Source organism: Cottoperca gobio, chromosome 14, assembly GCF_900634415.1.
Source record: "Cottoperca gobio chromosome 14, fCotGob3.1, whole genome shotgun sequence".
NCBI classification, from domain to species: Eukaryota; Metazoa; Chordata; class Actinopteri; order Perciformes; family Bovichtidae; genus Cottoperca; species Cottoperca gobio.
In genome coordinates this window covers 14041865-14100110 of record NC_041368.1, presented here as the reverse complement: position 1 = coordinate 14100110, position 58246 = coordinate 14041865, and the positions used below count along the sequence as shown (strand labels likewise).

The 58246-nt window shown below is 42.4% G+C and overlaps 1 protein-coding gene across 1 annotated transcript; it reads left to right on the top strand.

Annotated features, from left to right (window-relative positions):
• Window positions 1–5093: 5093 nt before the first annotated feature.
• On the top strand, window positions 5094–57951 carry LOC115018867 (T-lymphoma invasion and metastasis-inducing protein 1-like). Its single transcript, XM_029448112.1, is given in 30 exon segments — window positions 5094–5258; window positions 20231–20336; window positions 21805–22457; window positions 23096–23382; window positions 24484–24756; window positions 24853–25084; window positions 25744–25916; window positions 26435–26659; window positions 27974–28159; window positions 30750–30896; window positions 31164–31238; window positions 34097–34267; window positions 35208–35312; window positions 36287–36368; window positions 38234–38320; window positions 40413–40625; window positions 41844–41977; window positions 49898–50122; window positions 50468–50536; window positions 50685–50810; window positions 51180–51288; window positions 51672–51784; window positions 51786–51852; window positions 52003–52121; window positions 52242–52350; window positions 53451–53509; window positions 53902–53998; window positions 54992–55079; window positions 55173–55345; window positions 55436–57951. Coding segments are annotated over 28 exon segments (5049 nt in total). The 5' UTR covers window positions 5094–5258; window positions 20231–20336; window positions 21805–21811; the 3' UTR covers window positions 56095–57951.
• The last annotated feature ends 295 nt before the right edge of the window (window positions 57952–58246 follow it).

Genomic DNA, 58246 nt, shown 5'->3' with positions numbered 1-58246 from the left:
TTATCTTAAACCCAACTGATACTGACATAAAGTAGTGCTGACTGCAGCGGCTTCTTGGCTTATTCATCTTTCTGTTGATCTCAGCTAGAAAAAGATGTCTACCGTGCGTGAGTTTGGTGTAGTGTCTCCACAAGAGGAATTTCTTTGGTTTGTGTTGTGCGTGAGGGACCAACTGCAACTACAGTGTGTTTTCTGATCATTGACTGAACATCTTTGCTAATGTCTTTGCCTACTTATGTGTTTTAGTGAGTGGCATATTAGAATGGACCGGTGTAGCTCTGCGAGCATCAGTCCATCAGGTTTAGAGATAAGTGTCGCTGACTGTAACCCAGCTCATGACTTTACTAAGGGGTAATGTGGGATTTACATTCTGATTCTGACATTCACACTAAGACAGGATTGATGCTGTGTCTTTGTATGGGCCGGACTGTTTCTTGATCGGGACCAGTAACATCCTGGACACTCCGCCGTTCAGTGGCAAGAAATCTGTTACATAATCCCTCGTAAAACGACGACTTGTCATCTTTACAGTTCTTTTTTGTATGTATAAACAAACGAGATACATTGAGTTAATTAGTGAGCTTTAGAGGAGCTTGTATTTTCTTCGCATTGGACAGAGCCAGGCTTGGTGTTTCCCTCTGCGCAGCCTGCTGGCTGTAGATTCATATTTAGCTTACAGACATACGAGTGGTATCAATCTTCTCATCTAATCTTTGGAAAGAACGTGAATAAACATTTTCCTATTCTTCTCAAACATATATTTCTTTTTTCAAAACTTATGGCCCCTGCAACACACATGGTAAACGCACACAGGTGACATTAAATATGTTGCTCTTCCTCTTGCACCAGTTATCAGTTATGCTTACATTCTTCTGGCTCTGCTCACCTTCAACATGAGCAGAGGTCTAATCAACCAGAATAAGTGAAAACACCTGTTTAGGGTGTGCACTGCCTGTAATATTTGTTTTAAAGATTATTGTCAGTGAGGCCCGTTGTCAACAACCACTGGTCTGTGGTTCAACAGTGTTCAAAGAGTCATTACAAAAGTATCAATGTGTTTCACATGGTTTTCTGAAAAGAAAATACCAAATACTCAACAAATGTAAAAGCTTCCATGAACTGATTATAGGTTGAATCATTGATGAGTTCCATGTATTGGCAAAACGCTCATTCGTTTGACTGTAAACGTTTTTTAATTCTAAATGAAACCATTTGTAACAGTTGGTTAGACTGCCTGGTAAGATGACATGTGCATTGTCTATACCTCATCACTACTTCCTCTCTAATCTGTGATGATCAGACAGCAAAGCTCAGAATCAGACACATTTATGATGTAGATGACCAACTCGGATGGTTGTCTTTTTAGACGAGAGGCTGAAGTTCATGTTAGAGCATACTAAACAACATAGCAGTGGTTTAGGAGCAGCAATGTAAGACTGACCTAAGTAAACAATGCACAATGTTCCTGTTGATAACCGCAGGTAGTGAGCTAACCTCCCCCACATGAATATTAATCAGACCCATAGCTTTGGGTTGATGTTGCACAGATGCTGTATGACCTTGTCTAAGGACAAGAATATACTGTCTCATTACCATTTGATAACATTAACTGGACTGTTGACTTGCTTCTTTTTCTTTTATCCTCGGGGGCCATTAGGAGGCATTACACTCTCTGCAGTGAACCAGAATAAATATTTGGCCTCCTCTGAAATACAACTGCAGTCTTATGTAAATCAACACTGTATATAACCGTTGTGTTTTTTGTGATACATGACAAACAAAATCTAATATTTGCTTACACAAAGTTGTTTGTCAAGAAACTGTGACAAAGGGAAGATCAAGCAGAGGCTCGAGCACCATAACCCTGTGTGCTTGCATGATAGCGTGTTTGTCTATGTGCATGTGATCGGTAGGAGAGGGTGAGGGGCCACAGAGGAGGTTGGATCCATGTATGATCTGTTACACTTGACGATGGAAATAATTGAAGTCTCACCGATTTCGTCACATCCAAGCTGTCCATCACAGCGTTACGTCTGACGCGTGTCATCGTTTCTTTGTGTCGATCATGAAGGGATGCAGTCCAACACCTGATGCCCACTTATTTTACAGTTTGAGGATCTGTCAGTCACATCTGTCGTCACAGTTAATGAGCGCAGTTGTGTCCTGTATACCTTTTCCAATTTATTTTCCTGTCTGGGGGTGTGCTCGTGTGGCTGTGTGTGTGCATTATTTTGAGGGCATACCACTGTGCAGGTGCACATGGTTTTGTCCCATGCTAATGGGAAATGCAATAGCGCTAGACAGGGATTAGCTGATATGACCCTAAGCAACCGGTAGCAACTGTGACTCTGAGGTAGCAGGCCAGAAGTGATGTACTATTGTGGCCCAGCATTACATACATTATTCATCAGCTCTTCTCGCATGGCTGGTGATGATGATTTTATCAAATCTGGCAAGATGGGTGGTTGGGTGGGGGAAATGGGCTTCCTGACAGTGTATATGTGCATATCTTTTTTTTGTCTCTTTTCAAATACAGTATGTTCATGAATTTCAATATGATATGTTTAGCAACAGATATGGCTATGAAATGGGAAACCAATCTGTGTGTCATCCCTTCAGCTCCTAACTGATATTGCCACCCCCCCCCCACACACACACACATACACACTGCGATAACATCTGATAAGGATTGAAAGGTGGAGTCCGTTGTGCTGAAAGGCCAGCTCAGGTGTTCAGGAAGACCGGAGAACAAAACCGGCTACTCTTACAGCGCTGCCACCGAATAGTCTGTTTATTCAACAGAACACCCGACTGATGAACGGGCTTTGATATTCATTTACTCATCGCTGTGCGGCTGCGAACAAACGATGTGCGTGTTCACATTACAAACGCAGCATGCCAAATGGCGAGTGCAGACGGAGCAAAATAAGCAAATAAAAAGAAATCCCTGCCATCCTGACGTTTCTCCAGCCCTCCTCTCTGCTTACACAACATCCTCCACCTGCTGTTGTTACTATTACCTCCTCTGTACTCTGCGTGTGCCAACATGCCATCACAGCCATTGCTCTGAGTTGTCCTAAAACTACTAACCATTTCCTCCCTGCTCCTTGGATAATTGCATTACAGCCCAATAACACTATGTCTGGGTGCGAGTGTGGGAACTGGATGTTGCTGTTCATCCTCCAGAGTTGGTTATTTCCTGTTTCAGCCGGCTCCGAGTGGGACACGACCTTCTCCAGTTAATTTGTTAGATAACACAGAAAGAAACAAACGGGGAGACAGAAAGGAAGACGGGGAAGAGAATGAGTGATACACAGGTATTAGGAGACAGACAGCAGATGTGCACGTACATACACACATGATTTGTACACAAAAGAATTGTAATGCAGCTGCAATGTCTGAGCAAGGTGCTGAAATGTCATCATGTGCCTGGGGGTTAAAAGCTGTGAATGTGAGTGTGTTGTCCGTGCACCGGTGTGCGCTTATGTGAGCAACTTTGTGCTCGTGACTGTCTCCCCTCTCTTCCCTGTGGAGGCTGTGTCAGGTCCTTTTGTTGGGTGGATATGTTACCCTCCCTACCCTTTGTCCCGACATGTTTGTCTCCATAAATGTTAAATACTCCCGAACAGCAGATATGTTAAGAGCTTCACCGTGCAGCAGACGGAGACAATGGGGATCATCAGCATGTTATGTAATCGTCCCTGTTTTTCTCATAAATGTCCTCAAGCCAAACATTTTGGTAAGTGATTTGATGATCCTGAGAAGTGTTTTGTCAGAGGATGCAGAAGTTATCTCCAGGGAGAAAGGAAGTTATTTATTATTGAAGTGTACATTACTTTATTACTATTTAAAATATGTAGATGTAAAGATATACACTAATGTAGCAATATACAACTCGCCGCTAAATCATGTCGTAGGACCTCCTCAACTCACACATTACGAAGGATAGTAGTTCATTTCTTGCATCCTAAAGTTTGCTTTTGCTTGTGTTGATGACAAAAGGCAAATAGCTAACCCCACAAGGGACAATATGAAGCCTTGATTTTATTTTGTCCCGTATTGGCAAAGTGTCTGGAACATGCTGAGCATACGAATGGACAGTGAAGTAGCAACCTGTGTTGCATGAGTGGTTTGAGTGTTTATTTTTTAAGGATGTCTTGATACATTTGACATAAAACTGGGTCAATGTTGGAATCTACTGTAATTGTTGTGAATATAAACTGACTAAAACTCTCAGTGAAGGAGCAGGATACACTTTTTTCAGAGCCATGTTTCAACCCTACAGGTGGTGATTTCTTGATACTGTGAAGAATAGTAAAAATAGCTAAAACTACCACTTGAGGGTTTGTTCTTTTTATTTGAAGCCTCTGTTACAAAAAGCTTGTTGGGTTATAAGACAGTAAAGGAAAGACGGGTGGATGTAAAAGACAAGAGTGAAGCAGCAGCATAACACCAGCTACAGCTGCTCTCATGGAAGGTTTCCAAGAAACAAGATGGATTTCTCTTGTGCACCTCATCGTTCACCTTTCTCACCTTTCTACTCAAACCACATCTCTATTCTGGCACACTGAGTTATTCATTTTAAGATGACATTTCAAACCTACTTTTCGGATTGTAGGTTTGTATTTTCTATTATCTTTTTAAAGAAAATACTGATATTTAATGTATCAATCCATATAATTTACTTGAAGGCGAATGTGTTTGTCTATATCCTTATTTGTTTATGCGTGCCTGTGCTTGTCCACTATCTGTGTGGCTTTGTTTTTTTTTTTGTATAAAACTTGAGGCCAGAGAGCCAGCAATTAAAAAGAGGACTGGGACATCTAAAGGCTTAGAGGCACAGACCCAGCACACATGCTGGCAGTCAATTGGCAAGCCAGGGGAGGTGAAATTGGAGAGAGAGAGAGAGAAGGGGGTGGGGGGGGATGAGCGAGGGAAGAAGAAGGAGGAGGGCCGGGTGAGTGCATGTGGGAGAGAAGGGGAGAACCAGAGAGAAGAGGGCGGGCTCAGACTCAGCCAGCGCACACACACCCTCTCCTCAGCCTTCAGTCTGGTCTAGGCGTGCAAGAGGCAGCAGTATGTGCTGTAATGTGTGTGTGTGTGTGTGGAGTCGAACACTGCGCTACAGTCCGGGAGACGTCTCACTGATGCAAGGATTCCCCTGTTTGCTCTCGGAGGGGACACGTGCTGACTGGGTTTTAACCACCACAGGGAATTAACTGTTATTCACACAGGACACACTGGGAGCTTAAGTGAAGGTAAAGAGATGCATTTCATGTTTTGAGGACGTTTTGGGAGCTTTGTGAGTGACAGGGATAGAGTTGCTTGGGTGCTTAGGATAACTGGTTAACTGATTTGTTAACCATTTGGATGAATGTTAATGTGTGTGAGAGACAAAAGGAGGTGAAGTTATGTAAGTTTATAGTAAGGAGTCCACATGTGTGTATCTGACATCTTTCAAGAGTACAAGCTTTTCATTGTACATGATCCATATATATATATATATATATACATATATACATATGTGTGTGTGTGTTAATGTCTCTGTACCAACACATTTTGTATGCTTTCTTACATGGTGTGTGAGTGTGTGTGACTTCTCTCCTTTGCCTTGCGAGTACACTATACTACTGTTTGGTGGTGGGGCTCTTCTCTCTCTCTCTCTCTCTCTCTTCTCTCTCTCTCTCTCTCTCTCTCTCTCTCTCTCTCTCTCTCTCTCACACACACACACACACTATATGTATATTGATATAAATACAAGAGAACTGTAAGAATAAAAGCTTTTCATACATATTGTTCATAGGCCCGTGTGTTCGTTGATAAAAGGACTTTTATCAATCATTAATGTACTCCCTGGGACATTGCGTGGTTTCCTACCCAAGGTAATTTAGTGATAACAAAATAGCTTAACAGCCCTCCGGACTGGCACCACCTGACATTTCCCCACCATTGAACAAACTGCACAGCTCAAAGGGCAAACAAAGTAATGCATGCTTTAGCGTGTGCATATTTGACTGTGTGCTTTTACGTAAGAAGAACGCGAGAGATGAAATTACTTGAGATAAAGTGAGATGTTATAAACTCAAGCGATACTTACAGTCATTTTGACTTGTCACAAGCTTGTTTGAGAGCCCTAGCAATCTGAAATAAATAAATAAAGCACAGGTCATTTCTTAAAATGTCTGGTTATAGCATCAAAGCTTCACAATGAAGAGAGAGGGATCATACACTAACGGATTTGGATCTGATAAAGACATTAGCCTACTTTGTGTGGGGCTGCAGGCTGGTGTGTGCGCACTCTGTGTTGTGTGGAAATATAATTAGAGGACAGAAGAGGAGAAACAGCTACAGAGCAGAATAGAGAAGGACTAGACAGACAAATAGGGAGACCTAAGAGCTACTGAAAGTCTTGGGAACAGCAGTGAAAGGCAGTGTGGTACTGAAGACTTGGCAGAGAGCGGCAGTAGCCAACAAGACAGAATGAGGGAGAGAGAGAGAGAGAGAGAGAGAGAGAGAGAGAGAGAGAGAGAGAGAGAGAGAGAGAGAGAGAGAGAGAGAGAGAGAGAGAGAGAGAGAGAGAGAGAGAGAGAAGGGATAAAGGACACCTTGCAAGTTATGGAGATACAAAAACAAAGGAGAAGAGTCTGCAAATGTGTACTTTAACCTGAATACTTCAGACGTGTTTACTGTCACTCAAGTGTGTGCTGGTTGGTGGAGATGTAAGGTGTCAGCTGTGCACAGGGTCATCTTTAGGCCTCCAGACAGCTAAAGAACCAGGAGAGGTCAAAGAGCATAGAGTCCCTGCTATTTTCTCCTCCCTCACTTTCATGCTTCCCTGGAGAAGAAAAATAACTTATTGGATATTTGGTTTAGTTCACAGGGATAATTCAGTACAGATCAAAGGAAATATAGTACAAAATAAGCGAATGGGAGATGTTTAACGCTAGAACATAAGTTGGATTTGATATCAGGATCTTTTGATCAACAATATATTTACCACTCATTCTAGTGTTTAGATAGATAGATAGATAGATAGATAGATAGATAGATAGGTAGGTAGATAGGTAGATAGGTAGGTAGGTAGGTAGGTAGGTAGGTAGGTAGGTAGATAGATAGGTAGATAAATAGATAGATAGGTAGATAGATAGGTAGGTAGGTAGGTAGGTAGGTAGGTAGGTAGGTAGATAGGTAGGTAGGTAGGTAGGTAGATAGGTAGGTAGATAGGTAGGTAGATAGGTAGGTAGGTAGGTAGATAAATAGATAGATAGGTAGATAGATAGGTAGATAGATAGGTAGATAGATAGGTAGATAGATAGGTAGATAGGTAGGTAGGTAGGTAGGTAGATAAATAGATAGATAGGTAGATAGATAGATAGGTAGGTAGGTAGGTAGGTAGGTAGATAGGTAGGTAGGTAGGTAGGTAGATAGGTAGGTAGATAGGTAGGTAGATAGGTAGGTAGATAAATAGATAGATAGATAGATAGGTAGGTAGGTAGTTAGATTTATCCAAAAGCTTTTACATTTTACATGCTTCTCATTGTCTCTGCTGCATTGCAAGGGACTGACCTAACCACTGGGAGCCATATAGGGTGCAGTGTCTTAGTAAGTAATTAGTAGTAACTTAGTTATTCAGTGACGTATTTCAACTTCAATTGGATACCGGCGAATGGATTTCTTTAAGAATATTTGCACTATAGTTGCAGATCTTTCACAGTCTAAACAGTCTAAAGGCACATTTTTTATGTCTTTACCTGTGAAACTGAAGCATAAACTGTACTTAACACTGAGATTTAGCTTTGCTATTAGGGCTGCTTTTGATTTTGAGAAGAATAAGAACTATAAACATTAATATGTCATCTCTCTCTCTCTCTCTCTCTCTCTCTCTCTCTCTCTCTCTCTCTCTCTCTCTCTCTCTCTCTCTCTCTCTCTCTCTCTCTCTCTGTCTTGTTATCTTTTCTTCACGTTATCTTTCTCGCCACAATTCACTGCTCCAGTTGCTGCCATAAGGAAGTTGAATATTGGCAGGGTGTTTTGAGGAAGTGATCCGTGAAGAATTTATAGTGACAGATAAAAACCAGTGCGCGTGTGTACGTGCACACACTTTTTTTTTCAAAATTGACAAAGACTTTGCGAAACCCAGGGGCTGTAAAAAAAAAAAAAAGGGAAGGGGGGGGGGAGGGGGGCGTCATTATCTCACACAGTAACACACCTCTCATTCAGGTTTATGTGTGTCTGTCTATTTACTACGTGTGTAAGTGTGTGTTCAGGACAAATATGTGTACATCCACACAACCCTGTGCTCCGTCTGTGTACAGTAAGCTAATATTGTTTGTGAGCGTGAAAGGGGGGATGGGGCTCCGCTAAGTGAGCCCTGTGGCTGTGTGTGTGTGTGTGTGTGTGTGTGTGTGTGTGTGTGTGTGTGTGAGTGTGAGTGTAAGTGTGTGTGTGTGTGTATACATACTGACCCAGATTGATATATTGCTCTCAGGCTAAGTCAGCTCACCTATAGGGCAGATATAAGTAGGTGTATCGTCTTCTACACACATCGATGTGCCTCACGATAGCACCCTACCTGAGAAGATAACTGCATGAGTACTGTAAGTGCAACCCTTTCCTTAAACCTACTCAAATACCAAGTCTTAACCCTAAAGCTTGATGATTTATCTTGTAGGGACCAGATGTGTTTGATAGGAACATTCACACACAGTTACAGAGTGAACACTAATACAATCTATACTATAAAAACAAATATTTATGTCATACTTCTCCTTTGAGCTGCTCATGTGAAGCTCATACAGTCGTCGTCATCATCATCATCATCATCATCATCAACAACATGGAACTCAGTTGTTGCATATCCTCTCACTTCTTTCTCCTCCACAGTGAATATGACTCTTCTGACCTTGTGGCAGAGCAGGCGGACGGCCACTATTTATAATTACAGATACAGTACATAAGATGCAGTTTGATGAGCATGTGGCGGGCATGATAAAGGGATGATGCAATTAACATGAAGGGGATGATCTCTCTCTCTCTCTCTCATCTGTGTCCGTCTTCTTCGCTCGTCTTCTAATCGTTGTTAGAAAACGCTTCATCTCTCTTCCTCAGTGGTCCTCTTATTTCTGCTGTTAAGCAAATATGAGGCTTATGCACCCCCCAGTACCCATCTCCCCACATGCAATCAAGCTGTTTAAATGTTTGTGTTTGACTGTGTGCCTGTGGGTTCTCTGTGTGTCTGTCTTGTTCGTATGTGTGTGTCCGTCTCTCACTCTCCCAATTCTCCGCTGCTGTCACTTGCAGCCCAGAACCAGACAGATACTGTGTATGAAATGTGTTACTTCTTCTCTGGTTTCACTGAGTGTGTGTAATTAAGGTGCCGGTTCTGTCATAGTTGTAGGGGGAATCCCTTTGCAGTGTAGCAAGTATCTGGCAATGGCTCGCAAGCGGTGACAAGATACATCTGAGAGGTTGTGAGATGAATTTATAAAACAGGATAAGCCGAAGAAACCGTCTTTGCTTGACCTGGTTATAAACCATGCTACAGGGGATGATGGCCCACACAAGTAGACATTGTTTCATTCAAGGGCACACAAGTCCAATAGGTTGGAAACCACTGGGATGTTAGGCATGCATGTGTGTGTGTGTCTGTATTCCCTGGCCTTTTGCACAACCTTTTAACAAATCTGAGAAATTGTACGAGACAAAAGAAGCTGAATGAGTCAATGTGAACATAATGTCACACTGTCGCATCCGTTAGTAATGTCACTCGTCTGGTTGAGCGGGACTACAAGAGTTGTTAGCAGGGGAGTGCGAAACATCAGGTGAATAACTTTCAACATCAACCCCCTGATGAGAAGAAGAAAAAGATGCAAAAGGAGTGGGAGAAGCAGAAGGGGATCCCTTTAATTTGTGAAGGGGCCCAGACGGGGGATGGGTGTCTCAGAGCTGACATGAGCTGGCATGTTCACTCATTTCCTATCTTTTGTCTGTTCTGTGTCTGCTGATGAATTGGGAGTTTCTTCCTTCCTTCCTTCCTTCCTTTGCTCCCTCCCTTTTTGCTCTCTCTCATTCTTTCTTGCTCTCTTTTTTTCTTTGTCTCTCTCTTTCTGTCTCTTGCTCCATCATCCCTTCCTCTCTCGGTGTGACAGCATTGCCATCCCTGTCATGTCTGCCCATTATCTCTGATCAGTGTTGCGTTCCAGCCCACACATAGGCTCTGGCTGCCAGCTGATGATGTGTAAATGCGTGTGTGTGCCTGCGTGTGCATGCATCCATGCACCTACATCTTATTTGATTTACAGAAGGTTAGATCTACATCATTTTCCTCGGGTTACCTCAATTACATCAATACAAAAGCAAATAAAGGTAATTCTGTATAATTGTGTTTATTGAGTGATTAGAAAACAAAGGATGCGTTAAAGATGATATGTTACCCGAACAGGATGCTGCTGTGAAAGACTACACAGTGAGAGAGTGGAAATACTTTTGTGTGTGAAGTGCTGAGTAGGGATTTCAGGGAGGAATTACTGTGGGAGTGCAAAGAGTGTCATCAAAGAGATTTAGCCTTCCTGGGATTTCCTTTTTTTGTTTATCTGCTTGGAAATCTTTACACCCCCTAATTTGTGTGAGTGTGTGTTTTTTTTTTTTTTCTGTCCACATTTACCTCCACAGGACTGTAATAAAAGCAGAGGCCATTGTCTCTCCTCTCCTTTCCTCTCCTGCTTTCCTACAACCCCCACACTATATTAGTTACATAAAGAGAATGCTGACCAGCGACTCGGTGCTCATCACATAGTCACACTTCACGTTCCTGCCTGTTGACCTGGAAGTGATGCAGTGGGATCGTACAAGGTGGCCTCAAAAGCCTGGTGCATGCATTTGTAAGTGTGTGCATTGGCAAATATGTATGTGAATTTGTCTGAATGTGTGTGTGTGAGGTTTTTCTTTGACAAAGGCGAGGATGAAGGCTCACGGGCAGAGCTGCATAGATTTTCTGGTTCTTTGATTGAGTTTCGTTGGGGATAAAAACCCTGTGGTGAGTGCTGTATAAGGTTTCTATTAGACTGTGTGTTTTTGTTATTGTCCTTTGGTGCGTTAGCTTTTAGACATGTGAGTGTGTGTGCATGTGTGGTCAGATTGCCTTTGTCCTCTCCCCTCAGGCCTGCACTCAGATGTCAGTGAGTTGTGTGGAGCTTATACCGGTCACTAATGCACTGAGCGAGGAGGCTCTATTCACCGTAGCCACTCAGAACCCAAACAATAACTTCCAGCTCGAGTCCGCACAAGAGCTCAACTCACAGGAAATGAACCCATTGACCTAGATCCAACCCCCATCCACTGAAGAGACGCCACATCGACATGTTGTTGACATCTTGTCTCAGTGATAGCTTTGCTTTTGCCACAAGACATCATTTAAACATTGGCTGAAATGCGAGGTGGTTACTGATGGTTCACCAACATTCATAGTGACTAGTTTACCTGCATTGGCCTTACATGTTTATGATGCACAATTAATAGTTCCTACCCTGATAAGTAGCAGGAAAATTAAGGCTTTCTTTCTGGAAATTGCTGGAAATACAACTTGGAGGTCATATTTTAATGTGGCACTACATCACAAGATGTGACTTGTTTACATGTCTTGGTTTTACTTTTTAGCTTTACAAGATGGTGCTATGGTGCTATACTGTGCTGTGTGTTATTAAGTTACAGTCATATTAATATCTAAATATGTCTATTTTAAGTATTACATCTGGGTCTAGTGCTTGACAGAACAAGCCATTTGAAAATATAATAACTCCGGGTCTGACATTTTCTCGACTAAATGATTCATCAATTATGAAAAAATGTAAAATGAAATGAAAATAGTCTTTTGTTTTGTTTGAGTCTAGACCTACGTTTAATCTCTGTGTGAGAAACTTGACCTATTGTGTGCAAAGATTACTGAAGTAGTTTGTGGTCATTGACATTTGCAGAACATTGATGCAACATTGTGGGCGTGAGTCCACTCTTATTATCTGTGCAAGGATGCTTGTGTGTGAAGCACAAACGGAGAACGAGCATGAGTAGGGAGGGTTGTTTCCTCTTTGTTACAGCAGACAAAAAATATGATCATGTGAGTACAGTGAGCGAAGTGAAACAGTATGCGATGCAAACTTATACATTCTACATACATGCCACTGTGAATGTTTAGAGCATATATAGGTTTTTCTATCTGGCCAGTAGAAACCTTTTTTTTTTTTTAAAGCATTTGTCAAGTTTGAAATGAATCTGAACCCCCCCCCCCCCCCCCCCCAGCAGTGTATCATAGGTAATGTTTGTGTACCCCAGAACCAAACTATATTGTGTTGGTGGTCTGTGTCCTCCGTTGGCCTGAGAGGCAGAGACACAACACAGTTAGCTGCTGTTTGTCTGTCACATTCTTTCTGAACATTTCTTACCCCCATCCCTCACTGCAGTGCATTGTCTCCTGTCTCTTCTTCAAGGGGCTGCTTTGTTTGCCAGCACTGCTATTGACTCAGGTGCAGGGATGTACTAAAATAACTTCCCCTTCCACCTCCTGCCGTCCCCCTCCCCCCTTTCTCTGCAGTGCACCTCTGGTGTTGCCCAATCTTCTGCCACTAACTTCTTTCTTTGCACTACCTGCTTACCACCTCAGTTGTGATGTCTCCTCTACTGCTTCTCCACCCATAATCTTTCATTTCCATTCTTTTCTTTCGTTCCCCACAGTACCCTCCCCACTTTTTCTTCCCTCCCTACCTGTCTTTGTGCGGTCAGTTCAAAGCCTCTCTCTTGCTCACTGGTAATAATTAGGGTTGCACTACAAAGGATCTGCAGAGCCTCAGCAGAAATCTTAATTAATAAAGTGATAACAGTGTCTTTGCATCACTCTAACAATTTGATTAAAACCAGAGTAAGCTAATACTCGCATATTGCATTGTTGCCGTATTTAAACCTTAATCATGATATCTCTATCTTTCTTACAGACAATCTGGTCACACATACACACGCAAACACACACACACACTACCACGGACATTAACCTCTTCAATAACCTTCTCCACATAGTCTTACCTCAGCCATATAGTTACTGACAACAAATAGGGCCTGTTCACATCTGCTCTACTTTGAACTGACACAACATCTATCTCTATCAGCCCCTCGGGACCTATCAGCACCACTCCACCTCTTTACCTCTCATGTCTCCTTCCACCTCGGCACACATCATTCATCTTTCTACCTGTGGCCCGACACTCGTTTCCACCAGCTCTAACAACCTCTCATCCCCCTTTCAACACCATCATTCTTTTTTCAGACCCTCTTGTCTCTCTCATCTCATCCCCCAGTCTCAACATCCCACCTCAATCAGTCCGCCTTTGGTTAAAACCCTCTTATCCCTCTCTCTCGCTCGCTCACCCACCCTGTTATTTCGCTGTCCCTTCAGCCTGCACAGAGCGGAACAGGAAGTATTACCTACCAATTTGGGTCCATTCACACCTGTCTGTGTTTGTCTGTGGGCGTCTATACATGTCATTGTCTGACACTATTTGGTGCCAAAATGAAGTTACATTTAAACTTTTGCCCCACATGCATTTTAATTGGGATTTTCTTCATAGGATGGAATGGAAATACTGAAACAGATTTACAACAGTACACATTTCAGGCTAAAAGATTAAATACATTTTTTATTAACAATGCTTTCATTTAAATTATTATAGACCCTTAATGTTGGGCGAAAAGAAACCTCCCGCAAAAGCTCAGTTAAGGGAAAAGGGGGGAAATAATGCCATAGGACTGCTCAATTATTTCAGGCTTAACAGCTCTCCAGAGAGGTTTGTCTTATCCCACTTCATTACTTTATTGCCGTGTCGACCAAGTTGAGAGGAATTTGTCACAGTGTGACTCAGATTAAACTGAAAAACAGGATAACTTGCATCACAACACAATCGCAGCAAAAACAAATCCATAAGCACAAACATCACAAGATACCATGTGCTAAAGAGCACGAGTGATATAACAGATTATTTAAGACACACAACAGACTGAAGTGTTGCATTGATGAGTTATATTAGTTAGTAATAAATTAGTTGGGATCTTTTACTTCCTTATTGTTCCAGTTTTGTTGTGTTGTGCTGATAAGATTTAAAAGGAATCTCTACAATATATTAGTACTTTTTAGATAAAGAAAATGGATTGACATGGACAGGGGGAAACCACTCTATTTAGCTACGGATGACACTGACTGACTGCTATCTGCTGTTTAATAAAACCTAATGTAGTCTCACAAATATAAGGGTCTACAAATGTGCTTGTGTGCTGGAGTTTCTTGTTCCATCGTGTCTGTAGTATCGCGTCATTGCCCACGTGCCATTTCAAGAAATTAAATTCCACACAGTACCCTTATTCTTTTTGTAATGTCTTTCTCTATCATATTTCCTCCCAGCCGCTCCTCCCCCAGGCTACGTCTTGGCCCGCAGGGTTTCTACGGTTACCAGCTGAATCTAGAGCACAGTCAATGTCTCGTCCCACTCCTCCTGGATAATTAAACAACACTTCTTGTACTGCCTCTCACATATTTGGAGCAGCAAATCACCACATGAATATTCAGTTGATTGGTTTTGATGACTGGGTGCCGATTGTCTGCGCAATCACTATGTCATCAGCAAGAACGAATGAGCGTTGATTGAGGAATGGCATAAAGACGAAGATAACATTCAAACAAAATCAAATGATAGTGTGCTATCTGTAATGCAACCTTCTGCTTGCTGATGGTTGTAATCTGTAAACAAGTGGCATGGTAACCTACAACGGAAGTGCAAATGGATATAATTTAGGCTTACACACCTTCATCTCCTCCTTCATCTCAGAACAAATGGGAGAATACAGTGCTCTGATCATCCAGTGTATAAGCCTCACATTAGAATATACATCTTAAAAATCATAATGGGAGGTTTAAATCTATGGGGTTTCCTGTCTTTGAATGAACAAGGACTCACTGATCGCTGAGTTTGCACGACGAGCTACACACACTCATCGACTCTCTCGGGCCCCTCACTCAATGGAGGACTTGTGGAAGAAGGATTTTCTTTAAAATATGGTAATCCCCGACTGCACCGCGCTGCAGAGACAGTCAGCCGAAATCTGAGTTAAGGAGCGTAAGTGACACTTGCGCAGGGAAGCGGAGTGAATTGGCTGACACTGAATTCCACTGCCCTTTATCTTTTCAACTTGACTTGTAGATGCCACACAGACACTGACCCAAAATCTACAAACCATTTAATGTGTCATTTTGCAGATGATATGCTGCTCTACATAAGTATCTCTTTGCCCCCATTTTTAAACTGTCATCTAGGTTTTTTTATTTAGTTTAACTTCACTCTCTGTCACATCTTTTTTTTTTAAACATGAATTTCCAGTGAATTTGGCCTCTTTAGTTCCCCACTTCTCTGTAAGAAGATGACGAATAGAGGGGGCCATAGCTAATGAACAACAATTGTCTAATTTCCTCCCACTTCACTTTGTTCTGTCATTTTTATGCTTTTGCCCTCCTCTGTGGCCTCAAAATGAAAGCGCTCTTCAGGAAGGAATTATAATTTGTCTCTCGCCAGAAATTAATGTTTGATTTAAGCAGCAGCCGAGACTCAATGCTCGCAGGCACGCTGTTTGTGTATGTGCATGTGTGTGTTTAAGCTGAGAGAGGGGGGATGTGGCGCGTGTCTTGTCAGATCCCGAAAGGATGAATAAGAAGCTAATCTCCCTCTTCCCGGGAATTCTACCAGTGATGTCTCAGACAGTCCCGTCTCAGAGGGACTGTGGGAGTGCAGTGGAGTGTGCACTCCCATCTCTACAATAGGATGTTTTCACAGCATATCTGACTGTTATCTTGACATTGGATATATATAGTTCCTCTTCAAATGTGAACAATGCTCACACACCTAGGTGTGCGCAGACGGGCACTCACAAATAAGTCCCCAATCCTTATTTGTTTGGCCCATTGAGTCTGCACGCAGTCCTGATTCACGTGTTATTAACGGTGCGTTTGTTATCTTTCACAGCAGGTTTGCAGCTTAAACAACAGGGAAGCCCGGGTGTACAGGCATGCATGTTTGCAGGTGTGTTGTGTGTATTTCTGCAGGGGTTTTCAGGTGTGTATGCAACATCGGGGAGCATGGAGCGCTCGGATAAAACAGTCTCCCAGATTCCCATGGTATTCTATTTCGACTTGCTTTGAATGAAGTTTGCCCCATCCACAAATTCCTGTGTTTACCCCCCAGAGAGAGCGTTAACCTCAACGACTTCATTCCCTGACCTTAAGTAGGGGGGTACGCTAACCATTTAAAGAATGTGAAAGGTGTCGGAAAAGGCCTAAGGGACAGGTGAGTCCAGCGACTGCGTGTGTTAGGGAGGGGGGTGGTTGTGGCGGTCGTGGTCCTGGTTCGAGGGTGCAGAGAAAGGTCAGAGAGATCAGTCAAGCTAGGAGCTTCTCGGGTTACAGCAGTGTCTAGACTGGTCACTACTGTTACTGCCTTTAATGTCAATGGACTTATTGGGTTGTCTACACACTATGGAGGAAGTCCCCAAAAACGTTGAGGTCATAAGAAACTGTCTAGTGTCATCAGCAGTCACGCAAATCTGAATCTCATTTCATGTAGTCTTAAACTAGTGTGGGAATTTATTTTATTGTACCACAAGTCACCATGTAATTGCTCCTGTTGTGTAATACACTGTGACTAACAGTTAATAGCTAAGAATAACTTAAAATCCTTTTTAATAGAATACCTTCAAGACTAAACGGTTAATTTCACAATACAACATATTGTTTACTAAATTAAAAAGGTGTCACCCCGACCTACTGAAGCACATTTTTAAAAACGGAAGCTGTATCGCTGAGATCCTGTTCACACATGTAAGAACAACGGATGTATTATTGATATTTATTGTTGTTAAAGACAACAGTTTTCAAATAAAATGACACATATTGCAGCAGAAATCTTCATTACTATGCTCTTGTGCAGAAGTCTTTAATAGCATATTGTAAAAGGGAGTACATGTATTGATTGTTGTTGGTTGGTGCTTCATAATTTGAAGTCTAATTTCAACATCCACTACAGCATGCGGTCTAGACTATGACAGGGTTATAAAAGCAATGAGACAGGTTTTGTTTAGCTTCAATAACAGTACACTGTAGTACAGTAGTGCACATCCACGTCATGTGTGGTTTGTACCCGGAGAGCCGAGCTGTGTGTCATGTAGGGTGGAGCTGTGAGACAGGTGCAGAGATGAAAAGATTGGCGGGGGGAAGTAGGGTGTGCCCGCTCCGTGGCTGTTCTGACAGGCCTTTGGTATTTTTCCAAAGAGTGTGAGAGCATGAGTGTGTGTGAGTCGGAAAACCTGCTCACATTTCTCTTGGGATTGTGCAGGTGTGTGTGACTGGAAGCATGTCTGCCTTTGTACTATTGTATCTACTACTACCTGCTTGCGTGTGTGTTCATGGTGATAGACGTGAGAGCCCATAGGTGTGAGCATCTTTCAAACGCAAAAGTGGCAAAGTGGTAATATGAGTTTGACAGCTACAGTACCCGGTTGTTTGTGACTGCGTAGTCAAGTGGCACATTCAGTCCTAGTACGATGCTCAGCCCTGTCTCTGTCTCGCTCTGGTTTTGTGACCATTATACTCTTATACCGCCAGAAGAGCTGAAAGCAGAGCTGCTATTAAAAAATGTTGTGAAAAATTCAGAAAATAGAAAATGTATCTATAGATTTTTAAAATAAAGCAAAGGAACTTGTGTTTTTAGTAAGACATTTACCCGGTATGGAATTGTATTTTCAGCAACATTGTTCTTTGTCCCCTCTCAGTGTGTGTGTGTGTGTGTTTGCATGTTCGTCTGTGAGTGGGCATGTCTGCATGGTAATGATGCTCTGGCTGCTGTTGCACACACCATTGTATTAATACACTCTCTCAATGTGTTAATACACTGCGAAAATGAGAACGAGAGACTAAGAGAAAGAGAGCGAATAATTATGTTTCCCCTTTTGTCTCGGCTCCCTCAATTAAGCCCGAAGAGAGGCAGCCAGAGCACATGTCTACTTATCCACTTAAAGCTCGGCAACAATAGGACCCCCCAATTTGTCTCTATCTTTCTCTCCCTCTCTTCATTTTTTTCCTCCCCCTGTTTTCACACTTTTTCCATATCAAACTTCTATTCATAGCACAGGACTCCCAATAAGTATTTTTTTTTTTTCAGTTTGTGTCTGCGCTAACCTTAGCACCCTTCCTCTTTATGCGTTTCGCCTCCAGCCTTGCTGCACCTCTCAGCTCTACGTGGGTTTAGCAGAGAGCTCCCCCCCCCTCTCTCTTTCCCAGTTACCCCGCTCCCTCTTCCTTTGCTTTGCTGCGGGGCACGGGGAGAGGAAAACCGAAGAGACTAAACATTTTAGACTGTACACCGCCAGAGGAAAGGCAGAGGTTTGATTTCCCTTGCGTTGTGTCGGACAGGATTGTTGTGTTTGTTTGGCCTATGTGTGTGTTTTTCACCTCCATTAGACTGAACTCAGACTCAGAAAGACTGATAGATTAACTATATAGCTTTCTAACAGCAATGTAAGGCCAATGTAACCAATAGTTCTCTGTTGTAAATCATATTGTTGTAGAAGTTGTCTTTGTTTGTAAGTGTGTGTTGACAGCAATTTAATATAAGCGGGTTATGCAAGCATTGGGTGTGCATTATACTATGTGTGTTTTTGTTTGTTTTGGGTTCCTGCATGTGGGTTGGGATAAGTCTCATTAGGCCGGATGGGATGGAGGAGGGATGAGAAATAAAGAATGGAAGGAGAGGCAGAGGAGAGGAAGAGGAGGATAAGTATCAGGGTCAAGTTTATCTTATGTAACTGCTTCCCACAGCTAGAGAGAAATGTGCTGCAGTGGCTACGTTTAAATGCATGAACATACATGCTGCCACGATACAATGTCAGAGTTGACTAGTAGAACAAAACACTGTGTATGGTTTCCATGCACTTGCAACGCAATGGCTTTCACTTCTTATTGTCCTCTCTACTTCTCCTTTTCTGAACTCTCAGTTCAGTGTCTTTTCCTAGAACTGTAAAACGGTCGATTCCTTGTATTTCTGCCCCAGAGAATAAACACATTGACAGTTCATTATCTGATTATTATCAATAATAAACGCATCAGCTGCTGAGGCAAAGTTTAGTGAAGGTAACTCGGGCCAGCACTGTAGACGAAATGCTTCATTTGCATAGTTTTTTTTTTTACATGACAGTGAAATGATTTTCTTTTCATTATTTTCCTGCTTATAGGCTTATCAGCACACAAACCCATCTGACAATAGTGTTCAAGCTATGCTGCTAGGGGTCCTCTGAATGCAGCCGACTGAGAGGGACCATCAGTTATATCGACCTACGTACAAACTACATTTAAAGAAGATTTTCTGAACATAAAATATGTGCAAAACTACACACAATGCTTGTACTTGCATACCTTCACACTATACATAGCACATTATGGAAATCATGCTCTACTCTAAGCAGCTTAGGGCTGGTATTAGGGAAAATTAGGTCGTGTTGGCAAGGATCATTTAATTGAGTCTTAAGCAGAAAATCATTCTCCATAGCTGCTTTCATGTTCTGTCATTTCCTGTGTGCGTGTGTGTGCGTGTGTGTGTGTGTGTGTGTGTGTGTGTGTGTGCACATCTCTTTGTCTGCCGGGAAACAAGGGGTGTTATCCTAAAATGATTTGTGCACATGCCTGTACATGTCTGTATGGTATCGGCTTGGCAGTGAGTTTCAGGGTGCAGTTCAAAGAAATTGCAGTTGTTTGTGAGTTTCATTCCCCTCAGGCTCAGACAATATCTCGGCGCTTTGTTTCCGATGATCAGTGAGTTTGCATATGTGTGTATTTAAATGTGTGTCTCCTGTCTGTTTTTACTTGCTTTATCTTAACTCCAGGCTTACTGACCACAGCGTCCTTTATTCCCTTTCATCCTGCTCCCTGTCTCTCTTCCTATAGACTCCCTCTCTCGTGTGCTTCACAGCTTTCCTTTCAACTTTACTTCACCCGCTTTATGTGACGTACCTGGCAGATCCTCTGCAGTACTTTTAGAACTACCATCCCCTTCTCGTCTCCTCTCTCCTCCCCTGTGTGCGTTTGACACATCAGGTCACTTTGAAGTTGTGAGAGCTCCAGTGAAACACTTCTCTCTCTTGTTGTTCCTCTCAGGGCAAACTGACACGGGCGTATGAGGATGTGTGGAGGATCATGCGGTCGGTGAGAGATGACACCGCACTGATTTGGAGAAGCTGGTGATGCGGCTGCTTAACCACAGGTAACCACAGTTTATACACCTTGGTCTCTCATTACCGCTAAATGCACAGCGACAGTGTTTCAATTTTGTATTGAATTGTAAAAGCCTACTAGTTTATTTGAATGCTTTTACTTACTTGACAGTAATGAAGGTTTTGATTCTCAGATTAAATGATTTGTTAAAAAAATGACTTTTGACTTGTTAGAGAAGATGTTTGTCAGTCGCTCTCTGCAGTTTGAGCCCACACCGAGAACCTGATGGTGTGGGTTTGATGATGTGTGACTCACAGAGGACCAACTGATCTGACAGCAGTTGACTCAGCAGCTCCATGTGCTTATATAACAGAAAGCATGAGGCGATGCAGGATGCTCGGATAACTCTATGATCAGCAGAACCCAGTTAAAAAACAGATTTCTTTGATCGTTTTAACTGTTTTGGGAATATGGCAAATGAATAATTTTAACACCACAGAGGGAGAGAAGTGCTGCAAAATGGATTAGGCAATTCATCCTCGTGTCATCCAAGCCGGTAGACATTCATGCTTCCGCACTGCACGGTTCCAGAGATTTACATTCATCAAACATTTAAGTTTACTCGACATTAATGGAAATATAACTTTTAAAAGATGTCTTTGTAGTCGCTGAAGAAATAAATGAGATGTTGATGCATTCTGAATACTTAAATAGGACAACACCAGAAAACCCTTAGGAAATGTTAGCTGTGTTTATACTCCAAATCAATTTTTAATTAACTGTATTGCCCCTGTGTTACCCGATGTGAGGGTGTTGTGCTAAGCAAAATACCAAACATTAAGGTCACTTAACGTAGCCAAAACTAAAAAAGGAAACTTCCCCCTCAACTGTGGATACCTGATCCTTGATCTCATCTGCCTGACAGATCCTGGATACCTCTGATGTACCACCGTTAGTTAATGGACCATCAACTGTTACCCTCTCATCCAGCGCAGAGATTGACCTGGTTTTCAGCAATAAATGTGAGAGAGTGAACGCGCCAATACCGTTAGAGGACAAGGCCTACAATTTAGTAACGTTTTAAAAGCAGAGTGTCTTAATAATAATATTTTAAAACACATCTATATATACAAACTTAGATAAACCCACATTTAAACACATGCATAACAGCTAATTAAATGTAGCTGTTAATCAGATTATCACAAACAGCTGGCAGATACACAATTGAGTGCTGCTACTAGTAAATGTAAAGCTCTTCTCTCCTTCTGGCACACTCGCCCCCTTTTGCACCAGTGGTATTACTGCCTTGGTATGAGGTTGAGGAATTTAACATGCATATAGATAGCACTCTTGTTTAGCTGGGTGTGCCGGTGTGCCAGTTAATGAATACAGATGTCAGACAGATGTGGAACCAAGTAGGTATAAAACACTTACATCACTACTGAATTTAAATGAAGGAATAATGGTAACATTTATAAAATGTTTAAGATATGTATGTTTCATCCCCTAATCCACAGTTGAATCATGGGAAACGTGGAAAGTCAGAATGGGGACAGTGGTTTCTACGGCGATGCGACTGGACATCTCTCCCGCAAGCACACGTCCCGGTCACTCCGTCTCTCCAGCAAGCAGCCAATCACGCGCCGTTCCCGGCACTCTTCTTCAGTGAAACAGGAACACAGGAACTCCGATGCCTCGACTCGCTCGTCCAGCACCCCGAGCATCCCACAATCCTTAGCGGAGAACGGACTGGAACCTTTCAACGCAGCAGATGCACTCGAAGAGTTCGGGATCAACCCTCACTGGACACAGCGCGTCGCTATGACAATGAGGCCGGAGTCCTATCAACAGGATGACGATAACTTGGCCACACCGACTCCTGAAACGTCGGAGGCAGACACTGTCGCTCAGGATGGAGGAGAGGACTCCATGGGGGAGGGGGAGGGAGACGTTATTGGTGAGGAAAGGTACCTCCAGCGAATGACTGAGGGTCCTCGGGAGGGAGGGAGTTTTAAAAAGAAGAGGTCCAAGTCAGCGGACATGTGGAGAGAAGACAGCCTGGAGTTCTCTCTTTCTGACCTGAGTCAGGAGCATCTGACCAGCACTGAAGAGATGATAGATGGAGGAGAAGAGGAGGAGGAGCAGTTCACACACCCCAGAGGCAATGCAGGTGAGGGATGGTAAACACACACTCACACAAACGCAGTCTATTATCTTACAGAATACTTGAGGACCTCTCTATAGTGCAACGTGTCCTCCCTTTGCTGAGACATTGAGTCTCAACTGACATGTTCAACTTCCCATCTTGAATCGACACAGTCGATAGTGAAGTTTCTGGAATTTAAAAAAAGATTGATGACTGATGATTGAGAATAATGTTCATATATATGTATTTCTGTGCCTGTGTGCAGGGGGTGTTATCTGGGTTTGATTTGCTTTATAAGTAATGAGGGGGAAGGTGGGGAAAAAAAAATTGCACAGAGACACTCTGAAAAAGGGATTTGAGAAGGTTAGCTGCCATCCATCAGATGCAGTAGTTCAGTTGATCACAAGGGTTGTTAGCTTAACTGGCGCTGTGCAGGAGATCAGCGCGACAGCAGGCAGTAGCTGGTTACTTAAATGCTGAAGGTCTCAGCGCTGCCCCATATGGTCAACTAGCTCAGAATAATGTATAGGCTTGCTGCACACACACACACACACACACGCGCACACGCGCACACGCACACACACGCACACACACACACACACACACACACACACACACACACACACACAGTGCCCTGCAATAACCACCTGTGTATGTTCCAGGCTCAGCTGAAAGGGCATCGTCTCTGGACCATCTGTGCAGCCAGCAGAGTCCTGGCCTCAGGGGACAGAGGAGCCGCTACGCTAAAAACCGCAGAGAAGCCCAGTGCGATTTAGATGGAGAAGGGGAGGAAGGGTTGATGTCTCCGACTGAGGAGGATGGTGGCGGGTACGGAGCATTCACGCTCCCCTGCCGACGCTCCCACTGCCTGTCAGAGGGCTTGGCAGGGCTTGGCATCCCTGCTGCACCATGCCCTGCTTTCCAGGGACGCCGCGCACAAACTACTCAGGTTAGATCACATTATATGAATATATGAATAAAACAACACGAAACATTAATCAGGTTAAAAGTCTTCTTTCTCTTCTTTTCTGTGTTATTCTGTCTCTTCTGTCTCTTCTGTCTCTCCTTTCTGAAGTGCAGACCCCTAAACGTAGAATGATAGAGGACTTTGTTGACAACTAGTATCCAGGAAGTTCAGGGGGTTTGCAGACAGAAATTTACATATTGTTGACAACCAGAGACGTTTCCTGTTTGCGCTCATGCTGTGCAGTTGTGTGTGTGTGCACGTTATAAGCACATCCAAGTGTGTGTATATGTGTGTAGTGGGGAAAGGGATTACAAGGATTCAGATTGAAAGTTGCTGTGGGGCTACTTGTCCAACGTTGGCCTGGTTTCTCAATTCCCCCTGAAGAAATTAAAGCATAATATCTTTCATGTCCCATTCAATACCCACACACACTGTCCTAACATGCATAAATATGCACACAAAGACATTTTGAACATAAGCCTTAGAATCCTTTTATACGATCTTACAAAAGCAGATTCACCCAGAGGATGAAAGAGGAAGCAAAGTCACTGCAATGTATCACCAAGAAGCCAATTAATAAGAGATTCCATGGACGAAAACATCTGTAGAATAAGTAATGGTCATGTTCTTTTCGTAATTTTCATGTGTCATTGATCAAAGTTGCCAAAAAATACTAAAATAGAGAGCCATGCTTTTCTTTCAACTCATTCCGAGAACCCCCAAGCACCCTTGGATAGCAGCGCACCCTAAGTGTTTGTTATAAATTCATCTCGCCAGGCTTAGGGGGTTGTTAGGCCGGATATAAATAGACTGACAACACAGCAAAACAAAGAAAAAGAAAAACAGAAACAGAGGGAGTCTCAGTTTGGTGAAAGAAAAGTGTGAAAGCACAGAGAGCCTCTCGCTCAAAGTGAGAAGCTTTCTTTGAGCAGAAATGGCCAAACACGCGCACCCTCCCACATACACATACAAATATAAACCCAGAGACCCCTTGTGTAGCTGTGTGTTTGTGTGTGTGCATAGTTTGACTATCCATAAGTAAATCAGTTCTGTTTCTTTCCTGGCTTTTGTTCTCGCTCACAGGACATCTCGGGTGTTTTGGGCGAGGGAAGTGAGTATGGCGACAGTGGCATCGATGGCGTCACCACAGAGATAGACGGATATGGAGAGTTGGTGTCACGCCGCTGTAAGGCCATGTCGGCCTCTTTCTCGGTATACTCGGCTACCGAGAGCAGCGTTTTCAACGGCAGCGACAGCGGGAGCAGCAGTGCAGGAGGAGGAGAAGGACGAGGCGGCGAGGGAGGCAGGGGAGGAGTTTATGAGAATTTCCGGAAGGAGCTGGACAATCAAGCCTGGGTTAGTTACTTTGTGCGTGTGCATGTCTGTGTTGTTTAATACAGGTGTTAATGACATGTTTGTTATCACTCAAATGTTCCATCCTTGTCTCGTCAGACACATGCGGGCAGGGACTGCACGGAGGAGGGCGGCTCCGCTGTGAGTGATGAGCAGAGCAGCGGCACACTCAGCGGTGCATATCCATCGGACGCTCTGATTGGCTGTGCACAAGGCACAGTCAGGAAAGCGGGCGCTTTGGCTGTGAAGAACTTCTTGGTTCATAAGAAAAACAAGAAGGTGGAACCTGCAACAAGGCGCAAGTGGAAACACTACTGGGTCTCTCTGAAAGGTGAGCATAGTCATGTCTTTGGATTTTTACCTCTGTTTGATTTTATTAAACAAAATTGTGCTGCAGTCACATTCAGATAACATGATCTTAACCTGACCCCAACCCGATTAATCTCTCACTCTCTCTCTCCTGTTAAGACTGTAATCACATCAGTCTTAACACAGTCCATGCCCTTGGTTGTCACCTCTACCGTCCTCTCTCACCCTCTTCTGTGGGGCCTTACATTTCCTGTCCTCGTCCTCATCACAATTTAATTTTATGGCCGCATCCGTGTCAAATCCAATCTCATTCTTGTGAAATGCATGAGATACAGCATCTGCAGCTGCATTCTGCATGCCTCCTGTCCTCATATCCACCCCCTTAATAATAAATAAATCAGACAGTGTCATGTTATAAGACCACCCATGCTATTTGTTATTTTTGTTTAAATACAAATGAGGGATTAAATACAATATAAGCATAATAGGGACACATTGTCATGTATTTTTCACACACTTCAGACTTGGATATCGTTGCAATGGAGTACTGAACATCTTTGTTTTCATCATTGGTTTCAATACAATTAAATAAACTGGTAAATACAGTACTTAAAGGGACATCAGTAAGAACATTTTCTGTCTTTTTTTTTACGCTCTATCTTCTTTTCTACGTTCTTCAAGGCTGCACTCTTTTCCTGTACGAGTCAGACTGTCGTTCTGGGATCGACCACAACAGCGTTCCCAAACATGCATTGTGGGTAGAGAACAGCATCGTCCAGGCCGTGCCTGAACACCCTAAGAAAGACTTTGTCTTCTGCCTCAGCAACTCAGTGGGAGACGCTTTCCTCTTCCAGGTGAGACATACACCCGTATTTAAAACATGGGATTAAGTTATTTCATATTTTACTTTCACTACATGAAGTCAGCAGATCTCTAAGAGAGACTACATTAATGGGAATAAGAACAGACCTAATTTCTGCTTGTGTGTGTGTGTGTCTGTGTGGCACACAAGTACATGACATTTCGACATGTGTGGCAGATAAAGCAGACCAGTGTTCATGTGTTTGTTTTCTGTGTGACATGTTTAAAGGCCACACTGTCATACTGTGACAGTGATCCGCCACTGTGACCATTGTGTAATATTAAAATGTATTTATATGCATGGCAGCTGTCAACAGTGACATTCAATCAATGAATGGGAAGATCCGTAATAAGATGATGAGATAATAGTGACCACCCTCTCCCAGATTCTAATAATGGGACTCGTACTTCAATTCTTTTAGCTGTCAATTTCTTGATTTCTTTTCACCCCCTTCGTCTTATTCTTCAGAGATGTCACCAATTGTACTTCCCTTTCCCCCTCTCCTGTCAGACGTCAGGCCAGACTGAACTGGAGAACTGGATCACGGCGATCCACTCTGCGTGCGCCGCTGCTCTGGCTCGGCAGCACCACAGGGAGGATACGGTGCGACTGCTGAGAACCGAGATCCGCAAGTTGGAGCAGAAGATCGACATGGACGAGAAGATGAAGAAGATGGGAGACATGCAGCTGTCGACCGTCACTGATGCCAAGAAGAGGAAGACCATACTGGAGCAGGTATGAAGCAGAGACAGAAGGAGGCAAAAGGGAACCCGGAAAGTACTTAAATAGATTAAACCAGTCTCTTCATATTATCATACTGCAAATGAGTCATACTTTATGTCCATGTGATGCTGATATGAACCACGTTTGTGATCTCATATGTTGAGCACCCTACTGAGTGCCTGTACCTTCAGTTGAGATGAGAAATCACCTATGGGGCTTTAAGGATGCACATCTTTGTACCTTCAAACCGCACTGATGCGCTCACAAAATGAAATCTCAGCATTAAATCATCTTTACTGCATAGATTCATCCAGACGAGATGTTGGAACGACAGATGTGTTCAAACATTCTGACCGCTGTTCCTTTTTAAACACGTTCGTGCAGAATATGCATAGCACATGTTGAAACACATGCAATGCATAAATTGTCGTGCAGGTGAGCCAGAAGTCTCTTGCTAATTATTCCATATTTAACAGCTGTTTTGAAGTCTTTATTATTTATTCGTACTCCAGGCATGTCTGGAGTTGCTGCTGAAGGTTGAAGCAGCATTGCATGTAAACATTGCAAGAGTTTAAGAATGTGCCCTCAAACAATAGGCCTCCTTGTGGCAACAAGCCTCTGTTTGAATGTGTGTGGCATTTGGATAGTCTATAAAAGAAAACAATATAAAACATTTTTAAAAAGCGCCTGGAAGTGGTTTACCTCAACCATGCAGAGCGTGTCCTATGTCTGAGAAAACACTGGGATTCTGATTACCTACTATAAAGGCACATTATCTGACTTTTTCCAAGATTGGTATCTGGAACCACATTAATCTACAAAATTGAGTTTACATAAATAGACGGGTCTGGGATCTATGTTGAATTAAAGATTAAAGAAAGAACAGTTGTGTGAAGTCCTGGAACAAATAGGTGAAGGCCGGAACCAGTGCAAATTAAGTCTAGATTATGTTTCATTGTGAGTGAGTGTGTGTGTGTGTGTGTGTGTGTGTGTGTGTCCCTGTGTTCCACCTCCCACGGCCAACTCTGTGATACATTACAAATAGCACAGCAGGTCGGCGACTGGTGGGGGTTGTGTTGGTGAGTAATACTTCTACACAGGGGCTTCAGCACTCCCACATCTCACCTCTCCTGAAATGACCAAATAACCACATAACAAAGGGTGATATTTTATGCATATATATATATATATGTTTTTATCACTGTTATGGTTTTAATCAGTGGCCAAATCTGGAGCAATTCCAAAGAAAAATCTGCAAAGTTTGTTTATCTTGCATAATCACAAACCATCCCTTTCTTTTTTTCACTCATCTTTCCCTTTTGTTAGATCTTCCTGTGGGAGCAGAACTTGGAGCGGTTTCACATGGATCTGTTCCGCTGTCGGTGCTACCTGGCCAGCCTGCAGGGTGGCGAACCCCCCAACCCCAAACGCCTGCTCGGCTTCGCGTCGCGTCCCACCAAGCTGTCCATGGGACGACTGGGCATCTTCTCTGTCTCGTCCTTCCATGCACTGGTATGTGCCCATTGCACACGCGGTTTTTATTACCTGTGTTAATTCTAACTGTCGCCCTGACACTCTTACTCTTAAACTTAATCAGAGCTCCTTAATCCAAAACAATTCTGTTCCACGTGTTCCTACATGTTCCAGTAAGAATTGCGTGAGAGGTTCCCATCTGATGACCCTCAATACCAGCGCAGCTTGCAGAGTGTTTGTGTTGATCTGGCTGTCACATACTCCCACTGAAAGAACTTCTGCTTTCCTGACAAATATGCAAACTAATAGACATTGTATGTAGCCTGAGGTTAAAACTGTTAAAACCTAACCATGGTTAATTAGGAGCAAGCAAGAACTGGAAGGCTTAATAATGAACCAGTACGATCAGTGCGCATTTGTCTCACTGTTGAATTGTTTCAGTTGTAGATATGAACCTGACAGTGTGTTGTTCTCACTTAAATATAAGAAATGTTCTTTTGTGGATATTTTTCTTCCTGTAAGAATAAAGGAAACTAAACGCACTCTTGCATTTACCTACCTGCACACACTGTCACCTCGCACATTCAGATCATTCTCTTCACAAACTGTCCTGATGTTTACTGCTTCAAAGCCAAGTCTTTAGCTCAAAGCTATGAAGTGTGCTTTCGTTCTCACCTCAAGCACTCCGAGAATGTAGAGAATGAAACGCCACTATAGATGGAATGATCTATAAGCGGCTGCATGCTCTTTGTCAAAACATCATCCAGGAAACTAAAAGCAGAATGAAGAGAAAGAAGTGGTCGGTTTCATACAAACAGGCCATCCGATACAGCAAACACAACCAAACACACACACTTACAACATCACAGGTTGATAGTGTTTTTTTTGTGACTGGTGGATCAATACGGACTCTGTTAGTAAGCCTGCCATCCCTGAGGCACTTTCCCACAAACAGGCTTAACACTCTCTGCTCTGTTGACCCCCCCCCCCTTCCTTTTACTGCCTACATCCTCGCTTCCTTTGTCTCTCTGTCTCTCTTAGACTCTCCTTCTACTTATCGGCCTTATTTTCTTCACTTTTTCCTCCGCTCTGTGTCACACCAGCTCCATGTTTTCCGCCATCTTCTTTTCCCTCTAAGTTCATTATTATGTCCCCTTTTTCTCCCAAATTCTAAATGTCATTATTGCATTAGTCAAATACTAGTGTGAATGGGCACTATATACTTTACTATATCAATGAACTAAATGCAAATGAAATACATTAACAGAATAAAGAATAGGACTTGGTCATTTATTAATGAAATTAACTAATTAATTTTGCCTTCAGCAAAAGATAACTGTCCTCTCTCTCAACTCTTAGTCACAGAAGGAACATCTCTAATCCTTTAAAAAAAACTTCTTCAGTAATTCCTTTTACTCATCAGGGTTGTTATTTTCCATAGCCAAAAGAGACATTGCACCCAGCTTACATAACACAAATCGTGAAGACAGTTCGACCTATTATGTTTGAAGTGTTTGTGTCTTATGATCAGCACCCACCCACACAAGTACTGTATGTGCACAGCTTGTGTGCACATACAATATATTCATATATGTGCATCAAAGTATGCATTTGTATACCACATAGTGTCAGAGCTGCTCACGGCCTTGTAGTTCAATGTGAATTAACCCAGAAATGCCAAGAGTGGTCTCTCTTTAAACGTGTAGCGGGTCACTGAAGGAGATGAGCGGTTGAGCGTGTGCCATTAGTACATAGTACATACTGTGCAGCTGAAAATGTGTTTTTATGCGTTGATGTGTTTGCAGTCACAGAACAAACACAGACAGTGTCTGCTGTCAGTGTACAATATACATACGTCGTCTCCCGGTCCCCTTATTTGTTCTAAGTCTTTTCATTTATACGCAATATATGCAACACACTCCACACGTTCTCTCGATTTCTTGCTTTCTGTCCCTAATGTCCGTATAGAAATTGGAAGAATTAGAGGCAGATTCATTAAGATGTCAATGTTTTTTAATTTACCTGGTTACAAAACTGACTCTTTCAAATTTCACTTTTGAAACGTGAGTTTTGTGATTTTTGTGTTTTCAGTCTGTAACTATGTGTTTTTATTTATGCTGCTGCGTTTATTGGCCAGGTCTCCCTTGAAAAAGAGATTCTCCATCTCAATGGGACTCTAATTGTTTAATAACAGTGAAAACAAAAAGTACCAGTTATGTGAACATTAACTGTGTAAAACCAGAATTAATATTAAAGAAGTACTTGAGAAATGACATAATATTCAACACAAAACCTTTATGTCTCTGAAAGGCTTAATAGATTCTGGATTTGACAAACTGTGTAGGCTTGACTCTTAACCCTTTTGTAGATAGCAGGCCATTTAGATGTACAATAAGTGAAGCTTAGTAACAGATATGGATAAGTGGATTGTAAGTGGATTATTGTAGCTGTAGAAACAATTAAATTGTTATCTACAAAGGAAATACATAGAATGTCCAAGTAAAACCATTGTCTTTTAATGTTAGATAACAAGGTTGAAATAACAATTTGGATAAATTGTCATACAACTCTATCATTAAAGTTGAAATACTTTCCATTGGATTCATGTTTTCTGTAATCTTCCTGTCAGGTGTCAGCCCGTACAGAAAGCAACATCAGGAGACGGAACCAGGCCATGCCTCGTACCTTCAGTAAACGTCGCAGCCGTTTCTCCTCCCTCTGGGGTCTGGACACCACCTCAAAGAGGAAGACCAAGGAACATCCTTCAATCAACCAGGTAACTGTAAGATGGTAACAGCTTAGAGACATAGCCAAAAGAAAGAGTTTATGCATTGAACTTTGACAAAAGAATTAGATGAAATTGTGTTTTGGTGATGCTCCAAGTCCATGTTGGTTTTAACAAGCAATACAAATGCCCAACAAAAAAACTACAATGGAGGTTCAGTGTTGAGAGTTTGTGTCTCCTAGTTCTAGTTGTAATACCTGCTGTGTTTGTGATACATTTGGATGCAGCTGCAACGTGCTGTTCTCTGTGTGGTTGTAGGTGTTCGTCGATGGGATGGAGCCGGCGAGGAAGCCATTGGAGCGCATGTTTGAAGACTCTGCCAGTGAGAAATCTGTAAGAGCTCAGCCATCTTTATTAGACAAAAGTACCAACACAGCACAAATGTACCTCGATATTAAGGACCATAATATAATTGCGTCCTCCTTGACATTTCAGATGTGTGCTCATTTAAATCTGCCATGCTTTAATGTTCACTTAGATTAACTAAAATTGTATTAATACAATTTGGAAAATGTGTGTTGCTGAAAGTTAGAGGTACAGAGGTGTTCCCTGTGTGGTTACTGTTTATGTCCACACAGTAATAATATTCCAAAGGCTAAACACTAAGTTCCTTCTCATTTTCCTAGTTTGGCATTCACTGCAGCAAACCAGCTCTCATGTTGCTGTAGGCTAATTCCTTGTCATTGTTTGCTTTTCGCAAAAGCCGACATAAAAATCACCGAGGCATCTGATGAACCTTTGTACTTGTATAATGGGTTACGGGATCCTCAAGACCCCGAGGCGAGCGACATCGCTGGATTTTCCACCTCCATTTACTTAAGATCCTTTTGGTGCTCTGGCTCTTCATTTAGTGGTTTATCTGGGGGAAGCACAGAATCCCTGCACCCTTCTGCAACAATGAGCATTTCGTTGAGGTCATTTTCAAGCTCCTGCTTTAATGTTTTCAGAGATCCACATCTCTCCGAGCTGAAGAGTGAAAGGATATATTTGCACTAAGACTTTAAAAGCTGCTGAATCGTGTCTTTCCTCAATGCTATCAGATGATTCTTGAGTTTATTTGTGACGGATAAACAACACTTTTCATCTTCTGCAGTTGTTATCTTCCTGCACCTTCTCACTACTGACCTCTCTGCATCATGGACAGACATAATGCCATTCTTCTTCTTCTCTACCGTCTTATTGTGTGTCATACACCTTTTTTCAGATCCGTGTTGACAGATTCCCATTTCTTCTTTTCATTTGCCCCGGGCAATTTCAACTCTGCGAGCGTCATTGGGTATCTGTCTGCTAATCCCTCTGAGACAAATTTGATCTGATCTGTTCAGATCATTAGCTTTCTGATGTTTCAACAAATTATGCAGACTCTTGCTACCAAAAGGCCTTGCAGAGTCACACCATCTGTGCTCTTGTGTATCTGTCATATTGACCACAATTTACAATCAATTGCAAATAATGAATAATATACCTTCGGAGAGAAAAATAGATCTTTATTTAATTATCCATAGGATTGAAAGTTTCCAGTAGTACCTTATCACAGGCTGGTAAACGAGGAATTTATATGAACTGTAAGGAAAAATGTCCAATTACTCATGGGTTGTGCAAGGACAAGCATGCCAGCTCCATATTTTATGAGAACTGTTAAAAGGCAGCAGAGGTGGTGGGGGGGGCAAGAAAACTCTGCTGCACTCAACTCATCCACTCTGACCGTGGAGGCCCCCAGTGGCACCATGGGAGATTGATTTCCTTCCACCCACGCCTTCAGCTGGCAGGGTATGGGATGACAGTGAAGAAATGCATAGGAAGTAACATGCTTCAGTCGGTTGTAAGACAGAGCTGGAAATGCTGCATCAGTAGAAATGAGCATCTCCAGTAAGATTATTCTAGTTCCAAATATTCACATCTGATGGGCTTGTCCCGGCTTAAATTCATGTTTGTTCTGGGGAATCCCACTGATGGCAAGAAGAGGGAGAAAGAGAGTTTAATGTGCCGCCTAGGACCCCCGCCCCCCAGCAGTGGCATCCTAGATGGGCCAGGAGGGGAGCCAGATGGTGCCGAGCAGGGCTTGGGAGTTCAGGGAGTTTGGGGGAGGTACTAGTTATGGGCCCCCCGGTCTGTTGTGTGTCTGAGAAAATTTGTTTTTTTTCTTCTTCTTCTTCTTCTTCTTCTTCTTCTTCTTCTTCTTCTTCTTCTTCTTCTTCTTCGTGTGTCTGTATTTTGTTCATGCATGTGAACATGTGTGTTTGTTTGTGTATGCAAAAATGTGCTTTTGCGTACAGTTTGCTCCTTCTGTGTCTCACTCACTCTAACCAACACATGGATTCACACACACGTACACACACACACAAGCAGGGACCAGCGGGCCGGATTGTTAGCAGTCAGCAGATTGTATGGCACGAATGAAAGCTGGGGAGGAGGGAGATGATGGAGTGATGTGTAGATAGAGGGGAAGGGGCACCAGAAGGAGAGGCAATTATTAGTGTGAGGGGGGTTGCAATAGAGGAATGAAAGAATAAACGAGTTTGTGGATGCTGTTACTTGATAGGAGGAGATAAGGTATCAGTGACAGACAGTGTGAGGTCGAATAGAAGAGGCGAGCAGGACAGAATCAGAGGAGAGAGGCTGACATACTTGCCAGAGGTCAGACTGATGGACTTAAAGGTTACTGACTGCGCTTTGAACAGAATACACACACATATGTAACACATACCCACGCAGGCAGGCAATTGTATCAAGAGGCTATCATCAACACAAATGAATTAGATTTTGTAATCAGATCGCCTGCTGCTTTCAGGCCACCACCAGTTTCCATCATATTAGTCTAATCAATCTAAGGGTTTTTATGAACAAGAAGTGACTGATAATGATGGATTAGGAGGATTACTGCAGGATTTTCCAAATTTGAATTGCGCATAATAGAATAAGTTTTTGTTTTCTTTACCTAATTCTTCCCTTAGCAGAACCTCAACTAGAACTGAAAGGTGTTCATGATACCATTGAATGTATTATGGTGAGCCTTCTGTTTTCACTGAGCACAAAGGCTACACACAGATGCATAAACCCCTGTGTGTGTGTGTGTGTGTGTGTGTGTGTGTGTGTGTGTGTGTGTGTGTGTGTGTGTGTGTGTGTGTGTGTGTGTGCGCGTGCGTGCGTGTGTGCGTGTGTGTGTGTGTGTGTGTGTGTTGCATTTTCAGAAGGAGAGAGAGGGCTCGGTGAAAAGTCTTCCTCAGCAAAATGTAGACAGCGACATTTGGGTCCCTGATTACCTGACTCCCTCCTGGGTGTGTCTGCCGAACAATCAGCCTGTCCTGGCCATCATACAGCCCGGTGAGACAGCGCTGGAAGTCCTGAGCACTGTCTGCAAGGTGGGCCATTGCTGATAGCAGTAGTTCTACTTTAGTAGCTCATTGTTTTGTTGGACGTCAGCCTGCACACACTCTTAAAGACACATAAATGTTTCATTAAAACTGGCAGCAGTCAACAGCTGTTAAGCATGCAAGTAATTCATTTTTACAAGTTTGTCAAACACATGCAATCTTGAGGAATGAGTCTTGTTAAATTGCACACAGCTCTGCCGATGGGAGTTTTGAATACCATAAGTGGTTACATATAATATCTTTTTTTTTTACCATTTTACAGTCTGTTGACAGCTAAAGACAAACGTGTAAAAGTGACCTTTTTTAAAGATCCTTCTTGAAAAAGAAAACTGAGATGTCAGATTGTCTCTGGCACTTCTAGCAAGACTTAGACTGACAGTGTCACCAGTCATTTTTTTCTTGCCTTACCATATATACTGCATATTACTTTCTCACACAGTCTTATCAATTCTCACCTTCTCCCTAATTGGTCTCAGCCAGACACACTAGAATAATGATGCCTAGTGATACGTATATGTTCCACTTACGGGTCTGTTGGAACACATGCGTAAAGCTGATTGACGTATGTGTGGGTGTTTGTATGCATGCGTGCTGTAAACATGTCACAAGGAACTGGAGCATCTAATTATTGGCCCCTGTGTGTTACATGCATGCAGATATATGTGCATTATATAAATGACTGGATTCATATATGTCTTTTTGTCAGGGGGTGTCGTGAGCTATAGTGTGGTTGTAATATTGTTTTGAAAGGAGGGTTTAAAATATTATTCAAATGTTACATTAGAAGCCAGGCTTGGCTTCAGATCGCAGACCACGAGTGATTATGTCTGTCTTATTTTGGAATATAGAATGAATACAGTGGTTATAATTGTCTATTTTAGGAGTGAACTCCACATAAACATATCTTTTTCTTCCTGTCTTGTTGCAGACCCATAAGATAGACCCCTCTGGTCACTACCTGCGTATGAAGATGTGGATTGACAAGCAAATGCTCTTTTACGTTCCCACACTTGAAGAGGACATCTCTGATCTGGTGAGAACAAACACTGAAGCACTGTGGTAACAACTTGTGATGTCATGATGTCATGGGGTGAATACCCCACATTTGGAGTCTGGACTGTCACATAATGAACCATTGAACTACAATATTGTATCATGACACATCCATACCATATACAGTAATGAAAGATACTGTATGGAGAACAATTATTTCACTGTACGTGTAATTGAAACTTTTCAGTCCTCTCAGCAGTTTGGGGGTCTTCACCTTATTACTAATTAATTTGAGTTTCATTCCAGGCAGATTTGGATGCAAGCTTCTGCATGTTTTATGACTTGGTTGACAGATTTGATTTGCAATGCATATAAAATTCCCAGGATGCAAAAGAAGTACCATCGCATACGCTATAAATTATGCAAAATAATATTCCAAGTGTATTATGGGCACTATTATTCACACAAACAATCACTCTCATTGAAAAAGACCTCACCTCCGCATTATTCAGCCGCTGTAAACCCCAAAATGAATTCTCTTTGCGACGGTGCTTTGTAGGTGATTCACTGAACTCTGTCTCAAAGCAAAGTCATTGTGTAACTAGATCTTTTTCCTCAAGAGGTCTTTTATCTCCCTGCTTTGATCAGTGACTCATTTCACCCTCTTTCATCCTTAGTCTGCGATATTACATTATTACTTCTCCACAGTGAAGCGCATTACAACAGTGCAGACTTCTGTCCCTGTCTGTTGCTTCATACACACAGCTGTGTCTATGCTCTCGCCCGCTGTGAGGTCAAACCCTTCCCTGAGCACCCACTCACATCTCAGACTTGACCTGGATTTTGACCCCACAACCTTCACATGCAATTGCTCTGTTAAGGAGCCTGAATAATACATGAATCTATCCGATCTTTATTAGGAGCGATAACATGACCTTGACCTTCTCCATTCAACAACACTGCTATCCTTCCATTTTTTTGCCAATTAAATATCATCTTTTCTTTTGTCTGCAGCTCTACAAAGAGATTGAGGTTTGCCCCAAAGCTACCAAGGTGATCCAGTTTGACAAAGCTGAGTGCTGCACCATCGGATATGGTATGCTTGTCTCTGACAATACCCCTTTTTGAACCCTTTCCTGTCATACTCTGAAATTCTGTGTGAAATTGATTTCTTTATACACTTCATTGAGTCATGCTTTGTTAATGACTAAAGGGGGTTGACCCAATGTGAGTGGATCTAATCGCTGTGTACTTATGAGGCAGCAGTGCACATACAGGACTGTCTCAGAAAATTAGAATATTGTGATAAAGTTCTTTATTTTCTGTAATGCAATTAAAAAAACAAAAATGTCATACATTCTGGATTCATTACAAATCAACTGAAATATTGCAAGCCTTTTATTATTTTAATATTGCTGATTATGGCATACAGCTTAAGAAAACTCAAATATCCTATCTCTAAATATTAGAATATCATGAAAAAGTATACTAGTAGGGTGTTCAACGAATCACTTGAATCGTCTAATTAACTCGAAACACCTGCAAGGGTTTCCTGAGCCTTGAAAAACACTCAGCTTGGTTCAGTAAACTAAATCACAAGTATGGGGAAGACTGCTGATCTGACTGCTGTCCAGAGGACCATCATTGACACCCTCCATCAGGAGGGTAAGACACAAAAAGAAATGTCTCAAAGAGCAAGCTGTTCACAGAGTGCAGTTTCAAAGCACATCCACAAAAAGTCTGTTGGAAGGGGGAAATGTGGCAGGAAACGCTGCACAACCAAGAGAGATGACCGCAGCCTTAACAGCATTGTGAAGAAGAGTCGCTTCCAGAATTTGGAGGAGCTTCAAAGACAGTGGACTGAAGCTGGAGTCCAGGTATCAAAAGCCACTGTTCACAGACGTGTCCGGGAAATGGGCTACAATAGCCGTATTCCCATGGTCAAGCCACTTCTGAACTCAAGACAACGGAAGAAGCGTCTGACTTGGGCTATGGAAAAGAAGCACTGGACAGTTGCAGAGTGGTCCAAAGTCCTCTTTTCAGACGAAAGCAAGTTTTGTATTTCATTTGGAAGTCAAGGCGCCAGAGTCTGGAGAAAGGCTGGAGAGGAGCAAAATCCAAGTTGCTTGAAATCCAGTGTGAAGTTCCCACAGTCAGCGATGGTTTGGGGAGCCATGTCAGCTGCTGGTGTTGGTCCACTGTGTTTCATCAAGCCCAGAGTAAATGCAGCTGTGTACCAAGAGATTTTAGAGCACTACATGCTTCCGTCTGCTGAAAAGCTCTATGGAGATGAGGAATTCATTTTCCAGCATGATCTGGCACCTGCCCACAGTGCCAAAACCACCAGTAACTGGTGTACTGACCATGGCATTACTGTCCTCGATTGGCCTGCCAATTCCCCTGACCTGAACCCCATAGAGAATAGGTGGGGTATTGTGAAGAAGAAGCTGAAAGACACCAGACCCAACAATGCTAATGAGCTAAAGGCCACTATTGAAGCATCCTGGGCATCCATAACACCTCAGCAATGCCACAGGCTGATTGCCTCCATGCCACGCCGCATTGATGCAGTAATCCGTGCAAAAGGATTCCCAACCAAGTACTGAGTGCATTAATGGACATTTTCAAATGTTTGATTTTGTTTTGCTGTTATAAATCTTTTTTTTTTACTTGGTCTGAGGAACTATTCTAATTTTTTGAGATAGGATTTTTGAGTTTTCTTAAGCTGTAAGCCATAATCAGCAATATTAAAATAATAAAAGGCTTGCAATATTTCAGTTGATTTGTAATGAATCCAGAATGCATGACATTTTTGTTTTTTTAATTGCATTACAGAAAATAAAGAACTTTATCACAATATTCTAATTTTCTGAGACAGTCCTGTAGTCATATAGTGGTTTTTGAAAGCGGACTAAAAGAATGAAAGACTGTCTCTCTGTGTCTTATTATCTTTGTCTATAGGTTTTTCTGTGGCAGTTGTAGATGAGGAAGGGACGCAGCAACTCCATATTACTGAAGTGAAACCAGAGGGACTGGCCTCAGCGAAAGGTACATATATCTTCTTTTAATTAACAAACAAACATGAAGTGTGGAGTGTACTGTACTTTCAGTCTCCTGAGAGATGATATTCAGACATAAAAGACAAACAAAACAAAAACAATCCAGTTCCATTACCACAGTTTCATATGAGTGCAGTAACAACAGAGTTTATGTAAAGTGTATGTGGACGCTGGGTACATATACGTCTTGACATTTCACACTCAACACCCAAACACCTGACCTGAGAAACACCTGATCCCACATAACATCTTATCAGCGCAGCTTTGTGTGACTGCATCGCATCAGTTACTGAGCCAACACAGCTGAATCTCTTTCGTTTTGAGATGCAGAAGCCTGGGTACTTAGGACGGAGTAGAGAAGAGATGAACTAAAGAGGTGTTGGCTCGCAGGTAGGTATTTGAAATGATATGGATCAACATGTTGGCACATTTCAGGATTTAGGATTGACTACAATGCTTGCAACAATACGTATTAGAAGACTTGAATCACCTGTCCTATGCACTGTATTTTTCAGTCTGGCTTATATCTGAAAAAAAACTGCATTCCTTTGTCTGCATCTAACTGCTGTTTGAACAGCCGGGTCTCGAGATCAACCCCCATTCGTTAGTCCCTATCTTTTAACAGAGCCGAGAGACCTAATGGGTTTGAGAAACACACGGCCACGCTGTAGATTCAACAGAAATGTATAGAAAATTACATGCCCCACTATTGTGCCCCAGGGTGAGACCAAGGTTACTCAAGTGTGAGATTGTGTCCTCCAGTGCATTAGCAATCTAAAAAGCTGCTAGCTTAGCAGGCTGCCAGAGGCCAGAGGATGGAGCTGAACTAACTCTCCACCTCCATAGGCTAGTAGAGATAGAAAGATCTTGTTGCATCCACACAACACAATGCATATTTTTCTTGTAAGATTACGTTTACATGTACAACATTAGTAGGTCCATGTGTACGCTGGGATGAGCCTGTGTGGTCGTGCATGCGTTTTACTAAGAGTGAGGAGCATGAATGGGGGAGTGAAAGAAATCACGCTTCAATTTTTTCTGAGTATACGCATAAATCAGGCCATCACTGGACAAGGAGCCCCAAAGGGTCTTTTCTCCCCCTCCCCCTTACAGAAGCGCACACACAGACACATACATGCAACACACGCAGCCGAGCACACATCAGCAGTATATGGCCAGAGGGGTTATCGCTCTCTGTCCAATAAAGACTGCTACAGCTGACATTTCACATCCCAGACAACTAGGTCATAACTTAGGGCTAAATGTGTGCCTTGTGTGGCTATATATATGTAACTGTGTGTGTGTGGCTGCATGTGTCTGTAGCTTTCAGTGCATAATGAAGGCACAATATAAAATGAGACTGAAGAAAGGCTCTCAAGCAAACATGTGTGTGTGTGACTGTGTTAACAGGACCAAAACCCTTTGTCTTGTTTAATACGCAGGTGAGACAGCTGTCTCAACCAATCAGGTTCATCAGGGGAGGTTGACTGCTAATTGGTCGGCTGATTGAGTTCTAATTCTCAATTAGTGGAGCTGGGCACAGGTGGTCGAGGGGAGGGGCGTGAGAGAAAGCCTCACACTGACGCTGTGCTCTAGGGAAGGCCATGGATTCTTTCTCATATATAGTACCACATAGATGATGTACATAATGACAGGACAGGAATAGACAGGCATTGCACACTCCTTCTTAAAGCCATCCAGTCTTGTTAAATCAGCATTTGCCTCAAGCGAACATGCAAAGAAAGATGCATTTTTAATGTACTGGAACACATTAGAGTCCCACCATGTCTGCTTAGCCACAGAGCTGCTGTTGAGGAGTATGGCACTGAAGTTTTGTTTGTGTAGATCATTTGTACGCATTAGCATTCTCGAGTTGATGGCACATAGGAGAGCTACTTTGTCGGATGTTGCTTTGTTGTTTAGGACATATCCTTTCGCTTACTGTGCATTGCTTTCATTGCTGTCATCCTTTTTTTTGCAATGTACTTTCCTCCCAAATGAAGGGTGCAATGCCTGTTTTTCAGCATTAAAGCTGAAATGTACATTTCTCACTTTTGTTTTGTTCTTTCATTCTCCACCAGGTTTGAAAGCAGACGATGAGATTCTCTTGCTAAATGGTAAACCTGCATCTGCCCTCCAAATGGATGATATGAGGGCTGCGTTTGTAGACCAAGCGTTGACCTTGAGTATTAGCACCCTGCCCCAGCTGGACCCCAGGTCGTTGTGTTCCCTTCCACCACGGCGCTCCGATGGGGAGCAGAACCCAGCCACAGACATCTTCTCCCAGAGCCAAGGTAAAGCTTCCCGTGGTTAGTTTTATTAGATTATGTATACGAACCGTGTCCTCCCGTGACAAATATAGTGTTTCTTTTTCAGTTTCATAACTTCAGTTTGTTGAGGGCCTTCAAATCAGATAAAAGTGAGAAGGTCAAGAGTGGAAACTTGATCTACAGCTTTACAACGGCCTGACCTTCACAGGATGTCACGGGAATCAGTCCAACACTCTGATTCATGCTGTTATGTAACAGGTGTTAAAATCAGGTCAGGGTTATCTATACTATATCTATAGCTCGACAGCATGATAGAAACACAGTTCAGAAAATGGAATCTAAAATTGAAGTGCTCCTTTTATTGTCCTTTTTTAGTTTCTTGTCTTGTACCATCATACATCCCCTAAACCCCCAACTTTGTCTAGCAAAAAAAGGGAGAATGCAGATGGTGGTTTTTTTCTTCCTTCTTTTTTTTTAAGCAGAGGGTGAAAAGGGTGATCTGCTAATTATGCATGGATGCAGTCTGATAACCAACCTGCAGGCAGCCGCCAGCGTTCCTCTGACCTGCTCTTTTTATCCATGCAAGGGCAACATTTGTATTCCTTCTGTAAAGTGGGGCTTGCAGTGCACAGGCTGACAAGCTGGCATTGTTTATACAGAGACTCGGAGCACTATGAATATTAATATGAATATTTCAGCAGTGTGGAGCCGTCATTGTGTGGGATATGCCATACGCACGGGGTCAGACGGGGAGTAATAACACTTCAGCAACCAAATGGAGGGTATCGATGATATCATGCTTAAGAGAAGACGGTGTTCACTAAAGGGATTCAACACATAAATTGGAAATTTCTCATGAATACGGAGGAAATGAAGAGATTATACAGTCACATCGTATAAGAAACGCTAAGGGTTATAGGGATGTTTTTATTACCATCATCATCACAGATGTATTTATTTAGAACAGACACAAGGAGGATGTTGTTAAACTCTAGCAACGGTTGGAGAAAGCAACGTTCAAGGTGGTAGGGATTGTTACTTGTTAAGTGCACGGTGCATTCATGTAGAAAGAAACACTGACAAAGATGATTCTTTAACACCAATACAAGAAGTGTAGAGAATTATATACATAAGCACAGGTTGAGATGTGGGCTTTACAAAAGGCGGTGTCAATGAGAACCAGAAGTTCCTAATATTTGGGTCCCCACAGCGTATAGTTACACGTGCGCTTCTATCTTTTAGAGGACATCCTGGACGAGGTGTCGGGGTTGACTGCAGAGAGCCCAGATGAGAGTATGGAGGAAGGATCTCGGCTGACCCTGCAGAGTCCCGGAGATTATAAGGAAGACAAAACCTGCAAAGGGACGGGACAGAAGGTAGGATATGGCATGCAAAGACACAACTCTTTAGTGTGTACGTGTACGTGTACGTGTACGTGTACGTGTACGTGTACGTGTACCCAACACATTCTGGATATACGTTTAAATAATGAGCAGGCCTTATCCTAAATATTTCTTCCCCCGTGTCAGGTGTGTTTTTTCTTTCTGTTGAGTGAGAAGCATGTAGCCAGGAAGCTGGAAGATGTTCAGAGGCTTTTTTGTCATGTGATACTTGTGACCTTTACACAAAGGCTGTTTTGGGACTGAAATAATCTGAGACAAGAAACACAACCGTGTAAGTGGTCTGACACATACACACACACACACAGCCATTACACTACATCTCACACACTCATAACTGCTTTGAAGTTGCATTTTAGTTTTATTCAAGTCCAACCTTATGATTAATTCATGCCGTACATTTGTAATTTCATTTGACACCTATAAGGAACTATGATCGTAATCACATTTCATACATAAATAACATTGTTATTTGTGTGCGTGTGTGTGCCCAGAGATGGAGACAGGTGAGTGAACAGCATCACTGTCTAATTAAGATTATGTCTGGTTCGATCAGGGTTGGCGCGGTGATTGCTGGGACACGCCTTGTGCCAGCCGGTTTCCCTTGGATACGGTTGTCGCTTCGATTACCATGACGATGTCTGATAACCAGTAGCCACCGGAAAAAAAAATGTTGGTACCTCTCTGTCGATAGCCCAGACGGGAACAAAAGATGAGGAGAGGGAAGGGACAGCGCTGTGTTCTCTCTCGGATATGTGTCACTGAGCTTCAGTCTCGAGGGCGAACTAATGGCTGAGGTCAGAGCTCCAGTCCTGTTGGACAGTCGTGGTTCTGTGACTCCAATGTGCCATTATTCGTTGGAAGCAAAATATGCGAAGATGAGAGAAATACCGACGGAGAGGGTTGCCAGGATGGCTGGATAGACACTTGCTTAGGGTCTAATTTGGGGCACTTGATGTGGGGCAAACATCCAAACTTGTTAAACTCCACAAAACTGTTTGAACCTCCGCACTGCTCCTAATTAACATTTAAAGCTTTGTGGTATTTTCAACTCATTGTGTTTCTACATGCAAGAATTATCCATTTACATCTATTCTAACAAGTGAAAACACAAAACGCAGCATGCTATCTTTTATATAACACCTTTTGGATAGTGTACAGTTTAATGTTTACAATGCTCTGCAATGCTGCCAGTGTAGCTGCGTGTTGTTTTACACAGTGAAGGAAACTCATTGAAGCTTCTTATTACCATTTAAATGAGGGCCAATTTGTGTATGCAAATGAGGTAAAAACGGGCCTCAAGTTTTCAGCCAGCACAAAATGCAAAGTATGTTTTTTGTTTATCACTAAATAGGTTGGTTGAGGATGTGTCCCACCTGTGAAACAATGTAGTCTCTCCTAAGAGGCAGAATAATGAAGGCTTGAGAAAAGGACTTTGCTTACCCTCGTCTGTAATGTTGTCTCTTGGTGTTTAATGCTTAGTCATGTTCTTTTGGGTTCATTATCAGATCTTGTTCCACATAAACATAGAAAGAAAAGCAAGGCAAAGCAGGGCTCATGTTCATGTCACCTTTTGTTTTTAAGTTTCTCACCTTCTGCTCCAGTCTAACGTCTGGTTTATCTCCTCATTTCCATCTGCTGTCTGATTTGGCCTCATTTTATCATCATCCTTTTTCTCTCCCCTTCTTTCTCCTTGGCTACATGATTTATTGTCATGATTTGTCACCATAATTGAGAGCAGCAATGTGACTATGTCCTGTGTCAGACATGTTTGTCCTTTCTGATCATCCTGTCTCATTATCTTTGTTTTGAATGCTCCTTCTTTTTTCTCCTGTCCTTCCAGTTTCCTTGTGACTTCCTGTCCTTGTTTACCCTCCTCCTCCTGCTCACTAACCCCCTGCTGCTCCTTGCCATAAACAACATGAGGCTGCTGTCGGCTCTCAAATAGCTCGGCTCCCTCAGCCGCCTGTGGGTCCTGACCTGAGCCTGAAGCACTTAGACGCTTCCTCTAGTCAACAAATACAATCCAAACTTGCCACAGAATCCCTGAGAACTTCCAAAACCATGTTATTTATCTTCTTAAATTTGGGTTGATCACGGTTTTTGTTTCCCGACTCTCCTCTTTTGGAAAGCCTCCAAAGTGCTGAAAACTGCGTCTTACCTCATTTCACCCACCGCCTGCGGTCACGTGGTGGCAAGACTGAAGGAAAAAGTGGCAAAGTGGGACAATTTTAATTATCCCCACACTCTAATTACTTCATTCTCCACAGTGTTTCACATCATTTAGTGGAGATAAATGAGTGTCTGGCTAGCCGGAGGAAATGGGGAGGTTCATTATTTTAGACAAAGCACAGAGCAACCTTCTCAATATGATAAACCAACTGGAGTATAAAACGGTGATTGCTTGTGATAACAGCGATAATGGAGATGACGGTGATTGCTAGTGTTCTCCAAGGTGTAGTCAGCCTCACTGACGAGTGCTGGTTATAATTTACAAACCACTATCAGTTTAGCTTAGGGGGATTTGAAATGGGAAATGCATTATTCAGTGTGTGGGGGGGGTGTTTGTGTAGTATTCATAATTATTATTTTTTTGATTGACTCCTGATGGGATGATTTAGTTTAAATAGCTCCTTGCAGGCATTGCATATGTTTAATGTAGTTACTGACTACTAAGAGAACTAAACAAAGCGGTGCATGCTTAACTTCAGACTTAACTTCAGCATCTTTTAGTATTTCAAATGTTTTTTTAAATGGTCATTTCACTTGCCTTTTCTCACTCCACTCAAGCGGGCCGTACCTGGGCCCTACAGCTTTGTCCCAGTTGTTGCTGTCATATCATAGTCTTCCACTAGAGAGAGCACTGTGCCGAAGCATGAAGCCTGCAAGACAACAATAATGTTTCCAACACTGGGCACGCAACCAAGCACAGATCTGGTTCAAAATGAATCAATTATTACCGATACTGATTGGATTTTTTCAGTTCTCAGCCATTTGAAGATTGTATTCCTTGTGTGCATAATATATGATAATTCAGCCTACAATTTAGAATAGTTTTAGATGTGCAAAACTGCATTTTTGTATGTTCTGTTTATTAATGCTGACTACTACTTTTTAAGCAAAGAAAAATGCCTTGCACTTCATATTGGTATTCGCTTCACTCATAACTTCCCAGAGGACGAAGCTTGCGGTATGAAAATGAACTGCCTCAATGTCTAAATGTTTATGCATAGATTTGTGAAGACTCGTGTCATAACATAATCATCCTTTCACTTCAGATTAAATGATTAAAGTCTCTCTGTCATGGCGTGTATCCCATCATTCCTCGCAGGGATTTATGGATTTGCATGTTTCCCTGATTTCAGACGAAACTGAACTTCAAGACTCTCCCTCCCTCCCCTCCCCCTCCCCCCCCCCCCCCCCTCCCCCTCTCTGTGTTTACTGACATTGACAAATGCATGCCTGCTCTTGAGTATGAGTACATGACATTTATAATGGCTGTATTTCCATTTATTTATAGGCTACATATAATACTACATGTCAAAATACAATACACCAAGTGTGTGTGTGTGTGTGTGAGAGATGCGTTTGTGTATGCCAGGTTATGTGGATATGTGTAATCTGTGTTTATCCTGGCTCTCACTGTACGTGGCTTCAGCTGACGGTTGTGAGAGCAGGTTTGTGCTTGTCTCCACGCTCCTCCCTTTCGCTGTACTTGTGTCTCTCTGTTCTGAAGGGCGGGTCTGGGATGTAGTACATTTTGTAAAAGGGTTTAGATTTGTCTCGGGGTTAGGGAATGCATGTGTTGGACTGACTAGAGAAAAGGTATTGGTAGAGCCGGGGCTCTTTATTTACTTGCCGCCTGCCTCTGAATGTTTTTTTTTTTTTTTTTTCTTATCTGCTGACATGTTGTCTTTTTCACGCGTCTGAGGTCAAAGTGCTGTTTAGTGCATGTTTCTAGCTCTGTGTGGTCACACGTGCTTATTTGCTGATTACTTAGTTGAAGGTCAGTTTTATTTTTAATCAGATTTGTACATCATTGACACCACACTTGCATTTGACAAAAGGTTATCTATCTTTCTTGAAGTTTTGACAGCCAGATAAAGATCTATTTTAACGGATATTGTGATCACAAACTTAAAATATCAACAGGTGTTCGTGAAGAAAGAAACCTTGACCTTCCCGTCATATTCAAAAGCCGTTACGTCCTCTTCTTATCTCTGCTCTCAGGACTGTAAAAAATGGTCTTATTCCTGCAAGTGTTATGTAACTCCCGTCTCTCAGAAAGACAATTGTGCAGCTGCTGCGGTGTGCTGAGCAGTCATTGGATTGACAAGGGCGGTGTATTTCAAGCTTTCGATGGAATCAATTATGGGAAGAGAACTTGAAGTTCCAGTCAAACCTGGATCAAATATCATTTGCAGAATATACTTCAAGCTGCTTTGACTACCAGGAGGAGATGTTTAGTGCATCATGCCATTTCTCATTTTGCTGGGTATGTTTTTACTTCAAACTGGTGTCCAGATCTGTTCCTTTTTCTTTGATTGTGTAATCTTGCTTGGCTTGATGCTTGAGGAATTTCAGAGGCTCATTTTGAAACTCTGAAGGGAGCTCATGCATAGTAATTACCATTTGTTTGACGAGGCTGCTGTCCTTTCTCAAGTGTGGTGACATGAGTCTTTCTAAGTTGCGACGAAAGAGACAGAGAAGCCAGATGCCTGTTTTCTTTACTTGCTGTTCCTGTAGCCCTGTGTTTGGCTCTCAACACCCACTGCTTTCTCACCTCCCCTTCTCTCCTCCCTCTTTTCTCCTCCCCTCTTTTCTTCTATCCCTTGTGAGGATGTGATGTTTGATCTTGTTGTTTAATGTAGTGTTCTCCGATGCTGCTGCTGCTCTCAAACACCTGGACAGAAGTGAAATAGAGACAGAGGAGTATGCCGAGTGGGCGAAGAGACACTGATTGGATAGACGCTTTAGGTTAAGGTGACATGAGAGCGCTGTTTGATGCAATTTGTGTTTTGATGGTCAGTTGCGACAGTAATGAGTTCTTCAGCAGAAGTGGGAGTGTTAATTAGCAAGTATTTACTTTTTATGAGAGTTTGGCTGGACACGTTCAAGATCCATACATCCTGCAGTGTATCAGTCGTACATTTCGGAGGAGGATGCTGTAAAAAAACCAAATCCTCCTGGCACTGAGTGACACGGAGTAATCAACGCTACCTGGACAGGAAAACGACACCTGACTTCTCGTTGAACCCCGTCTGACCTGCCAGCATGGCTGCTTTTAGGAGGAGCAGGAATTCCAGACGCTCGACCGAATCCGTGTATGATATGTTACAGCTGGTGAGCCGTGCAGTCTGGTGTGTGTGTGTGTGTGTGTGTGTGTGTCTGTGATGGCTTGTGTCAGTGATGTGATGGTGCCAGCAGTGCTGAGGTTAGAGGTTCAATCCCCAGCGGGAGCAATTAATGTAAGATTGGTGACTGATCACCCATTGTGATTACATGAACTACAGAGTTTATATTTCAATGGAATGATTAAAACATTATTCATTGTGTCAATGAACAAGCATCAATGTGCTGCAAATCTAACAATTGGCATATTATCAGTTGGGCCCAGTCGTTTTGAAATATACTACGCAGTTAATGATATTTGAGCATTGCTAATAATTACTAATTACTTTTAATCAAAAAGTCTTATTACTGATGTATCCACTTTCTGTATTATAAGTATGCTGCCCTTTTTATTGGATTTGGAAAGTTTTGCATAGACTTTTATCTTCACTTCAGTTTTCTCTACCAACACAATTAGCAGTGTTGGTAGAGATGCATCCTCTGTGTCCATCTCCTGCTGTCATCGGTCTCTGCTCCATCTGTCACTTGGCTGTCACTGATTATTCTGGCTGTCAAGGGCAAGACCTAGTTTACAAGTGGGCAAGACTGTCAATGGCTTTGCTCTGTTTCTTGTGTGTAAAGAAATCCATTCTGTAGGCAGGCTGTAGGTGTTTCTGTTTGCACATTGATCTCTGTATCAATTTCTGTTTTTCAATATATAAACAGAATTTAACTTAATTGACTTAACAAACTGGATGGATGGATTTATTTAACAAATGCAACGTCAGTAAAGTTTTTTGGTTGTTATTGACCAACCTTCTGTGAGTGATTCCTACAATGCCGTGTGAATGACTTGGAGGTTAGCAAGGATTTAATCCGATATGATAGGCTATATTATTTTACTTTATTGTGTGTTGTGGCTACCTTCTATTGACTGAAGGAGAATTTCAGTCTCACCATCTGTCAAATCGTGTGGGTTTATGTGTGTATGTGGACCCAGCAGTGTTTCGAAACTGGTTTGAATACCACAATGGAAAATTGTGTTTGTCATTGCAGCTCAACAGGAGACAAGCCGTGGAATCGGCAAAGACAAGCCATGTCCAACAGCTGACCAGCTGTCTGTAAACCAGTCAGTAGAAACACACAAGCAGGCGCAGTGTGTTGTCACACATTACAATTAATAAACACTTTCACTTACCCCACACAGCTGAGGGATGTTTGTGTGACAAACATTTGCCAAATTACTTGTATGAATAACAATGATGTCAAACAAAACAATGCAATTCAGACTACTCATTCTTTCTGCAGATTCAAATTGCATCTCCTGATCATCTGCATTGTGCTTGTTTGAGTCTTTTTAAATGTCTCAAAAGAAAGCAAACGCTTAGTAATTGTCCTGCTTTACTAAATCACAGCTAGACGATTAGTAGGAGTTTTCTTAAGGTGAGAATTGGACGTTTAGTGCTGGTCTTCAACAGGAGTTACATAAAATACGAAATGAAGAATGAATCATAAGTCCTTCATTCCTCTACAGTTCAAGGAGATTCTTCTTTTCTAATTGTCTCTTTAATAGACTGGTCTTGGCAGATTAAAGACAGTGAAAAGATACATCTCTCAACAGACCTCAGTCCTAGCAACAGCCTGCCTGGACTTGGCTCACTCAGTTAAAACCACAGATTCACCAATGTTTGATATGAATCAAGAGATTATGGAATTTGTGGTTGTAGGGAGTAAACTGTTAGGGTTGTATTTGCACAAATTGGAAATATTAATAATTGTCAGTACTGTAGGAACAAGTCTCGCTGTGTTACTCACAGTACATAACAGATTTGCCTTAACACATCCAGCCTCTCACTTTATGATGATGTCACTTTCTCCCTAGTTTTCTGTCTCTGGTGCCTACGCACTGTTGCATTTACCTTCACAGCCTTGGGACTATGAAAGAAGATAGACATTCTGTTAGATGTGGACAGAACCTCGTGATCCTAACTATTCATGTTTGTGCGTGGGTTCCAGTTTGTCATTTTCATACTGCTGTTGCACATCGGTGTGGAAGATGATGCATCTGAGCTTTTTTTCCCAGAACTCGTTGACCCTCACTTTGCAAAACTGAATAAGGAATGTATGACTTTACTTTTAAGAGTTGCGGAAATATCCATTAATATTGGTCTGAACAGCCAGAGAGAGGCAGAGGAGAAGAGCCCCCCTTTTAAAAAAAACCTAATATTTATTTCAGACATTAGGCCTACTGCTGTACTAGCTTGGCCTGGCAGGTCTGCTCATGCTTGGTATTTTTGATACCAGGGATGTAGTCAGTGTTGTTATGGCAGGTTCTCCAAGAATGTACTGTATGTTTGGTTGGCGGTGCATATTTTCCACTTTGTATGTATGTGTATGAACATTATACATATCTGTGTATGTGTTATCCTTGTTTTGTACCTACACACACAAGTCTACATCCTATAATTTTTTTTTTTTTTGCACTAATAGCACCTTCTCTGACCGTTTTAGAGAAATCCTAAGAATGTGTAGAATCTGACATGTTCGTTGTCTCTTTCTGTACAGAGCACGGAGCAGGTCACTGCTTTCTGCCGCAGTCTCCATGACATGAATCCCCTGGAGTGCCCCATGTCATCCTCCTCGTCCTCGTCCTCGTCGTCCCTGTCCCCGAGCCCTGTGTCAGCTTTACCGCCCACCGCAGGCACTGCCACCCAGAGACAGCTCTCCCATGCAGACAAACTCCGCAAGGTCATCAATGAACTGGTGGAGACGGAGAAGACTTACGTCAAAGTCAGTACAAGCTCTCTTTGATTTGTTCAAGGCAATCTTTACCGCACAAATTGATACCTTGAGAGTCACATCTGTATCTGTTAAATGATAATGACACATACTCCTGACTGCTCTGGTAAAACCACAGCTATTGTTGTAGTAGGTGTGAAGAGCGTTGTGTCGTGTCATGGTGGGTTGTGTTCATACCTGCGAGGGCTGATTTTCTTTTTGTTCTTCCTCAATCCTCAGTAATGACTCAAAATTAAACGGCCTTCACATCTACAGACGCACACGCATGCCCTTCCCCATTCCTCCTCGATCATCTGATCACATGCTCATCTTGTTCATAATCTTTGTGTTTTTCAGGACCTGAGCTGTCTAATAGAGTGCTACTTGACACCCTTACAGAAAGAGAGCTTCCTCACACAGGATGAGGTACTTTCTACCTCAATAAAACAACAGTATATGAATTGTTGTTGATATACATAACTCTAAAAAATGTTTACGGTGGTAGCAGTGTCAGACTGACTGTGTGTGTGTGTGTGTGTGTGTGTGTGTGTGTGTGTGTGTGTGTGTGACGCAGCTGGACGTTTTGTTCGGTAACCTGGGTGAGATGGTGGAGTTCCAGGTGGAGTTTCTCCGGACGCTCGAAGATGGGATCAGACTGGTGCCAGATCTGGATAGACTGGAAAGGGTGGAGCACTTTAAGGTGTGGGAAGGTTTTTATTTAGTTTTAATTCTCCAATTTTGTTGACCTTTAGGGTTACTTCCTCTAGGTGCTGCTGTTCAGAACTGGCTGTTACTTGGATAATTCATGATATATGGCTTAAGGTGTTATTGCAGTCGTACAGACATGTGTGGCCTGCCTCCCTTTGTCCAGGCTCAGCAGTACAGATTATGAATTTTACTGTCTTATATTTCTCTGACTGCCTCCTAAACAAAACACTTTATCTTTTACTCAATAGGAAGCAAACGCAGTTGAGACATTTGCTTTGTTACTCAAATACCCATTTACTATAGCACAGCTTTGATTAAAAGCGAAATTGTAATAGCCTGACATGCTTGTTTGTTTCCACAGAAAGTGCTGTTCTCCTTGGGGGGTTCATTCCTGTATTACGCCGATCGCTTTAAGATCTACAGCGCCTTCTGTGCCAGCCACACCAAAGTCCCAAAGGTCCTAGCTAAAGGTAAAAGCATGCACACATTCTTGACTGGCGTCGAGCACAGAGTGCCCACACGCTCTTGTTAAAGTAAAAGAGTAGTTTATACTCTCTAGCATCAGTACTCTGCAGTACAGAGGAGGAGCTGCAACTAGTGTCAGCACAGTGAAGCGTTCACTCGACAGTGTGAGTGATCGCACAGTTGAGCGACAAAAGTACATTAGATCTTTGCTGCTATAGTTCCCTGAGATGCACTTTAGTGGCCTCCCTGTTTTTAAGGTTTTTCATCTAAAGATGCAAATGTTCTGCCGGTAAAGCGGCTTTATCTTTTAGATGCAGCTATCTGTTTTAGTGTCTCCTTGCCCCCTGTACAAAATAAACAAATACTCATATTTCTGCTCCTCTTTTAGCAAAGACGGACCGAGATTTCAAGGCTTTCCTGGCTGAGAGAAACCCGAGACAGCAACATTCATCCACTCTGGAGTCTTACCTGATCAAACCCATCCAGAGGGTCCTGAAGTATCCCACTGCTGCTCAGGGAGCTCTACTCTCTCACTGACCCTGAGAGTGAGGAACACTACCACCTGGACGGTAAGCCACGGTCTTTTATTTATTATTCACATTGATGTAATGCTAAACTGCTTAGAAATTGTACAATATCAGCTCCACACCCCTGTAACTATAATTAATGAGGATACAGGAAATAATCATTTAGAATTGATGAATTTTTGTCCCATTCAGTTGCAATGAAGGCCATGAACAAAGTTGCGAGTCACATCAATGAGATGCAAAAGCTTCATGAGGAGTACGGAGCTGTTTTCGACCAGCTTATCAATGAGCAGACTGCGAATAAGAAAGAGGTGAGCATGATGATGCCAATTCTACTTGAGGTTATCCATAGTAATCCAATATTTTACCCTATGACACGTTTATATATATATATATATCTCTCTCTATCATATTACTTCTATTTATCTCAGGTGGCTGACCTCTCCATGGGGGATCTTTTGCTCCATTCTACTGTGGTGTGGATCAACCCTCCATCCTCTTTGTTCAAGAGCAAAAAGGATCCCGATTTGGCTGCTTTTGGTAAGGCTTAATGTCATTTTATTTTAGTGGAATTGATTCTGCCCTACTATTATCTTTTTTTATATTGGAATTCCTTGAATTTAAATTAAAAAAATGTTTTAATTTCTTAAAGTTTCAGTTGTCTAAACAGGACTAGAGCCTTTTACGTAATTACAGCTAGAATAGAAGTATTCTTCTTGCTATATGCATCAGGCTTTTTTATTTTATTCACCTAACTATATCCAATGCAATCAAATTCAACAGCCTTAACTCTTTAATGTCTCATAATGATATACCGAAGACATGAGAGAGTTTGGTTGCATTGCAGCTGATGAACTGTCCACTTGGTGTACATGTAGAGTTATCAAAGGTAAATCCACAGTTTTCATTTTCCACACATTGAGTATTGACAAATTAACATTCTGTTTTGCATCTTTATGCATTGGATTGGTTACCATATTATATAACTTCAAATCAAGTTACATGTGCAGGTTTTCAACAAAATAGCAATGCTACTGTATGTCTATTTTTTTCTGCCCTGGAGAAACATTGTCTACTGTATATTAACACTTGCAAGTGGCACTTTACTGTATCCTACGTAATGCTGTCATGCATAGTGTGACACTCGCTGCTATTTCAGATGGTGAGGAAATGGACTTGGTAAAAGGAAAATCTAGTCGGGCATATAACACAAGGGAGCTATTTCTTTACTTTTCACATGAAGAGCAGCATGTTATCCTTACATTAAAGGGATAACATGGAATTCTCGCGCACCCAAAAGTGCCTTCTGTCTTATAATCGTACTTAGCGCAGACACGTTTGGCACTAAATATTACATCGACATGGTATATGGACTTTTCCTGGCGAGGCGTTAGTGAGTGGAAGTGGTTGTTATGTGCATGCAATGTCGTGACTTTGTCCATTTTCATCTTTTGTGCCGCTGATAAAGCATGCCACTGGTTTGAGGCGATCTGTCCTCGAAAGATGTAACTTAAAGCGCCCAGTGACATGCTGCATCAAGCTGTCACATAAATCTGGCAATGAAATGTCTTTTTGATATCTGCGATGAGTGAATGCAGACCCTCCTAATGGTTTCCATCTCTCCCCTTGTCCTCGTTTAGTGTTCAAAACAGCCGTTGTATTTGTGTACAAAGACAGCTCCAAGCACAGGAGAAAAATTGTAAGTACTATTCCCCCCCCCCCCCCCCCCCCCCCCCATTTTCTGTTGATTAATCCAGTCAGGGAAACACTTTGTTGTGGGAAGTACTTGCAGATTGGGGCTCTGGGCTTTCCCTGAAGTGATTTTTTTTTTTTTTTTTTTTTTTTTGGACGACACATTGAGAACACAAAAGAAACAAGGTTAATGTATTTAATCATGTGTCGATAGACTGAATGAGGATTGTTATTGTCAATTTAACAGGCTGGAAATACTTTATATGCACACTACATTACACTGCAGTGGATCTTTGTGTCAACCACCTTCCTGTCATTGCACTCTTCTGCCCTCTGCAGTCATGTTGATGTATTGCAGTGGGTATGCATAAGATATCCAACCAGTCTCTCTTTTTTCAGGGTGGATCTCACCGTGCGTCTGTGAGTGATGACAAAGACCCTTTCCGTTTCCGTCACATGATTGCAACAGACTCTCTGCAAATGCGTGCTCTTTCAAGTAGGTCTATTTAAATGCAGTAACATGCAGTGAAAGTTATTTTCAATCTTGCGTCTCCATTCCTGCAGGTATTGTTCGCACTAGAGGACCTACCTAGTTGACTTGTATAGATGACTTCATTGCCTTAGGTATTCAAAAAAGAAGTAGATAAAGAGTTTAATGTGGATGTCAACTCGGATACATATTTCAGTGACAGTGACAAAAAAATGCTGCAAAAATTGTAATGGATTACTGTATCATCAGAAAAAAACATTTGAATGATCTGTTCTTCAGTCTGAACTGTGTATACGACAGGAATTGAAATGTTTAGACAACCTTTAGAGGCCATGTGGATACTTTGAATGTGTCTTCTCATAGAAGCATCAGTCTCATAACTGATATTGTCAGGCAGACGTCTCCACAATGAAAGTCTACTCAGATTGATTTGTGCTGCAGATTGTGTTAAATGCAAATATTAATCAAAGTTAAATTGTGTCCACACGAGGGAGAGTTTGAGTTTTTAGTATTTTGACAGTGTCTGAAGTAGATTGATGTGTCTTTCTCCAGTAGATTTACTCTTGAAATCACACATAAGCCCTAATCATATTGCTCTTTAGGAATAAATGTATTTTGCATTTTTATGTTGAGGTCTCGGTGAAGGATAATTTGCAAGCGAGGTAGTCTGTCATCCCAAACCACAGAGGTTGTTTTTGATGACTCAGCACTGACAGTGGCTTCAGGGGCTCTGTAGTCGCCTGTTTTTCTTTACCACTAAAATTAAATGATAACCCTAATGTAAATAAACCAGATGGAAACATATTAATAAGTCTGCCGGCAATCTTCCTTACATCTCTATCCTAGATTAACCTTGAATCACCCTCTGGCAATTGAGCTAAAGCGTTATCGTTTATCTGCCTAATGGCCTGTTAAGGGGGAAGAAATTGAGGACGGAAATGAACTGAATGCTTTTCATAAATGTAGATCACATCTCATTTTTCTCCTTCCTCCTCTCAGACTCTGAGGGTACAGCGGTGTGTGAGATAGTCCACACGAGATCTGAATCTGAAGGAAGACCAGAGAGAACCTTCCAGTTGTGCTGCAGGTATGATTTTATTTATTTAAAACTGCACACATGTGAACAAAACACCCTTCTGTAGTATGTTATCTTTATGTTCTTGTGTTTTCCAATCTGCAGTTCTCCAGATAATAAGAAGGACTTCCTGAAAGCAGTCCACTCCATCCTTAGGGAAAAGCAGCGCCGGCAGCTTCTTAAGACGGAGTCTCTGCCACCCAACCAGCAGTACGTCCCATTTGGGGGCAAACGTCTCTGTGCCCTCAAAGGGGCGCGGCCCGTCATGAACAGAGCAGGTAACAACGCTGAAGCATAGCTCGTATTTCACAGGACAAGATGTGCCTATGTTTGTACATGACACTAACAAGATAAGTGTTTGTGTTTAGAATCAGCTCCATCACGAACGCTGCCCCGCAGGAAGCTGGTAAAGAACCGCATCACCATCGACACCGACCTGGTTTTCCATGGCAACAACAACAACGGCAACGATTCAGACACCCCCCTCCACTCTTCCTGCCCTTCCTCCTACCCGTCGATGTCCCAGCATGCACTTCCTCAATCCCACAAACCTCAAGGAGAGGACACGGACCGTTGGGTGGAGGAGCAGTTCGACTTGGGTTCCTATGAAGACCAGGGTGAGGGCATCGACATGGGGCAGGTGAAGGAGACGGACATTCTGAGCGACGACGACGAGTACTGCAAGTCTGTCCGCGCCATGTCGGCAGAACCGGCCGACCTAGAGGGGAGGATGGAGGGACTCGAACTACGTGGCGGAGAGGTGACGAGCCACAACCTGAACAGACGAGTGGAGTCGGGAAGTGAGATCATGCTGAGCGTGATGCAGGAGGAGGAAGTTGATCGAATGAAGCATGGGGAAGATTCAGTCTCGGTGGACTCCTTCACCTCCTGCGGTGTCTCTCTGTCGCACTGTGCAACCCCGACTTTGAAGCAGTGTGCTGTGGAGGGGGCCACAAATAAGGACCATGACGTCATCTGGGTGCGGCGGGACGACTTTGCTAACGGGTGCAACAGTGACGTCTTCTGATTGGGAGTTTACAGAACGCCAGATGAAGAAAAGAGACAAAGGGTGGTTTCTTCCACTCTTTACCTAAAGTAAGAGTGAAAGAAAATGTGGGAGAGATTGGACACAAGCTTTAAATATGTAGAATTTGGAGGTATTCATGTATAGAAGGTATTACACCTCAGCCAGTCCTCCCTGTATCACTACACTACCCTCCTCTTCCCCACCTCACCTGCATCTCCCTTGTTCTGACAATCCTAAACGAAAGACACCAAGCGAGGAAGGAGAGATTCTCCGCTTCAGAGCGAACCCGAAAGAGAACGCGGTCCTCACTGTTTTGGACATGCACCCAGGCTTTACACACACCTGTGGAATTGCATGTGAACGTATGAACAATACAGCACTGCATGTGCACGCAAGTAAACAAGCAAGTGTGTGTGTGGTTATACACTGTAAGTGCATAAAGTACACAGGAGCACGGACACAGCAGGGCAGCTTCTGTACCGTGCGCACGTTGTACTGAAGAGACGCCATCACTGAACTGTGATCTTCTGGCCAAAAATGTCTATTTTTCAACACAGGAATGTGGGTGTTATATTTTTCTGACTCAGAAACTGTTTGTATTTTAACACTCAAGGGCTTTGTGTTACTGAACTTCTCTTCAGGGGCTTTTGGCTTAATGACTGCTGTGTATAAGATGGTAAGATCTAGCTTTATCGTGCTTTTTATGGTTTTAACTTAATATCAGCTGCACATTGGTGTATAGTCAGGAGTACAATAGTGCCGTTAACCTCTTGTTATGAAAATGTTTTGACGCTCACTTTTGTCTCCTAGCATATCCTTTTAAAAGATAGCCTACCTTTTATCTTTATTTAATTATTGCCTTTTGACTGTATGTTTTTAATGTTTACACCGCACTCAGCTGCCCAGTGTTACAAACCACCTTTTGTGTGTTTGGTGCCAGAAACAGGCTTAAGAAGAGCCATCGCTTGTGCCCTTCACATGAATGTTCAGTTTATCATTTTGTTGCTCAAATGAAATGCCGTTGTTACATGAAAGGATTTCATCAAAGGTCATTAACATACTGGATCCTTTCTCGCCCCAGAAGCCATGCTGTCCTCATGCTCCACATCATCGATAAAATAGCATAATAATTCGTACAACCGTCCTGTTTTACTTGAATTGTCTTTTGTTTTTGAAAGGAGGTATTAAACAGCCACGTTAGTGACCGTACTGTAACTCTGAGGAGAAGAGCGATCATGCAGTTGACCTCTGATGGATTTAGACATCATCTTCCTCTTCTCTCTCTCTCTCTCTCTCTCTCTGTCCAGCTTCTTTTGACCTTTTTGTTATGTCAAGCAGCATCACAAGCACAGAGAAGCTGGCTGAGACAGACTTCACATCCATGACATTTGACATCAATCTCTGCTACGGCTCCTCTTCACCCTCCTGCATTTCTTCCCTTCTCCACCAGGCTGTGCTGTTTCACTATATGTCTTCACGACAACACGCTGATTGCTGAGCTCAACACAGTCATGCGCACCTTAATGGATGTATTGAACATGCACTTATACCCAACTGTGTGGGTGGAAATCTGCAAGCTACTCTGATTCAGAGTGTGATGAGAGTGGAGGGGAAATAATACACTTTGGATGTTCTTATTATTGTCTTTTTATTATAATGCTGGTTTCTTAGATTTTAGCTGTGTGGGTAATGATGCCCAGTAAGGACGTTCAGACTGTGAGGTACAATCACCTGGCCTTGAAGGCAAATCCTGTGAGAACCCCTTTGACTCCTCCCCTTTGTACTTTCAAAACTGTGTTCGTACATAAAACTGTGGAGTATTATCATTTGTATGTTCAAATAAATTTTCTAAATTTAGGTTTGTGTGAAAATGCTTATTATTGTTACACACGTGACTGAAGTCAAATGTTCGCTTCCCTTTTCTACAACACTCTGTCAAAGAGAAGACGTAGCGTTTTTATTAACATCATAACCACCTTATTGAAGTTATTGAAATATCCCATTCAGTTGATCAAATAAGAGATGATTGATGCCAGATGATTTTTGAAGATTCAATTGCAGTGTTGAATTGTATTGTCTTTTTTTTTAGGCATGGCAAATGATAAAATAAAGGCTCAAATCAGTTTTGATGGATAGAGGCAGCTAAAACTTT